This window comes from Crocuta crocuta, unplaced genomic scaffold, assembly GCF_008692635.1.
Source record: "Crocuta crocuta isolate KB4526 unplaced genomic scaffold, BGI_CrCroc_1.0 scaffold166, whole genome shotgun sequence".
NCBI classification, from domain to species: domain Eukaryota; kingdom Metazoa; phylum Chordata; class Mammalia; order Carnivora; family Hyaenidae; genus Crocuta; species Crocuta crocuta.
The window spans coordinates 4,428,692-4,500,780 of NW_027531018.1; the positions used below are offsets into that span (position 1 = coordinate 4,428,692).

At 35.9% G+C, this 72,089-nt stretch overlaps 1 long non-coding RNA gene across 1 annotated transcript; it reads left to right on the top strand.

Moving 5' to 3' along the window:
- Positions 1-21,547: 21,547 nt before the first annotated feature.
- On the top strand, positions 21,548-31,597 carry LOC144237293 (uncharacterized). The gene is made up of 2 exons (XR_013336811.1): positions 21,548-21,778; positions 31,474-31,597. It is a non-coding gene; the product is annotated as an uncharacterized LOC144237293 (long non-coding RNA).
- Positions 31,598-72,089: the final 40,492 nt, after the last annotated feature.

Genomic DNA, 72,089 nt, shown 5'->3' on the forward strand with positions numbered 1-72,089 from the left:
GTTAAATCCACAACACATTATTGTGTTAATCTTTTGAAAGTATGAAAAGACCTGGTTTGTTCTTATCTTTTGAGTAGGCACTGCCATGAATTTTTGTTAATGGTGAAAATTCAGAGGAGAGGTATGTTAACCTTGTAGGGCTGATATAAGGGTTTAAGGAGTTAGGGACTATCTTTATCTCCCACTCATAGTATAGCACCACAAGTATTTATGTTTAAGGTAAGTCTCAAGTAACAAAAAGGCCTCCAAATAAGGCAGCCACTGATGATCACAGTCAGGAACATGGCTAATGTTAAAATTTGTGAAAATGTAAATAATTAATAAAATAAATACTATGTTTTCAAGGTAATATACTGGGACAATACTATAATAGCTCTTATAATATACTTGTAATATCTAAGAGCTAATTTATTTTTTAAGTTTATTTATTTAATTTTGAGAGAGAAAGAGAGACCAACATGGGGCTCAAACCCATGAACCGTGAGATCATGACCTGAGCTGAAATCAAGAGTTGGACACTTAACCAACTGAGTCACTCAGGTGCCTCATCTAAGAGCTAATTTATAATACTCCTTCTGGACTGTGTTATAAACTCTCTATCTCAGCAGGCACAAGATCGTAATTTTGTATAGAGCTTTCCTAGGACACAAAATAGGTGAATAAAGACATGAAAAATAGTAAGATTCTTTGTAGCAGTGCAATTCCTACTCAAAATGTTAAATTGATAAACAAACTGATAATTTTCAGACTCAATTGATATTTTTCTTGAAGAAAGAGATGTGCAGAACCTCTTCCGATTTTCAATAAAGAAGATGTAGATTTAGAAAATAGCATTTGTTAAAAATATTCAACAAGTACTAGTAAAAAACCTAATTATTGTCATATTTTTGAAGTTAATATCTAGTTTAAAAATATAAAGTAATAGTATTATATCTAAACAATTCTCTATTTTTACTCTTGATTTCCCTTTCACCACACACAGTTGCTTCACCTCTTTCACCCATGTATTTATTGACTGTAGTATTCCTGTAGCATTAGGAATCAGCTGAAACTTTCCAAACAAAAGTGTACGAAAGCATAATATATCTAGTTTCAAACTTGTTATATTAGTACAAAAGCTATTTTATTTTTATTCACAGATATTATGTGAAGACAACAATGAGCAGAGAGCTCATAAAACCTAGTTCGTATTCAATCCCTATGGAAATAGGTTATCATTAGGAGGGGGTTCACAGGGAACAACTATCTTAATAAGGAAAGTAGAATCACTTTTGTGCCATACCATAGATTATTCTTTTTGACTGTCAGAGTCAAATCCCCTAGTGCTCCCTTTCTTCCTTTCCAGCTGGTAATCATTAATATGCATCTCTTAGAATAAAGGGAACTATGCCGCTTAACTCCATTCCTCTACTGCATATTTGGATTTTTCATCCCAGTTAAAAGATCAGAATAGAGGTACTGTAGGCTGCTTCATACTGTCCTGCACCGCTTCCCTCTCCCCTCTCACCCAATAAAAAGAAAATGGAGGAGAAAAATATCTGGCATGGATCACTGTGGCATGTCTGTGATTTATCTTTATTATGTTCTTATGTTTTAAACATGAAATCCTCAGTAAAAGGAATGGTCCCCATAGTGATGCGAAGTATCAACACGTAGCATGAGCATGACTTAACTATATTGTATCTACCACACATCCTGTTTTTGCTATGCTTTCCCTTTATGCTGGGTAATTGGAAAAGAAGGCCATATTCATGTGATTTTATTCGTATGTATTCACATGAGGGAGAATGTATTGGTATAACAGGGTTTCCAACAGCTTTTGTATTAACCCTGATTTTGCCATTCTTTTTCGTGAGAACATTGTTTATGTTCTAACTATAGTTTAAGTAGAAAATGAAGAGACCATTTATTTCAAACCTAATATGTGCCTACTACTCCATATACATTATTTCATTACTACTTTAACTTATTAGGTTAAGTACTATCTCCCTTTTACAGATGATGAAATTGAACCTCAGAAAGATAAAGTGTTCAAGGTTGCCTACAAAGTAAAGAGTGAAAGAGGAAACCCAGGTGCCTGACTGGAGCCCATTGTTGAGCTGCCGCTCACTACTTCATATTTGCCATTTGAGGACAGTATGTAGATATTCTGGAAAAGTGACCAGCTGCACTGCTTTGCCCAGCACTGAGGAGTTCCCCAAGATATAGGGCTTTCAGGATTAATCCTGGGAGAAAGGGGGAAATCAGGGCCATCAGGTCCCTTAGACCTGAAATGTCAAACGAAGGTATCCCTCTGGCTTCTAAAGACAAAAATTATGCAGCCAATTAAAAAAAAAAAAGTATTAAGATTTCACCTGGCCATTCTGGAACTATCTTGAATACTCTCTACCAATCATGCCCACATTCTGCCTTCAGAGTTTTTTTTTTTTTTTAACTAAGCTACACGGGGTGCATGATTCTCTGAGGATAGGAACAAAGATGTTTTCCTTTTCCAAAAAGCCATTCATAATGAGCATCTGTCTTTCTCTCTCTCTCTCTCATTCCCAGTATCCTCCTCTTATATTGGTGGAGACTTTTGTTCTTCCTTGTCTCTATCTGTAAGGATACGTGGATGTATGTAGTATTTCAATAAATGAAGCGCTTCATATACTGATGAAATTTCTGATTCACCAGAATTAATTTTGAATTTATTTCAGTAGCAATAACTATTGGTAATGTTACATCATCCCCAACTTCTAACAGAGAAAACATTTTTTGGCATGGCAGTTCTTTGATTTAATCACAATGTGTGATTTAATCACAATTGTGACATTAACTGGCATATACAGAAACTAAAAATAAATAACCACTGTATTTCAGATAGCTAAGACCTTCCCTCTTGTTCTGAATGCAAACTGTAATTTTTTAAAAGTACTACTTGAGTTCCAGCCCCATCTTATACAAGAAGTAATTAAATATTTACCAACATAGAACTATGTTTTTACATTGCCCAGAACATTAGAAACCTTCATACAAACCTGCAACTTCACAACGATCATTTTCTAAACTTATTTCATGAGCCTGGGAATTCCCAGATGACATTAAGAAGAATTTTATATATCGAAGAGTAAAAGAGAGTTGGGCCTTCATCAAAGTAGCCTCTTTATAATAGAAATTATCTATGAGAAAGTTTACTATGTGGAAAGCCTTCTGGTTTTCTGATTTGCACTGGTGCTGTTTATTATGATGAGCTTTTGATTTAATTTCAATGGCACAGTACAGATATCTGGGTTATACATTCATTTGCTTAATATTAAATTAAGGGTAGACCATTTATTTGCTCTATTCAATCTATCAGGCTGTCATTAACATTCAATAATAACAAGAAAACTATTTTTTTTATTACATGAAAGCAAAGGATCTTTTATACCCCAGGTGTTTGCTGTAGCCAATAAAAGCATCAATACTCAAGGTATTAAACAAAATTCCATCAAGTCATTCAAGAGCTCATGTTTAAAGACCACTCTAATTAACAATTAAAAGCAAGAGTCTCCTCTCTCTCACCTCCAAAACATTTCCTTATTCTCCCTAAACATCTCCTTATTTCACTCATAATACTGAATAAAAATGTGTCTGATGTTTTTCTGACCTTAGGGAATAATTGAAGGGTAGTGCAAGGAAACAAGTTGATAGCCGCAGCAGATGCATAGTAAGTGAGAACATCTGTATTTACTTCCAGGAACTTTAGAGCCTTTCATAAAACTGACTGGCAGGGAAGATCAGAGACAGTAGATATGAAGAGTTGTCAGCAACTTCACCTCAAGCAAAAAAACCAAGTATGTTATCTAAGATCTCTTAATGGGAAGATCAGTTTTCACTTCTAATTAAATGGGGAAAAATCAACCCTCTCAATGAAAAACTCTTGTTCAGAGAGATTCATTGTTAGAAAAATGGATCTTGGGAAACCTGGGTGGCTCAGTCAGTTAAGCGCTGGACTCTTGATTTCAGCTCAGATCATGACCTCAAGGTTTGTGAGTTTAATCCTCGGGTCGGGCTCTGTGCTGGCAGTGCAAAGCCTGCTTGGGATTCTCTTTCCTTCTCTTTCTCTTCCCTTCCCCCATGCACACCCTCTCACTTTTTCTCTCTCTCAAAATAAATAAATTAATTAATTCATTGATTAATTAATTAAAAAGAAAAAGAAAAATAGATCTTAATTGCCTTTGCCCACATGACCTCTTTTTTTTTTTAATAGTTTATTGTCAAATTAGTTTCCACATAACACTCAGTGCTCAACCCCACAAGTGCCCTCCTCCATGCCCATCCCCCCTCCCCCCACATCCATCAGTCCTCAGTTTTTGTCAGCATTCAAGAGTCTCTCATGGTTTGCCTCTCTCCCTTTCCCCCACCATTTCCGCCCTTCTTCTCCCCCTTGTTCCTCTGTCAAGTTCCTCCTAATCCTCCTATACGTGCAAACATATGATATTTGTCCTTCTCTGAATGACTTATTTCGCTCAGCATAACACCCTCAAGGTCCATCCATGTTGCTACACATGGCCAGATTTCATTGTTTCTCATTGCCACCACATGACCTCTTGTAATGTGGAGTAGGTTGTGCTAAACGTTTTAAGTGAATGGTCTTTATGTTTATGTATATGTGTGTGTATGTATAAGATAAATAATATATTAAATATGTATTTATATATTCTATGCATATATAAAGTATAACTAATATGTTATATATACTTTATATTAAAGCCTAAGGCCAAAGTGATTCTGTTCCATGTATCACTCTGTCTGCATAATTTCAAGACCAGTTATAGTAGAAGACATAGCCAAAGGGACCTAGATTGTAAGGTCTCTGATCCACAGCTCAGGGACACTCAGGGTCACTGCTTATATTCTCCATGGTATACATTTGTACTACTGAGCTTCTAAAATTTTTTTTAATGTTGATTGTTTTTGAGAGAGAGACAGAGCAGGATAGGGGCAGAGACAGAGGGAGACACAGAATCCAAAGCAAGCTCCAGGCTCTGAGCTAACAGCAGAGAGCCCTATGCAGGGCTCGAACCCATGAACCAGGAGGTGATGACCTGAGCCAAAGTCAGAGGGTTAACTGATGAGCCACCAGGTGCCCTATACTTTCCATGACTACTTCTTACTTTTTTTTCTTTGCATCTACTTCAGACACACTGTGGACATTGTATTGACATATTAAACTTCACTCTGCATCTCTTTATCTCCCAAATATCAGATCACACAAGCATGTAGAAGATTTAAGGTGGCAGAGGAGAAGAATTGTCACATACTGCATGAATAGTCTTCCACAGTTTCGATACTTCAATTTGCTCAGAATAACCGCTTTTCAAAAACCTGGTTGCTGACTGAAGACTGTCTTAGAAGCCTTTGAGAAGTGGGAACCACTTTTCCCCCTCATTACTAAGCCAGATGCCCTGGAATTTTGGTGAATAAAGTTTTCTGTAGTAAATTATTTTCTCTTACTGATAAAGTTAAACTATTAGACATCAAATGTAAAAATATTGCTATTAGAAAATGAAACTCCTGGCCTTGTGGACTTGGATAAAGAGAAATCCCAATTTTTTTTCATATGTATTCTTTTGCTAATTCGGTGAAGGACAGAATCTGGTGGGAAAATGGTGTGTCATTGCAACACAGGAGCATCTGGAAGGGCTGCGTGGATGTAAACAAGGTCTGCAAGGTGAAGATGTAAAAGCTGCTCAAGGGTGGTTTTGTTTTTGTTTTTAATTTTTTTAATGTTTATTTATTTTTGAGAGAGAGAAAGAGAGATTCCCAAGCAGGCTCCCGGCTCCAAGTTGTCAGCACAGAGCCTGACATGGGGCTTGAACTCACAAGTCGTGAGATCATCATCTGAGTTGAAGTTGGATGGCTACCCAACTGAGGCACCCAGGCACCTCTGCTCAAGGGTGGTTCTAAGCTGAAAATCATACTTGCAAAACCGGACAATCTCAAAGGAAACAAAACTGAATGGTAGAGAAGGAGACATAGGGCACAGGGCAAAAGCCAGCCATCTCCCTAGGCTGAATTTGATCATAATTTATAGGTAATAATATGATATCCTGTTCTCAAAAAAAATGTACAAAGCATCTGATCATTTAAAAATAAAACTATGGGGGCGCCTGGGTGGCGTCGTCGGTTAAGCGTCCGACTTTCGCTTAGGTCATGATCTCGTGGTTCGTGGGTTCGAGCCCCGCGTCGGGCTCTGTGCTGACTGCCAGCTCAGAGCCTGGAGCCTATTTCAGAGTCTGTATCTTCCTCTCTCTCTGACCCTCCCCTGCTCACGTTGTCTCTCTCTCCTAGAAATAAATAAAAATATTAAAAATAATAAAAAAATGAAAAAATAAAAATAAAACTATGTTTTTTTTTTACAAAAATTAACAGTTATTTTGTTAAAATCATTGGTAAGTAATTTAAATGATCACAATAATTCAAATCACATTGGATTTAGAGATTTAAAAAAACTAAAAACACTGACTCTAACAGTGGACTCTAGAAGGATGTTATTAAATTGGCAGCATGGACAAGCACTTTCAGCTGCTATTTCTATGTGCAGATGCAGGCATGGCCTGTGATATCAGGCCTGAGAACACAGTAAATGTTTAGGAATGAAACCCACATTGTGAGTGTTTTTATTATCTGCGGAAAGCCATTCTCAGGTACGTTTGCCATTTTTTAAATTGCCATTATTATTTTTTTCTTACTGAAGCTGTTTAGCTGTTTCTTTTTGTATTGCTTTATGCTGTAATTATCTTTTTTTAAAGCAAGGTCTATGCTTACTTAGTTTCAATATTCATTCAAGCAGGATGTGTCTCCCCATTTTCCATCTGGGAAATTTACCTTTCTTGGTGCTATTCTAAAATATATTATCTCCCAATCATCTTAATTTGTGACTCTATTTTGACTCTATTGAATTTTATCCAATAGCTCTCCGTACATGCCTAATATACAGATGCTGTTCAAAATCAGAGCAGTCTCTCAAGAAGAGATTGTAACTCCTAATGTAAGGAATGACAAAGAACACTGCAAGGTGAGACATTGTCAGACTTGAGGCGGGGGCAGGCATACCTCAAAAGGGAACTCTGAGAAAATAGGACAGGAAGAGAAAGTTCTTGTGCTAGGGCTGATCCTGTGGGGGAAGCTCAAGAAGATTCTTCCGTCTCTCTTGTTTAAATTTCTTGATTTGACATCACATTCTCTGTGGCAGAAGGAACATCACTGCAGATTGGCCTTAACACCAGAAAAAGCCATGGAGGCCCATAAGTGAAAATAATTGAATTGTAGTGTTTAAATGTCCCCTGCGTGTGTCTCCTTTGTCTTGGCCCTCCCACGCCGGGACACGAGGTCAGCAAAGCCTCAAAGAGCCAGCGGGCAACTGTGGAGTTGGCAACAGCTCTCTCTGACTCACACTGGGCGTTCTCTTTGTAGCTTTCTAATTTAATAAATGATTCAGCCTGACTCTGCTGAATTGATAAGCCCCATGAGGTATTACAGCTCACAAGTAGGCAGACGCATGTCTTTCTAAGGGCTAAAAAGCATTGGAAGAATTCTCTGGAAAGGTTTACTGAAAACAACGTTTCACCACATTGAGACACAAACTTTGAAAAGAAACATCTACTTGTCCTATGTGAGTAGCACGCTTGACTGCAATTGCTTACCTGTTAATTATCTGAGAGTTTTCTGGGGGCAGAAATCATGTCTATCTTTCTATTTTATTGTCAGGGCCTAGTACTGTCAGGGTCTAGCACTTAGTAATCAGTGTATGTACCTATTTCTGTATCTATTTACATCCATGTGTATTCTTATACCTGTATCAGTGTTAGCCACACATTTTTATTCTATCCCAGACATTGCTATGCATCACACATGCTTCAGAGATTTTTTTTTTTATTTCTGCACATTCCTGCAAAGTAAACATGACTTAAGAGAGATTAGACATCTTCCCCAAAGACACGAGTTTGTGGTTAGGCTACAATTCAGATCACATCTTCTCTGAATTCAAAGCTCTAATACACTGACTTCTGTACAGTGAGAAAGTATCTTTACTCTTATTATATGTCATGGTAAAAGATGGCATTACAGAGATTCAGCGAGACCCTATGCTCCTCAATTCATTTTTCTAAAAGTGAGAATATTTGTAAATATGATACAAATATAAATATGAATAGCTACTATTCAACATTCTTGGAAAACTGGCCTCTCTCTTCACTGCCAATGCCCAAGTAAGAGGACATTAAAAGACTTGGAGAGCAGGGAGATTGGATAATCTGATTAGTTTCTGAAACGTGGAAAGATGATGGATAAACCATTGAAGAAGTTGAGCCCTGAATGTAGGTGGCCTGGCGCTGCACCGGCTCTGAACCCGCAGAGATCAGGAAGTACAATATTTCCTCTCAGCAACAAGCAAACCAATTCTAAACAACCTCTCCTTAAAGAAACTGAAAGAATTGACCAGAGAAAACTATTGCTGCCAGCAGATACCAGACCCCTAGAGAAACAAGCAGTATTCTGAAGACAGGCTCACCCACCCCTGCTTACCCCAAAGGTGACTGCCAAGCAGAGACCCGGGGGCTTTCAGAGTCTAGATTCTCAGGGGAGTCCTAGTGAGGAAATGCATGCAGCTACTCAGGCATGGCAACCCAGACATTTGCTCTTAAACATGAATTGAAAATCAAATCTGGGCAAACAAAAGAAAAAATCTAGTCACATGGTGAAAAAGAAAAAAAGGTAAATGAAAACAGTACACTTTATTGGGAGGTGTGGAGGAAAGCACTAGATAGAATTTGGAATAAGAAAAGATGTAAAAATTTTAACATACACATCAAATTCATACAAAGGAATGAGAGAGAAAGTAATTAAAAACAAGAAAGACCTCTTGAATTCAAAAAAATCAACATAACGGGTAATGAATACAGTTTACCTGGCGCGCGTGCGTGTTCACATGTAAATGTGGAGAATAAATGTTTGAAAAACTGGCATTTTACAAAAATTAGGAACTAAATTTATGTTACCGTTTGAATACTAGTTTAGAGTATCATTTAGAAAGACATTTAAAAGTTTTTTGTTTGCTTTCGGGGTGCCTGGGTGGCTCAGTCAGTTGAGCGTCCGACTTCGGCTCAGGTCATGATATCACAGTTCGTGGGTTCGAGCCCATGTAGAGCTCTGTGCTGGCAGCTCAGAGCCTGGAACCTGTTTCAGATTCTGTGTCTCCCTCTCTCTCTGCCACTCACCCACTCATGCTTTGTCTCTCTCTGTCTCAAAAATAAAGAAAACAAAAAAAAATTTTAAAAAAGAAGTTTTTTTTGGAAATTATACAAAAATTTTTATTTAAATATTGTTCCTATATCCTGAATCCAAATTTCGTCTCCTCATCTCTGAGTAACTCACTTATCCTTATTGAGAAATGGTGCTTTGTGGACGACATTTGTCATTTGGCAAATATGCCTAATAGACATTAGTCATTATCATTCTTCTAATATTTAAAAACTTCTCTCTTTAATAATCACATTGCAGGTTAGACAAGAGAAATGCAGAGCTGAAGGAAGGGTTTATTATGCTTCAGGCATGGAACAAGGGGAAAGAATATAAGAAAGACAAGGCAAGGGCGCCTGGGTGGCTCAGTTAACTGTCCAACTTCGGCTCAGGTCATGATCTCATGGTTCATGAATTCGAGCCCCACATCAGTCTCTGTGCTGACAGCTCAGAGCCTAGAGTCTGCTTCAGATTCTGTCTCCCTCTCTCTCTGCCCCTCCCCCATTCTCACTCTGTCTCTCCCCAAAATAAATAAACATTAAAGAAAAAGGAAGAAAAACGAAAAGAAAGACAAAACAAATGTAAGAGGAGGAAAGGAAAATAAAGATAACCTCCGGTAACTTCATAATATTGTCCAGATAAAGCATTCTTCCTACTATTTTAAATATTATTTTAAAAGTTTATTTGTTTATTTTGAGAGAGAGAGAGGCGGAAAGAGAGAGACAGAGAGACAGAGAATCCCAAGCAGGCTCCATGCTGACAGAGCGGGGGCTCGATCTCACAAGCCATGAGATCATTACCTGAGCCAAAACCAGGAGTCAGATGCCTAAGTAACCAAGCCACCCAGGAGCCTTTAATTTAAATAATTTTATAGCCACTTTGCACACGCAGACTGCTGATCCCCATAGGACAAGATGAGTAGTACCCTGGTTTTTAATCAGTGGACCAATAAGATAAAACAATGTCAGTAGAAGATTTATTTTTTACGTGTAAATTAGACAGGGATGAGGTGATGGTGAGGTTCATGACAGGAAGTTACAATAATCAGGAGAATTAGGGCTTAGATATAAATGGTTTTTGGAAAAATACTGCAGTAAAGCTATCATTCCACTCTAACCTCACCACCTTGCTAGAAATAAGATAATATTTTCTTTTATCACTCTTCTGCCCCTAAAACGACCATACTTTCAGACTGAGTAACACTATTACAGTTTCTTTCTCCTAAAATTTGGCCTGAGAATAATCATCCAAGTTTATGTAAAAAGGTTATTTATTTTGCAGAAATTCTCTAGGCTAGGTTGAAATTCGTGGTTCTTTTATATTTTTCTGAGATTTAGAATCTCTTGATTTTGTATTAATAAAACTATCTTAAGATGAGATCCCCTTGTATTTGTGATAAAATTATATCCAGTGTTTTTATGTAACATGAATAACATTTACTTTAAAATATCAAAACTTTAGCACTTCGCAGTTTTTTTAGCACTTTGCATCATTTATTCCTAGTGAGTATTTTTCTTTCATTGCATTTTTTTTCACTGACTTAAACCAATTGTAGAATAAAAGAAATGTACTGAATCTGATGGTTGATGTTGTTTTACCTCATAACGCCCCCCCCCGCCCCCGCCTTCTGGTATGGCAATATTCTGAAATTAAGCTTTACATTGGAAATTCCAACAGAACATTCACTGAAAGGTGTATGTGATTTAATTGAAGTTACTTACTCACTGGGATAGATTAGTGTGAAGCAATTCAAAACTACAGTCTCTTCAGATTGACCATCAAGTTTTTCTTTTACTTTAGTGTGATTGGTATAATTAATTTCGGGTCTACCATGTATGAGAATTTATTCTAATCATCACCTATAACGTTACATTTGTGAAAATGATTGTCATGGTGTCTGACACGTAGTCAACACTATTTCCTCTATCATCCTTACATGCCTTCTTTGTAAAACATCAATAGTAATCTAGCTTCTTATGAAGCTAGATTCTTATGTTTCGTTATTAAAACACTCTCAATGCTAGAAAATGCTGTTTTTTGAAGTCAGAATCTGACAGTTCCAACAACTGATTTTAGTCCTCTTATGGAGAAACTCAAGTCAAATATTTGAAATAATAATGTTTCCAAAACGAAACACTACTAATTCCCTTACATGATCCTCATAAAACAATTCAGACTTCATACCATCCTTTAAGTGACAGTCATAAGATGATAGGTTGGAACTAGATGATAAATACATACTGCATTTGCCACTACTTTCTTATTTTCTAGCACATTTCCTACTGCAGCAAAATATGACTTCAGACTCTCATTCAATAGAGCATTCCAGGCAGCAGTTGTGTAGGTAAATTGAAACAGATTTGTCATCTTGGATGGTTTAAAAATACCATTTTAAAATTAACGTAACACAGTTCAAAGAATCTTAGTAAATAACTGAAACCTATGAAGCTAATTATCAAGCCTGGTGGTTGACTTCTACTTTAATTTCATTGTCTACTTCATTCTGATTATAGTCCAGTAATTCCCCATCTGTTAAAATCAGTGCTATTTTGGGGGCGCCCGGGTGGCTTAGTCGGTTAAGCGTCCGACTTCAGAGCCTGTTTCAGAGTCTGTGACTCCCTCTCTCTCTGACCCTCTCCTGCTCACGTGGTCTATCTCACTCTCTCTCTCTCTCCTAGAAATAAATAAAACATTTAAAAAAATTTTTTTTAAAAATCAGTGCTATTTTTAGTGATACATACATACTTTTTATTTTGCAGTGCTGTTTGTGATATATAAAAAAATCTGGGGAAACTTAAATGTTTATAAAGGAAGAAATGGTTGAACACATTATGGTATTCATTCTCTTATACAAATGATTCAATTTATATGAGTTGTTCTTAAAAGATATAATAATAAATAAAAGAGGAAATCACCTTAAAATTAGATTCAGGGCATCTATGTGGCTCAGTCAGTTGACCATCAGACTCTTTATTTTGGGTCAATCATGATTCCAGGGTTATGGGATCAAGCCCCACATTGGGCTCTGTGCTGAGCAAGAAGATTGCTTTGGATTCTCTCTCTTTCCACCCCACTCACATTCTCTCTCTTTCTTAAAAAAAGAATTGCCTCAAAAATTCCCATACAAAACATCTAAGGAGCACGTGTTCATAATCAAGAATGACAAACATATGTCAAAACAAAACAAAACAAAACAAAATAAAACATCTCTAAAAAACAAAAGAGTTCTGATTTAAGAACCAGGTAAACATCAAGTTGCAAAATCAGAACATTTTTGAGGCTGTATTTTGTCAAGAGAAGGAATAGAAAGCAACTGACAATTTGGATGTGGCTAAGTTAAACATACATGAAAAATCCAGTAATATCTGCACAATATCTCATTAAAGCCCAGAAATAAAAAGTGTAATTACCACAGTAATAACAGAAAATGTGAAACAGACAAACATAAAATCAACCAACTCAACTGAAGATAAAAGTAAAGAAAAGAAATGCAGGGAAGCAAAAGCAAATACAAAATACAAAGTAAGATGGTGAAACATACCTAAATAAATCAGCATGAATAAAAATTATAAGCAGAATAGGAAAGCTTGAAAATATTAAACCTCTATGCATCTAATAACAGTTTCAAAATATGTAAATAAGGGGCACCTGGTTGGCTCGGTTGGCTAAGTGTCTGACTTCAGCTCAGGTCACGATCTCACAGTTTGTGGGTTTGAGCCCTGTGTCGGGCTCTGTGCTGACAGCTCAGAGCCTGGAGCCTGTTTCAGATTCTGTGTCTCCCTCTCTCTCTGACCCTCCCCTGCTCACGCTGTCTCTCTCTCTCTATCTCAGAAATGAATAAAACATTAAAAAAATCTTTTAAAAAATATGTAAATAAAATTTTATAGAAGTAGAAGGTAAAATAGATGCAACCACTAGAATAGTGAGGTTTAATACAACCATCTCAGAAATAGATGTACTAAGCAAGTTTCAATATTCTTAGATGTGTATTGTCTAAATGTTTGTATTAATTTTTGAACCCTTATCGGCCAGTGTGGCTACCCACAGTCATGAGCTTTTGTTGTTGGAGCTACCAAGTTTTAGAGTTAAAGGTATAAAAAGGTTACTTTCTTATAACCTTGCTACATGGCCAGTTTTGTGATAGAAGTACCAAATAATACTTTAAAAGCAAATAATGCTATGAATTCAAATACTATAAGGCATAGGAACTTTTTATAAAACCAGTCTAAGAGCAAACTGATGTTCTAGTAGTCTTTTTAGTTGTGATAAATGTTTTATATTAAATTTCATGCTTTTAAGTATCTTTTTAAAGCATAAATACAGACAAAGCACCCTTGCTATGTGCTTTAGTTCTTGGAATCATTTAATTCCTCTTAGAGTTGAACTTAAATTAGGATATACATGATATTACACTATCTGGGCTGAAGTAGTTGAAATTATTTCTGACATTAGCACATAGAAAAGAAGCAATAATAAAAGCTAAGAATTAAGCTTCCAACTCAGTGGTTTGATAAGAAGTAATAAAATCAGTAAATACAGATCGATAGTGAAGAGAAGAACAAATATTAATAAAATAGAATGGAAGATAAGAATAAGAGAGCCTCAAAGACATACTTTTTCCTTTGGAAAGTTTAGTTAAATAGATAAACTTCTTGAAAATTTATGCAAAATTCTGCATTCTTAAAAAATAAAGCTAAATCAAAAGAATAACAAATAGAAAACCATTAAAGTTTAATTAAAAGTAGTAATTGTCTTAAATTAAAACAGCTGTTTCCAATGGTTTAAAAAGAGAATTCTATTATATACTCTGTTAGAAGATAATTTCATTTTAATACAAACTCTCTCAAAGACTAGAACAATAAGGAACTTTTCTTAATTTGTATAATGCTTCTAGTATTGCTTTATATGTCAACACACAGGGACTGTAAAGGAGAGCACAAAACAGTTCAGACTTACAAATACTGATACAAAAATCTTTAATCTAAATGTTAGCCAAAAAAAATCAGTAATATCTAAATAAACCAATATGTAGTGGTCAGATTGGCTTTGATCCAAGATGTAAAAGCAGTTATGCTTCAGAAAATTTGAAAATAAAATTCACTACATTTAACAGATTTTTTAAAAAAAATACAAACATCTCAATAGAAAAGGCCTTCATGGGGGACATGGGGGAGGCCTCTGTTTCCTCACCCTGACCTCTAAAAGGGCCTAGTAATAACCAGCCTAATGAGAATGAGCACACCTACTAATCCAGATCTTTCTTGCTAAATAACATTCCACACTCAAAACCATTAAAATAAAATTTAAAAAAAAACAACCCCATGTATCAGGGGTCTTTGTGGAAATGTCTGATTCCTGATTCCAGGACCATAACAGAGAAAGCACAAACTGAACCTACAACATTCTACTGTGTCAGAAAATAGGGAAGAACTTAAATACAGAGGAAGACTTTAAGATGGTACAGGGACCAATTTGACAGGCTTCCTTTGGCCAAGTCTAAGGAAATCTGAGCATAAAAATAAATGACAGATTATAAAGTCTATTACTATAAAAATCTTTAAAAAGCTCAAAAATCTGTAGTAATACTATCACTTTATATGATAAATACATATTTCGCCTCAGTCTCATTTCTAGCCCAGAGCCTCTGAAACCCTTGGAATTTCCTCTTTGGTGGAGGAGATAAGGTCTTTTGTTATGTTAATAATTGTGGTTTGGTCACAGAAGGGGGAAGTTGATTGCCAGGATAAAAAATCCTGTGATTGGAGTGTTGGAATTGTCAGTCTCACCCCTTGACTTTCAGGAAGGAGAGAAGGGATGAAAGTTAAACAGATTGCCAATGGCCAATGATTTCATCAATTGTGACCATCTAATAAAACCTTCATGAAAACCCAAAAGGACTGGTTAGAAAAGTTTCTGGGAAATTTGAGGACAGTGGCATCCATGGAGAGGACTGAAATCTCCATGCCCCTTCCCCGTTCCTTGCTTTATGCAAGTCTTTCCTCTGGCTCTTCTTGGGTTGTATCCCTTTATAATACACTGGTGATCTAGTCAGTAAAATGTTTCTCTGAGTTCTGTGAGCTGTTCTAACGAAACAATTGAACCTGAGGAGGAGGGTGTGGGAATGTCTAACCCATAGTCAATTTGTAAGAAGCACAGATAATAATCTGGTTTTTGCCATTAGGGTCAGAAGTCGAGGGGATTGAGGAGAATCTTATAGGACTGAGCCCTCAACTTTTGGAATATGATGCTGCCCCCAGTTAGATAGTGTCAGAATTGAGTTGAATTGTAGGACATCTAGCTGGTGTCAGAGAATCCCTTATTGGTGGGGAAACTCCTCTCTACCAAGAACTGGAATTGCAATTCGGACTTTTTATTTTTAACTACTAAACAAACAAATTGCTTTCTAGTGAGAATACAGACTAAAATGAAATGAAATCAGCAAATGGTAATTTTGTAACCATCATGTGTTCACAAGGCTGCATTCCTTTTGGAGGCTCTGAGCAAAATCTATTCTCTCACCATTTCTAATTTCTAGAGGCCACTTGCATCCCTGGGCTGATAGTCTCTTTCTCCATCTTCAGAATCAATGGCATCCTCTTCAAATCTCTGGGTTTGACCCTCTTGTCTTCCTCTTATGAGAACTCTTGTGACTACATTGGACTAGCCAGGTGATCCAGGATAATCTCCCCATTTCAAGATCTTTGTGTTAACCAATCTACATCATCCCTTTTGCCATGTAAGGTAACATATTTACAGGTTATGGGAATTAATGTGTAGACATCTGGGGCTAGGGGCATTATGCTGCCTATCCTAAAGGGAATATAGGAATTCATTACAGTATTTCCATAAGTCATGAATTCCTTCAAAACCCAAATTCTATTTTGAAAGTATGCCATTTAAAGAAATGTATAATGATTTAGTTCCTAAATTCTAGGTCATGAGAGGGAGGAAATAAAAATGAAATAGTGAAAAGATTTTCCCAGGAAATTATAAACTTAATTTGTAGGTTTAAAAGTATATATGTAATGCTGAAATGTATTATATTACACATATGTATTTTAGAGGGGCAGAGTTTCTGTGGTTTTATGTAACACAAATACAACATGCACATGTTTCTTTGCTTTGCAGACTGCAATTGGGATTGGTGACTCTGATGGCTATATATATATACATATATATATATATATATACACACACACATATATACATATATATGTATATATACACACACATATATATATGTGTATATATATATACACACACACAAATATATATATACATATATATGTACATAAACCCCCATATATGGGAATATATTGTTCCTAATGATTAACATGAGAAAGAATCAGGGGTGCTTGAGTAGTTCAGTAGGTTAAGCATCTGACTCTTGATCTCTGCTCAGGTCATGATCTCAACGGTAGGTAGGTTATTTTGAACCCCACCTCAGCATGGAGACTGCTTGGGATTTTCTCTCTCCCTTCCTCTCTGACACTCTGCTCATTCTCTCTCTCTCTCTCTCTCTCTCTCTCTTTCTCAAGAAATAAATAAATCAACTTCTTTAAAAAATCAAGAAGGATTGGGGCGCCTGGGTGACTTAGTCAGTTAAGTGTCCGACTTTCGCTTAGGTCATGATCTCGCGGTTCGTGGGTTCGAGCCCTGTATCGGGCTCTGTGCTGAGTGCCAGCTCAGAGCCTGGAGCCTGTTTCAGTCTGTGACTCCCTCTCTCTCTGACCCTCCCCTGCTCACGCTGTCTCTCTCTCTCCTAGAAATAAATAAAACATTAAAAAAAAATCAAGAAGGATTAACTTCTATTGAATAATTTATATTTTCTGACTTAGTAACCATATTTAGAAAGAGCTTTCACAACCCAAATTTCCATCATCACCTATTCATGTAGACTTTTCTTAATACTTTGAATTTTTTTTATGTATAATCATAATGTATTTCTAACATTTTTCTTTTCCAAATGGTTAACCACTTATCTTAACATAATGCTATAGTAATCTATATTTTCTCATAAACTGTAACTGCTGTGCTTATTAAATAATAAATAGCAGCACGATTTTAAATAGTAATCTCTTGTCTCATTATGTGAGATGTTGATTTGGTGTGGGCAGCATTCAAGTTTTGTTAGGCTTTTAGGTCTTTGGGAGGACTGTATGCTTAGTGGTGACAGTCACTTCATATCATAACATATTTGTTAAATATGATGAATCATGTCTGTGTCAGTTTCTGATATTTAACACTAGGATTGAAAATGCTGGGTTTTTTTTTTTTCTATTTCTAAAGGGAAATTTAAAAATTCATGTGGTGTACTGCAGAAAGACTCATCAAATTGACATTCCAAATTCATTATACAGAGTCTCAGAGTCACATTTTAAACCTCAGTTGTGATTTGACAGTAGAAAGTTTCATCAAATATTGGGGCCCCACAGTATATGACTAGCATCTCAAGCAAGTATTTTGAAAACTGACATTTACACTGAAGACATGACAATTTCACAGAAATAATAGTTTATATAGTAACTTTCCATGGGAATGATTTTAGTTAACAAAGAAAACTAGGTAAGAAGGAAGGAAGGAAGGAAGGAAGGAAGGAAGGAAGGAAGGAAGGAAGGAAGGGAGGGAGGAAGGAAGGGAGGAAGGAAGGGTTGCTGAGTGAACAGGTGATACCCCAGGCCCTGTGGTCTCAACCCAGCCTGTCCCAAAGGAGTAGCCAAGGATTCTTTGTCTTGCCTTGAGAAAGAACTCAAGGACACACATGCAACACAGTGGATAAGCAGTATAAGTGGAAAGTTTATTAAAGTGGAAAGCACATACTCGAGATATGATAGTGCACCAGAGGGGAGGGGGCACCTGGTTGGCTCAGTCGTCTGGGTGTCCAACTTCTGCTCAGGTCATGATCTCACTGTTGATGGGTTCAAGCCCCGTAGCAAGTTCTGTGCCAACAGCTCAGAGCCTGGAGGCTGCTTTGGATTCTGTGTCTCCCTTTCTGCCTTCCCTGCACGTGCTCTCTTTCTCTTTCTCTCAAAAATAAAATAAAAACATTTAAAAAAAAAGAGAGAGAGAGGTTGGGTTTCTATCTTCTTAATTAATAGTTGTTAACTAGAAAAATGAATATTTATTACTTGGGGTGGGAAGGAAGGTTTCAAGCTTTTTCTTCTAATTTGACCAAGGGATTCCTGTCATGACATCCACCATCGTGGGCCTGTCATTTTGATCCAGGACAGGTCTTTGACTTTCCCAATAGCTGGCTCCGGCTTCGGCTTCCTCTGTGTTGGCCTCCAAGTAACCTATGAGAAACTGACTAACTGCCTACTTTAAGGGAAGAAAAATTAAAATGAAAATAAGTCACCAAAAGCTCTCTATGTTTTTCATGATATATGCAATACCAAACATAGTACGCCCTGGAACCATTTTACTCCATGTAAATATCTGTTTAGTAACCCGTTTTGCAAATTATGTTACAAGCAAGAAATATCAAAGTTTGATTATAGTTTTTCAACTCCAGAGAAGAGAGGCACTGAAGTATACCGACAAAAGTTAGTATTTTCCTGGATTCACTGAATTCTAAGTTCATGAATATTTTTATTCTTAACATTATACTCTTTTAAAAATGTCTTCAAGGATGGTAATGTAAGTTTTTATGTTAACATCATCTTTCATCTCTTTTTCTTCTCATCTATTCTTCCACATGCCTTGGAAAAGACACTGAGTCATGTGAGGACTTTATTATTATATCACTTCACATGTCATTGTAGAAAATAATATATTCCCTAGAGTTTTAACATATATATGAACACATCAGATAGATTAATGTACAAAATTTTGAATAAACAATGTTTGTGAAAACTAAAGCCTTTATCATTTAAAAAAATTTTTTTAATGTTTTATTTATTTCTTAGAGAAAGAGAGAGACAGTGTGAGCAGGGGAGGGTCAGAGAGAGAGGGAGACACAGAATCTGAGTCAGGCTCCAGGCTCTGAGCTAGCCGTTAGCACAGAGCACGACGCAGGGCTCAAACCCATGAATCATGAGATCATGACCTGAGCTGAAGTCAGACACTTAACTGACTGAGCCACCCAGGCACCCCTAAAGTCTTTATCTTTCAATTTATGAAACAAATATGTGAGCCAACAACCTCAATACGGTAAATAAAATAATTTCAAAAGATTATTTCTGGGGCTCCTGGGTGGCTCAGTGAGTTAAGCATCTGACTCTTGGTTTTGGTTCAGGTCATGATCTCACGGTTGGTGAGGTCAAGCCCACATGGGGCCCTGTGCTGACAGCGCAGAGCCTGTTTGGGTTTCTCTCTCTCCCTCCATTGCTGTTATCTCCCTCCCTCTCTCTAAAAATAAATAAATAAACAGTAAAAAATGTAAAAAATGTTTTCTTATGTTTTATTTTAGAACACCGTAAGAACGACAGTAACCATTGCCATACACATTGTCAAATGTTTTATTGATAAACTCACTTTTTTACCAAACCCATGACACAGAAACATCTAGTATCATTTATTTTCTCAAATGTGGATTTTAATTTGAAAACTCCATGGAGAATGTTATTAAGGTGATGATAGGTACCAGTTTATATGGAATCATTCTGGTTTGCCCTTGTTGTTCTGGGATATTATTAATAGCACTTTCACTCTCAAGGTATCGTGAATCGTGATAACAAATTATACAGCCACAGGATGCATGGCCCGTTCTTTCGATTTCAGATGATAAGAATTTTCCAAAGTGACATCTAGATAGATGACAAAAGAAGTTCTTTCCAGACATTTATAAATACTTGTTGTTCTTAGCTACACAAGGTATAGAGAGGGTAATTGACCTTCATCATTCCAAAAGCCAACAGGATTGTTACTGCTGACAAGGCAAAATTTTTGTTGCGACATTAGCCTTAATCACAGGTTTTCTGGAAATAAAATCAACCTCTGGAAATTCATTTAACCATCAAAATCACTTAACCATTACAAGAGTACTTTTGTTAATGAAAAAGATAAATTGAACCTTAACGTTAAAAAGGCATCATCATGCATGCTAGTGCCGTTGGCTCTGACAAAGGAAATCTGAGTTTAATTCTTTAACAGTCTCTTAAAAATGCTTAACAATAAATAAGAGTTATATTTTCTTGTCTTTCACATTCTGACCTTTAACAACTGCTTAGTATTCTTCACTTTTCTATGGATACATTCTAATCAAGCAGTCTATATCCCACTGATAAACACTTAGCTATTCTGAGATTTTGCCCATACAAGCAATATTAGGATGAGAAAAAAAATGCATCCATATCTATGTAGGAGATATGTAAATATATTTAGAAGTGTAATCAATGAAGCAAGACAAATTCCATTTTAAAGTATAACAAATATTGCCAGCTGTCCACTATACTGTTCCAATTTTTAACCCTGTCAACAATGTTGGGGAAGCATAAATGTAGAGTTTCAGACATGACACATATATTGCTGGGATAAAACCTAGAGTGGGGAGCTAGAAGATGGACAGGCCAATCTTGTGAATCTCTTTTAATTGATGTAGAACCGTGAAATCCCAAGGAACCTTGGGACACAAGTCGATAATAAGCAGCAACCTACAATATCCATCGTGGCATCTCCAGAATATTTTTCTTTCTTTCTACAAGCTCACAAAGTTATCTTTGACATGAGAAGGAAATTATTAAGCCAAATTAGGCAGAACGTGTGTTCCTCGATCAAGTGGTGGCCCTACAAGAAGAGTCTCCAACATAGGGAGCTTGGATTATTAGTTCTCAAAGATGGACTGAAGCAGCAGGGCCCTTTCTACAGCAGGTGCCTAACCTCACAACAGAGACAAAGTTGAGCAGCTCAGTTTTCCCAACCCATTTCCTCCCTAGTTCTGGTTCTAGCCTCTGGCCTTTTTATTCTTTTTATAGGTGAAACAATTTTTCTACTTCTCATTTTTAAGAGGACTCTGCGCTAACAGTAGTGAAACCAATGCCGGTCAGATGCCAGTCTCGAACTCACGGACCGTGAGATATGACCTGAGCTGAAATCGGTCACTTAACCAACTGAGCCACGTGGGTGCCCTCCTACTTCTCATTTAAAAATTTGTTTTAAATGTTTTATTTATTTCTGAGAGAGGGACAGAGACAGCATGAGCAGGAAAAGGTCAGAGAGAGAGGGAGACACAGAATCTGAAGCAGGTTCCAGGTTCTGAGCTGTCAGCACAGAGCCCGACGCGGGGCTCGAACCCACGAACTGTGAGATCATAATCTGAGATCATAATCTGAGCCGAAATCGGACGCTTAACCCACTGAGCCACCCAGGCGCCCCTCTACTTCTCATTTTTAAATGAGTTCTCTAAAACTCTCCAAGTGGTAAGAGAGAGTATCTGAGAAAATCTGCTCATCCTGACTAAGGAAATTTTGGTTTGGATAATTTGAGGCCAAATAAATAAAGCAAACAACTTCTTTAAAAGGCCATTAGAAGACTTCATAACATAAAAGAATGAGGTACAGAAAAGAGAATATTTTAGGTAGGATTTGCTTTTTACTTTGATGAATTTCAAAGAAATACAGTTTTTCTATATTTCACTTTTATTTCACCTTTCCTTCTTTCTTTCTTTCTTTCTTTCTTTCTTTCTTTCTTTCTTTCTTTCTTTCTTTCTTTCTTTCTTTCTTTCTTTCTTCCTTCCTTCCTTCCTTCCTTCCTTCCTTCCTTCCTTCTTTCTTTCTTTCTTTCTTTCTGAGAGAGAGGCGAGAGAGAGAGCACGGGGGAGAGACATAGAGAGAGTCATCTAGAAGTTTAACTTTTGGGATAAAAACCTTATTAAATAAGGACCAGTTAGAAAGATAGGATAAGATCCAAGGTAATGCATTTGTAAGGAGATTTCTTAGGGTGAACACTTTAGAGGTGCTGAAGAAAGACTGAGATATAAAAATTAGAAGCATATGTTGCAGCGGGAATTCAGGTTCAAAGATCACAGATCTTCCTACTGAGTGTAGTTTAGAATGGGAATTGGTAAACGTAGAGGCCAGAGGGTTTTAGGGAGGTAAGAAACAGAGATGGGACTCTGGAGGTTTGAGTGAAATATTTGCAACACCTGATATTTTAAACTCGAGATGGCAACATTAATAAATGGGGCAGGGGCTCCTGGGTGGCTCAGTCAATTGGGCTACCAACTTTGGCTCAAGTCATGACCTTGGGGTTCGTCAGTCTGAGCCCGCGTTTGGGTTGCTGAGAGACCAGAGCCTGGAGCCTGTTTCAGATTCTGTGTCTCCCTCTCTCTCTCTGTTCTTCTCCCACTCCCACTCTTTCTCTCTCTCTCTCAAAAATAAATAAAGATTAAAAGAAAATTTTTAAAAAATTTGGGGAGGAAATGTTGCTGGGAGAGCCCACAGGGATAGCACTCAGGTTTTGAGAATCTAGTTGTCTGGATGCCATCATATTACTCTGCCAAATCTGGTCTGTTAGCAGGACAGAATCTCTTAGGTAAGCCAGCTTCCAGTTTTTGCAATTAATCAGGATAATTCATAAATATGCCAAGGATTCCTCTGCTGAGAAAACCGTTATCATTGAAAGCACATCAAAATTGGTGTTGTGAAGTTGAATTAATGCAGGTCAAGTGCATGGGACATCCCTCAGTGATAAGAATAGTAAAACTGTGAAGGGCAAACTACTCTTTATCCTCATTCTTTGAGAGATTGCTGGATCTGCCACAAATAAAAAGAAATCAAAATAAAATAATTACAACTGTTAACTAGCAGGTTTAAAGTTGATTATTCTTGCTGGTCATTGAGATTTGTTCATTATGAAACAAAAGGTGCATGCTCTTACAGTTTGGTGTGTCTTTTTATGCATTTTCACTCTCCCAAATAGGCAAAGAAAAACAAACCATTTATTGTCTTAGTTGTTTTTATCATTTTAAAATTATTATTGAAAAATGTTTGTTTAAAGATCTTTGAATATGGTGCACCTGGGTGGCTCAGTTGGTTAAGCATCTGACTTCACCTCAGATCATGATCTCATGGTTCGTGAGTTCGAGCCCCATGTCGGGCTCTGTGCTGACAGCCAGCTCAGGGCCTGGAGCCTGTTTCAGATTCTTTGTCTTCCTCTCTCTCTCTCTCAGAAATAAATAAAAACATAAAAATCAATCAATCAATCAATCAATCAATCAATATCTTTGAATAAAGGCAAAGATTTATAGCTTTTCTTCTTTTCAGCAAATTGAACTAAGGCCTTTATTGGAAAGGGAAACAAATATCATTAGAAAGACCGGCCAAAGTGACAGCAAGCTCAAAAGCAATTAGTTTCCTTTCTTATAACTTTTCTTTCTTTTTCAGCCAATTTATTATTATCTAATAGAGGAACAGAGCAAGATAAAAAAGAAGTCTTAGCACTTGCATATGTGAAGTTTTCTCTTTCTTCTACTTCTTCTTTTTTTCTTTTTTTTAAACCAAGATTATTGCTAGTCTCAGACTAATAGAATGAACTCTTAAAAATGAAATTATATCAAAATTCCATAAATGCAGAGGAATAGATCTTATGAGGAAAATAACACTTTATAGGGACAGCTTAAGCAAGGAAAAAAGTTTTTGTTTACTCCAGCTATAAAAAAGAACTTTGAGCATGAGTCTTTTGTTATTGAGACAAAATATACATAAAATATATAACTGTTTAAAATTTTTTAAATCTTTATTTATTTTTGAGAGAAAGAGAGAGAGACAGAGTGCAAGCAGGGGAGGAATGGAGAGAGAGGGAGACGCAGAATCCAAAGCAGGCTCCAGGCTCTGAGCTGTCAGTGCAGAGCCTGATGTGGGGCTGGTAATCACAAACCATGAGATCATGACCTAAGCCAAAATTAGACACTTAACAGACTGAACCATCCAGGTGCCCAAAATATATAATGGTTTTAAAGTGAACAATTCAGTGCATTCATAAACATGTGCAACTACCACCTCTATTTAATTTCAAAACATTTTCATCACCCCAAAATGATTCTACACTCATTAAATTACTCCCCATCCACCCTGCTCCCCTTCTCTGGCAACTACCAATCTGTGACCTGTTTCTATGGGTTTACTTATTGTGAATATTTCATATGAGTGGGGTCATAGAATTCTGACTGTGTCTGTCTGGATTTTGTGTCTTACTTCTTTCTCTTACATAATGTTTTTGAGGTTCATCCACATTGTAGCATGCATTAGTGTTTCATTCCTTCTTATGAGTGAGTATTATACCATTGTTTGTATATACTATAATTTGTTTATCTACTAATTTATTGATACATGTTTGAGTTGCTTCCACCTTATAGTTGTTGTGAATAGTGCTGCTATGAACATGTGTGCACATATATCTGTTTAAATGCCTATTTTTAATTTTTGGCATATATACCTAGGGGTGCAATTGTTGGGTCATATAGTAATCTGTTTTTAAGTTTTTTGAGGAATTGCCAAACTGTTTTCCACCATGATGGAACCATTTTACATTCCCACCAGCAGTTATGAGGTTTCTAATTTATCTACATCCTTGCCAACACTTGTAATTTTCCATTTATTTGCTTCTAGATATCCTAGTATGAGTGGTCACTCATTGTGGTTTTGATTTCCATTTTCATAATGACTAATAATATTGAACACCTTTTCATATACTTTTGGTCCTTTGTGTATTTTAGTTTTTTGAAGAAATGTCTATGCAAATCCCTTTTGATCATTCTATTGTCTATTTTGGCCATTTAAGAATCACGCTGTCATTTTCTTATTGAGATGTAAGAATTCTTCATATAGTTTGGATCCTAGACAGACTCTTATCAGGTAAATTTTGATTTTAGTTCTTATTTTTAGATAATTGATCGACTTTGAGTTAAATTTTGTGTATGGTACATGGTAGGCATCCAGCTTCATTTGTTTGCCTCTAGATATCCAGTTTTCCCCACCTCATTTGTTGAATGATGACTATTCTTTCTCCATTTAATAATCTTGGAATTCTTGTCAAAGCATGTGGCTAAAGATGAATGGGTTAATTTCTGGACTCTCAGTTCTATTACATTAGTCTATATGTCTGTTCTTATGCTGTTCCTACAATGTTTTGATTACTGTAGATTTGCAGTAAGTTTGAAAGGGAGCAGTGTGAGTTTTCCAAGTGTGTTCTTTTTTCGCAATGTTGTTTTGGCTATTTGAGTCTTTCTTCAAAGTCCATATGAATTGGGGGATTGGCTTTTTCCATTTCTGCAAAAAAAAAAAAAAAAAGAGGTAGAGTTTGCATTAAATATATAGATTGCCTTGGGAGTATTGCCCTCATATATTTCCATTTATTTAGAGTTTAATTTCTTCCAAAAATGTTTTGTAGTTTTGAGTGTCTTTTACTTCTTTGATTAAATTTATCCCCAGGCAATTTATTTTTTGGGTGTTATTATAAATGGATTCATTTTATTCATTTTCTTTTAAATGTTCATTTATGGTATATAGAAGCACAACTGTTTTTGTGTGTCAATCTTGTACCCTGCAAATTTTCTGAATTTTTCTATTAGCTTTGATAATGTTTGTGTGTGTTCTTTAGGCATATATATAGATAAGATATATATTCATTTCATCTTTGAATAGAGATTGTTTTACATCTTTTCCAGTTTGGATGACTTCTCTTTCTTTGTCTTGCCTATCTGCTTTGGCTAGAAGCATTCCAGACAATGTTGAATAGTATTGGTGTAGACAGGTACCTTTGCCTTTTCTCTGTCAGTTGAAATGAACATGTGGGTTTTTTTTCTCTCTTAATTTTATTCGTGTGGTATGTTACATTGATTGATTTTCTTATGTTGAACCAGCATTGCATTACTGCGATAAATGTCAGGGTCATACTATATAATAACCTTTTAAAAATTCAGTTGAATTTGTTTTGCTAGCATTTTCATGAGAAGTTTTTCATCTATATTCCTAAGGGCTATTAATTTTCTTGCAGAAAATAGTTTCTTAATTCTTTAGGATAAATTTTAAGGAGTACTCAAAATTATAAGAATACTAACAGCCTCATTAAAAAGTAGTTAGAAGATACGAACAGACATTTCACAAGAAAGAAAAGAGATGAATCTCTGATATAATTTTATACTAATCCTTGATTACAATAAAAGAAAGGAAAATTCAGCCTTTATGGGAAAATAACACTTATTAACCATTGTATTGACATAATCCTCCAATGGAAAGTATTTTCTATTGATGAAATTGGTGGAGGGTCATGGACATTCTTATATATCATTGGTAGTCATATAAATTATTCCTAGACAGAACAGTTTGGCATTTTCTACCAACATTGAAATGAGGGGCATCTGGGTGGCTCAGTCGGTTGAGCATCCAGTCCGACTTTGGTTAAGGTCATGATCTTGAGGTTCGTGTGTTCGAGCCACACGTTGGGCTCACTGCTCTCAGTGTGGAGCCTGCTTTCGATTCTCTGTCCCCCACTCCCTTTGTCCCTCCCCTGCTTCTGCTCTGTCTCTCAAAAATAAATAAACCTTAAAAACAAATTGAAATCAATGAATCCCCTGACCTAGCAATGATACTTCTAGGCATTTTTCTATAAATATAAGAACACAAATGAAAATTATATATGTATAATTTACTTACTCTTTGCAATATCAAAGATTAGTAACAAAACAGATATACATTAATACTAAATCAATTAAATAAGATATACTTGACTAATAATGCAATGCTACAGTGAAAAAATACAGACTTAAGTGCAAAAGAGAAAAAGAAAGAATGGTATATTATTATGATATCATTTGTGCAAAATAAAAATTTAGGAATTTAAATTGTCTGGAAGTCTTTCCAAAATGTATCACAGGAAGCATAAATGACCTAAAAGTCTTCATCATGGGGTTGCTTCACAATCTGATTTATCAAGGTAAACTCCTGCAGAAACTGTTTCTTTGAACTCTTTTCTTTCTGTCTCTTTAATTATATGTTGCTTTCTGTACTTCCTACCTAAAGCTACTCTGTGTCAAATTTTAATTATGAAGAGCAAAGTAACTTTTCTTTTTTCAATTCTGATTTTTACTTATGGTCTTTATAAGCAGTAGAGTCTCAGGAGAACAGGCAAGACAACAATATCCTGAGAGCTAGTGGGCCAGTAGGCTGCGTAAGAGGCTGTGAACACTAAGTGTTTTTCTTTCCTTTTTTTTTTTTTTTTTTTTGGTCCTTATCTCCTATAATTGAAAACTAAAGGAATCTGTCAAAAACTGATACTATTCATGTAAGTTATGAGTTCCATAACTAACCTGATTTTAAAAAATCAAGTGCATTTATTTCTGTAGACCAAGGAAATTAAGCCAGAAAATACAGTGGGGCAAAGTTCATATTCACTTTAAATACAAGATATGTTAATTATATAACAATAAATGTTTGAAATCTTTGTAAGTTAAATGGTGCAAAGGCCACGTTTGCTTCAGCAAGTTTTGAAAAGTGTCAACAGACTATTTACAAACGTGATTAAGGTACTAAGTTTTTATCCTAATGCCAAGGATTGGGAAGACTTTTTGTTGTTGTTTTCTTCAGAACCTGATTGAATGGGGCACATTCTGAGTGCCTGGACCTGCTGATCTTAGTTAAATTTTGGCTGGGGGGAAAAATCTGAGTTGGAAAATCCGAGTTGGAAAATCTTAATGATAAAGCCGCTTCCCTATATGTGAGGCTTATATACATTATACGGAAAATTGTCTTGTTCTGGAAAAACCACCCGAGAGAAGCCTTTAATTATTTCAACAAGAAGCAAAGGTTCCTGGTGGCAAACTACCCCAAAGGGTAAAATGGAAATGAGGACCATGTAATTGGCAGTACTTTTCTGTAGGTATGGACTGAGGTTGTCCTGGAGCTAGAAACCATCGCTTGCTGATTCAGAGGTATGGGCAGTTTGGTGTGAGCCGCTACCGACAAGATGTCAGAAATGAGAAATGCCTGTATTTTTCCTTCAAGCAATTCTGTGAAATTTTCATGAATAGTGTTGCTTCTGGTCTTAGGTGACAGTACATAATGGGGACAGATCAATTTTCCTCACTATGGTATGGTGTCTAACACTACTCTCGTCGCTATAGGAATGGCAACTTTGGGAGAGACACATGAAAACACTTGTGAATCAACTTTGTTGTTGTTAGGAAAGGCTCAGCCCAGAGGTAAAAGTAGGGCAGCACAGGGGTTGAAAAATATAATAAGAGGAATCTTTCTGAGCATACATCAGATTTTCTGAATTAATGTGTAGACCATTTGAGGAACCCCCAAGTTCAAAGATTGTATGCTCCAAATTCTTATATTTTGGAGTATTACAGAAATTAGATTTTATTCTGTATTTACCGTCTATAAAACCTATACTCATGGGTTAAAGAACATTACAAATTATATGGAGTCACAATGAGAATAGAATAAATGGGGAATAGATGTCTCTAGTCTGAAATTGAACTACTGGTTATGGTAAAAATCTCTGTTATCTTTAGTTTATTTACTGATTTGAGAAAATTCTAATCAGAGTCACCATGTAATTTTTGTTCCCTAAGAAGTCTGTAAGATGGAAAATAAAGTTCTGCTTGCTAACCAGCTATCTTCCTGAATCAACTTCCCTTCCCACAGATGAATAATGTTAGTTATTTCTTGTGAATGATTCATAAGATCAATATGCATCAATGTTTTAACTTTTTAGAATAAAATATCATATTATACTAATTTATATATTGCTATGTTACTCATATTGTTGGGAATCTTTTTACAGCAGCATAATTAGATCTATTTTTTCTTTTTAGTGACTATTATATATGTGTATCTTAATTTATTCCTTTGGTTTTTAATCAAAAGCAAGTTAAAGAATAAGTTGGATCCTAAGTTTACAGAAAAAATAATAATAATAATAAAAGTTGGAAACACATGCTTAATAATTCAGTCTTAGATTGCTGATCAAAATGAGAAAAAAAAATGTATTGTTATTATAATATAATTTTATTAAAGCTATAGCACAGTCACAAAGACTGACATTGAAATTTTATATTAAGGCCATATTTTACAGAATAAGTTTTAAATAATGTTACAAAAACCTCCAACATTTGTAAGAGAAATTCCTGGATGCTTTTTGAAAAACTAATAGCATTTGGGTAATATTATGTCAAATATTTAAGTAAGTGAATTAGTCCTAGACAATTTAAATGATTCAATGACATTTATAAGAAATCCATGTTACAAAGAGATAAGTGGACAAAGTGCATTTCCCAAAAGAAGAAACAGTTATGGTAAACATATATTACTTTAGTAGCAATAAAAAATATAAATTAAATCATGGCAAACCAACATAAAGAAACAATATAAAACCAATAAATATGATTAATATAATTCTCAGAAATGATGAAAAACTTTATAATATGACATGAAGAAACTGAATACAAAATAACAATCATTCATTGATAACAAATAATTAAATATATGTTCGTTCTAAGTCTTGGAGGTAAAATGCAAAAATAGAAGGAGGTTTTTTATGATGTAATTATGTGTCATTATTTTAAATCTTTAAATATTATATTGTATTTCATTCCTTTTTAAGAATATTTTTTAACATTTATTCATTATTGAAAGACAGAGCACAAGCATGGGTGGGGCAGTCTGAAGCAGCTCCAGACTCTGAGCTGTCAGCACAGTGTCCAACGCAAGGCTCAAACTCACAAACGAGATCATGACCTGAGCTGAAGTCAGATGCTTAACGGACTGAGCCACCCAGGTGCCCTTACACTGTATCTCATTCTTAATATAAAAAATTAAGAAGAAGACATGTTCAGGTATGAAGTTCTTAGCTCTGTCATCTATCTTTAATGTTTTAGCATTCTGTAAGACTTAATTGTTGATTTTATCTCTATGCTGGGAGATTTGCCATTAGACAATATTTTACTTGATGTCAGGAAACATTTCTAATTAATCTTCATGGCCTAAATACTTCAGAGTCCAAGTTTGTAAGATAAACAAAATGCACAGGTACTATACATAAGTAAACTGACAAATTTGCCAATTTTTCTAAAATGAATCTGTTAATCTTTTGGTTCCTAAATGCCATGGAGAATATTTAGCAACAATAAAGTAAATGTAGGTGGGTGGGTGACAACCATTTCTAAAAAGGTTTCCAAAGGGGAGCCTGGGTGACTCAATTAGTTGAAGGCCCAGCCTCGGCTCAGGTCATGATCTCATGGCTCATGGGGTCTAGCTCTGTTTGGGGCTCTGTGCTAAGACCTCGGAGCCTGCAACCTGCTTCGGATTCTGTGTCTCCCTGTCTCTTTGCCCCTCCTTGGCTCATGGTCTGTCTCATTATTTCTCCATAAAAAATAAACATTAAAAAATTTTTTTAAAAATTAAAAATCTCTGAAGATGAATAAAAGACAGTGGAGAAAAGCCAAAACAGAAGACCATACGTGTTATGCAATGTATTAGTTTGCTAGGACACCCACAACAAAATACCACAGGCTGGGTGGCTTAAACAATACAAATTATTTTTCCACAATGCTGGAGGTTAAAAGTCCAGGATCAAGGTGCCAGCAGACTTGGCTTCTCCTAAGGCCTGCCCTTAGCTTGTGGATGGCTGTCTTTTCACTGTTTCCTCATATGGCTTTTTCTCTGTTGTGTACAACCCTGGTATCTCTTCCTTTTCTTATAGGGACACCAATCATATTGCATTAGGGCTCTACCCTGTGACCCACTTTAACCTTAATTTCCTCTTCAGAGACCCTGTCTCCAAATACAGTCACATCGGAGGTGAGGGCTTCAGGTTATGATTCAGGGGGGAACACAGTTCAGTTCATAATATACAGCATATGTAAATGTTTGCATTTAATAAATGATCACTTTCAGAGGCGCTTGGGTGCCTCAGTTGGTTAAGCGCCCAGGTCGTGATCTCATGGTTTGTGAGTTTGAGCCCCACATGGGGTTCTGTGCTGACAGCTCAGAGCTTCGAGCCTACTTGGGATTCTGTCTCCCTCTCTCTCTGCTCCTCCCCCACTCACACTCTGTCTCTCTCTCTCAAAAAAAATAAAAACTAAATAGTAAAAAAAAATAATTAAAAAATAAGTGATCATTTTTAATATGCACATTTTACAAAAATATAATAAATATTTATTCATTGTAACTGTGAAGATACTATCAAAAGTCAACGAATCAAAATCTTTGTGAATAGAAGTTTTGAGCCAAATGACATACTAATAGCTTTCTCTCTCTGCTCTGTGAGGTCCCTGATTGAGCTGCTGGAGCTGCCACTGAAGAAGACAGATGGTGTGGCCAGTGGTGTGGCCAATGCAGAGCAGTTTGAACCACCCTTGAGTGAAACTTGGACAATGGGAAATAAGAGGGAGGTGAGCAGATATTTTCTGCAGATCTTTTCTCTTCGGCAGAAAGACACTTAGAGAGTAGTACTCTTGGATCCTACAGGATATCTTTCTAGGGATGACTCAGGTGTGGAGATAACTCATCTTTAAAAAAAAATTATTTTAATTTTTTAATGTTTTTGTTAGAGAGAGAGAGAAAGAGAGAGAGAGTGAGCACACCAAAGTGAATGGGGGAGGGCCATAGAGAAGGAGACACAGAATCTGAAGCAGGCTCCAGGCTCTGAGCTGTCAGCAGAGAGCCCGACGTGAGGCTTGAACTCAAGAACCATGAGATCATGACCTGAGCCCAAGCCTGATGCTTAACCGACTGAGTCACCCAGGCAGCCCTAGAGGACTCATCTTGTTAGTGACTGTATGTAGGCATCTCTCTTAATGGTGGTGGTCACAGGGCTGATGGTTATGTGGTAGTCAAACATTGCATTACTTTGTTTCACTTTGTTTATTGTTTCACTTTGTTTTATTCTATGGTTTTTTTTTCAGACCTGCACCTCCCAAATTGAGTATCGGAATTTTATTTTATTTTTTTGTTATTTTTTTAATGTTGTATTTATTTTTGAGAGACAGATAGAGACAGCATGAGCAGGGGAGGGTTAGAGAGATAGGGAGACACAGCATCTGAAACAGGCTCCAGGCTCTGAGCTAGCTGTCAGCACAGAGCCCGACACGGGGCTCGAACCCATGAACCACGAGATCATGACCTGAGCTGAAGTCAGGCACTTCACCGACTGAGCCACCCAGGTGCCCCCAGAATTTTAATTCTCACCTCAAGTTCTGTTTTTAACTCAGAAAACAAGGCTTAATACAATTATTATGTAGAATGGTTCTAGAAAACAAACCTTCAAGATGAGGTTTGGGAGTTGGATTGCTCCCCTACCTGAAATCATCCATTGTGGGAGGTAAGAAGGGACCATAACTCTTGGAAAACAGCTGCACCACCATTACTTAAACTTTCACCTCTGTTTCACTGAGAGTAAGTGCAAATGGAAGGCAAGTAGAGGGAGATCAAATGGTTGTGGCACTTCATTAACATGGGGACAATTATAAGAATTGTAAAATAAGATGACCGCCTTTGGTCTAATCAAGAAATTAGGACAAGAGAACGCTAGGCTTGGGAGAGTCCATTTCCATCCCAGGACAGTTTCTGAAAGTCAGATGCCTTCTGGAAGCCTTAGACAACCTCTTATTTTTGACAGCTTCTGGCAGACTTTACTGAAAATCCAGGTGATGGTCTGATTATAAGGGTGACAGATCTGCAAAGAAGACTAAAATGTGCTGACCTTGCAGATCTTCTGTGCCAAATCAGAGCCATGATGGGAGAAAAATAGGACCCACAATCTGAGATGGATACATTTAGGATGACAAATCTCAGAATCTTGAACCCTGAAATTATCTTGAGTTCTTTTTTTCACCAGGAATAGCCCCTTCTTACCATATGAACCCTTTTCTCCAAGCTGACAATTTAGAGTCAAAAGTCAGCACTGTCCGGGGCGCCTGGGTGGCTTAGTCGTTTAAGCGTCCGACTTTCGCTTAGGTCATGATCTCGCGGTTCCTGGGTTCGAGCCCCGCGTCGGGCTCTGTGCTGACTGCCAGGTCGGAGCGTGGAGCCTGTTTCAGTCTGTGACTCCTTCTCTCTCTGACCCTCCCCTGCTCATGCTGTCTCTCTCTCTCTCTCCTAGAAATAAAAAAAATAAAGAAAGAAAAAAAAAAGTCAGCACTGTCCAAAGGGAATTACAGGCCCAAATCTAGGACGAAATAGCCTACAAGGAATTAGAGAACCTGACAAATATGGAATGTCTACTACTTCTGATAACAGCTCTCTTAGGTCAGATTCCCCAGAAACAGAGATTGACATAGACTTAAATTGGTTAGGGTTTTTTGTTTTGTTTTTTTCCCTTCCTCTGTACAGAGAAGGGGAAGCATAGTAGAGAACTGGAGAGAGCCCAGCAAGAATGTGATTTCAGGCAAAGTCTAGACTTGGCCTGATGCACATAAATCACCCCATAGGGTGCCAGACTTTTATAATACCTTGTCAGTCTTTGCTGTGGGCTATACCCAAGGAAAGGAAGGGAAAATAACCTTCTGTGGAAAGGCGATCTCATAAGCCAAGAGTGTCATCTCAGAGAAGAGGGATGTCTGTGACCTGAGCAAGCAACATTAACCACAGAGAGTGAATGAGTGGATCTGCAAGACACACGGCAGTGCCTAGTACAGCATCTTCTGGAGTTTCCTGAGCATATGGGAGAATATTTCATCTTTGTGTATTTTCTTTCGCTACTGTAATTTCCACCGGGGAACATGCACCAGTGTGGACGGAAGGAGTCAGTACTGCTGAATTTTCAGTGCAGAATCTCCTTGCGGCTATCATTTATTAAAATGTGACCAAGACTTCAGGAATAAATGCTTTAATTTGGTTCTGTATTTACCCAAATATCCCTCTAGACTTCAGAAATATTCAAAGTTGGAGAAAGGTTACCCATTAAATAGTATGATTCAGTTTGTAGTTTTAAGAAATGCAACATGCCAAGTGAGAATTTGTATAATAACATAAAACCATTCAGGTTTTGGATTATGAATCATTAAAACAAGGTACTATTCTGTATCTATGAGCCAAACTGTGACTAATATTTAGGAATTATTGTATCTTAAATTTTTAAAATTACCATGTAAAACATAAATCTACATGTTATTCCTATAAGATGAAAAGCCATTAAAGATAGAGAAGACATACATTTACCAAATTACCTTTCATGACTTTTATGAAATTAATTTATTTGCTTATTTCATCTGCTGAGATAAATTTCCTTGGGTTCCTCTGAAATATCAAATTTCATAATTTTTTTCCTTTTCTTTCTACCTTTCCTGGAATTAGGAACAGGGGGAGAGTGGCTTTTTCTATACATTGATAAAGTTGGACAATCTATAATGTATTTTATTTCATAAAATTATTTTTTTATTTTTATTTTTTTAAAAGTAAGCTTCACACCCAGCATGGAGTCTGACAGGGGGCTTGAACTCAGGACCCTGAGATTACGACCTGATTTGAGATTAAGAGTCTAATGCTCAGCCGACTAAGTCACCCAGGCACCCCAAATAATGTATTTTATTTTTTCATGAAGGTCCAAAACATGAGAATATTAAAAAAAAACACAACTTCAGATCCAATAAATTAGAATGCATTCAATCACAAGTATTTTTTAGACATTTCTTTTCTTTGGGATATGTACTAATATGGGAGAAATGATTTAAAAAAACATGGTTTCTGTCTTAAATTAGTTCATACAGTATGTTTGAAGAGATAAGACATGGTAAAAAATATATAATTCAAGGGAACCTGGGTGACTCAGTCAGTGCATCTGTTTTGCTTTCGGCTCATGTGATCTCACAGTTCATGAGATCAAGCCCGCTTTGGGCTCTGCACTCATAGCGTGAAGACTTCTTAGGATTCTTTCTTTCTTTCTCTCTCTCTCTGCACCTCTGTGCATGTGCTCTCTTTCTCTCTTAAATTAAATAAACTTAAATATGTATATATATCTTATAAATATATATATAAATTGAATAAGATACTATTAAGAACCACTAGGAAGATACAGATAAATTGTTATGGAAGGTCAAAAGGGAAAGACCTTTTACTTATTTATCTAAAATGATCAGGGAACTTGTTGCTTTTGAATGGTTTTTATTCCAAAAATTTTTGAAGAAATTTTACATTTTGAAGAAATTTACAAATGAGTACATAAAAAAGGAAGTTGCTCTCTTTGAAATAAGTATATATAATTAATCTAATTTATGAATTTATTTTAACTATCAATCTAGTAACAATAATTGGTATTATTATGTGTCTAAAGAACAGAAACTCACAGAAAAAAATTGTAGGAACCAGATAATTATTTCTGACATAATTATATAAGTCCATAGGACAGTTTGATTTCCAACAAATTTCTCTTAGTTATGCATTTATACATCTCTTGCTTAGATTTCCAAGTGGTATTTCTAATCTTTCTAAGACCAATAGCGATCAGTGATTAGTCATACTTATGTAATTATTATATATACTTTAATGATAGTACTGTGTGTGCCTGTCATAATCTAATTTTATACTTAATTGACCTTTACAATTAAATCCATAAGATGTTATCTTTCTTTGTTATTTTTACATGAAAAATTGTGACATTTCCTCAACTGTGATATGTCTCCTGCTCAGGTTGGTAATAAATGGTAGTTTATTTTTCTTTTAACCCTTACATTTTTAAATAGAGTTGCTTGTAGTTCATCCTGTATGCTATTTTGATTTTCTGGTACAAATTTTAAAATAAAATAAAAGGAAGGAAGGAAGGAAGGAAGGAAGGAAAACAAAATCCTTAAACTTTAATTTTGGTAGAATTTAAAGCTATTGTCATTTCTCCTGGATGTTTCCAAATAGTTTTTATTTTGTAATTTTTCACTGATGTGATTTCTTTTACTCTCTCCAATGCAGAATATCCCTAGGAGAAATATAAACTTCATGCATATTATGAAAATCATTTCTCTACCAGCAGGAACCCTGCAAGAACATTTAGAAAAGTCCTTTGCTTTTACTTTCAATTTCCTTTGTGTATTTTCAAAGAATAGCTTATATGTCCCATTTCAAAAGAATCTTATGGTAAAGTGACAAACTGTGCCAGTATTTACTTCATTTGGGAAAAGAAGAATGTGAACAAATAAACCCTAAGGGCCTCTTCTCCTTTGTGAGAATATCATAACTTCTCTGTTAGATCTAATTTAGTCACAAGTCTGAAAGCAGAATCCAAAAATCTATGGTTTATCCATTTGATTTTTTAAATGAGTATTTCAAAGGCAATTGTTCATTGCTAAAATACTAACTTTAATTCTTAAAATGTAAAATTGTGCTGGAATTATAGAAAATGTCAAAGCATGTTATCTCTTTTATAATTTTATAATCAATATGTTTCTAGCAAATATACAGGAACAGATTGGACCAATATTTTATCACAACAGATCATGATTTAAAGCCTCCTTTAGTACTATTATAGAATAATCATCATTTATATCAATTATTATTTATGTAAGTACTTTAAAAAGTTATGCACGTCTCTGGAGATGATATAGATTTTAGAAAAGCATTGCTCTTTCCCATACTGCCAATATATTCTTTCTACCAAGGAATGGATTGATTGACTGATTGGATTGGTTTTTATAAGATCATATTAACAAAGTATTTTATTTGCATGCACTTTTTATTGCTGATATTAAAAATAATTTTCCATATACTACCTTTATATACTTAAAACATAATTTAGAAACGATTCTTTAAGAACCGGAAATAATGATAGTGCCAGGACAAGGAGTTTTTCAAATTTCTCTTTATTGCTGCTATCCCTCTAATTAGTAACATTTAATCACTTCATTTTTCTCTGAATGCTCTTTTTTACCCCAAGGCCAACCAGCTATGTGCTGGAATGGTATTTATTTTTTAGTTTATATTCAAGCTTATCAGTTCTCTCAATAATGAAGGAGGATCAATATCTTTTTTCTAATTGAAGTATAGTTGACACACAATGTTATATTAGTTTCAGGTGTACAACACGGTGATTAGACAAATCTATGTATTATGCTATGCTCACCGCAAGCGTAGCTACCATCTGTCACCGTGCAATGCTGTTACAATACCATTGACTATATTCCTTGTACTGTAATTTTCACCCCCATAACCTACTCATTGCATAACTGGAAGCTTGTTTCTCCCACCCCCCATTGCCCATTTGCTTGATCTTCACTTCCTTTTCCTTCCAGCAGCCCCCAGTTTGTTCTCTGTACTTATTGGTCTATTTCTGCCTTGTTTATTTCTTTGTCTTGTTTTCTAGATTCTACATATAAGTGAAATCATATGGTACATAATGTTAATATTTCCTTTTTTTACAAAATTGTGTCATAAAATAATTAAAAGCATACCTGGTTACATCACATATATGAGCAGGCACGAAGATAGACAGACAGTGAGAATTATTCCGTCTTGTCGATTCTTACATCCCAGGAAGATAATGAATTGCCTATGGCCAGGACCCTTCTCCTGTATATCTTGATATACTCAGGCGTAATAGAATCACGTAAGGTAACTTCGATAATTTTCATTCTGTAATACCATTAGTAGTAAAATGAGATCTGAAAGAAAAGTGCAAGAAATATTTCTAAATTTCTTTATTGTAGCTTGCCAAAGTAGTGTCTAAATGGTTTTTGTTAGCAATATTTATTACCTTTACAGTTATACTAAATTCTGCCAGCAACACTGACATTCCACTGTCCTCAATATGCATTTCATATTTTAAATATCAAAAAGGGCCTATTGGTCAGTATTTTGTGTTGTGTTTAATGGATGGTACAGTATATAGGAAAACATTGAATACACTGACTTTTACAATTACATTTCTAGATCTTCCATTAACTAGCAATGCTATTTTTGGAAAAACTGCCTGGGTAAGAGGTTTCTGCATCTATTGGGTAAAACATTTGCTTGAAATCACTAATTTTCAAATTTTGTTTCAAGAAGGCTAATGGAAACCTCACATGCTGATGAAGAGGTTTTCATCACACGTGGGAAGATCCTGGACCTTCAGACCACTTAGCTCTAATCTCATACTGGCCTTTTTATACTTTTACAAAGCAAATCTTTGTTTAGACACTGTATGTAGAAAGGACTCGAAGAGCATAAATAAATGTTTAAAGCTACTACACAAAATCATATGAAAAATCTATTCCAGCTTAATATATACTCTATGTTTTTATAATTTACTAAATGAAGTTTAACTATGTGGTCTTTCCAAAAAATCCCTTCTCCACCTTCTCGTATCCAGGCCTACTGAAGTTCGCTACGTGTAGATTCAATCTGAGATCCTTTAGCAAATTCTTTTTGAGACAGGAAATACACTGATGGCGCTACGGCTTATTTAATGCCCTATTTGTCTTGTTTTTCTATTCCTTTCTTGCCCTTCTTCAGGCTTGATACTTTGTTGTGAACCTTAGCTTGCTGTGATGAGCTAATTTCCTCCAGGATAACTACTTACCTGCCTTACCAAACTGGGAAAGTGACTTTAAAAAAAATAAGCTTATACTCCTGCAATAGTCTGTATATTTTTTATTTCTTCTCTTAATTTCTTTAAAAATCAGAAGTATATATAAAGCAAAATCTGTTATGCTTTATTGCTATTTATTACATATAAAAATATGAACGTAATATATATGATAATAACATAAAGGAAGAGGGTAGTTATTGGAACAAAGTTGCTATATTTTATTGAAATTAAGTCAGTATTAACTTTCAGTGGATTGTGTTCAGTTAACATGTATATTGTAATCCCTAAAATAAGAAAATTACTCAAAAAGTAAGTTTAGAAAAGCAAGAATTAAAATGGTAAAATATCGAAATGGTTAACAGAAATATGACATTAATTAGAGTATGGTGATTCAATACAAACTTGAAATATACAGACAAAATAGCTAAATGTCAAACATACATTTGCATAAAATGTAAATGGAATAGACACCGTAAAAAGACAGCAAAAGAGCTCACCTGGTAAAAAAGTAACCTGACCATATGCTGTCTACAAGGGACATAATTGGGATGCAGAAGCACAAATAGTTTCAAAGTATAAAGGTAAAGAAGTTAACACCATGCAAACATTTACCACTAGAGAACTTGTGGGTTATAGTAATATTAGGTGAAATGGATATTAAGACAAGCAATGTTGGGGCGCCTGGGTGGCTCAATATGTTTAAGAGAAAACTTCAGCTTAGGTCATGATTTCACAGTTTGTGGGTCCAGCCCCACACCGGGCTTTGTGCTGACAGTGCGAAGCCTACTTTGGATTCTCTGTCTCTGTCTCTGTCTCTCTCTCTCTCTCTCCTGTTTCTTCCCTTCCCCTGCTCATGTTCTCTCTCTCTTTCTCAAAAATGAATAAACATTAAGGGAAAAAAAAGACAGAAAAAGACAAGCGATGTTAATAGAGACAAAAGGACATGATATCATAAAAGAGGTGAATACACTAGAAATATGTGACAATTATAAATTTACATGTACTACAAAAAGGAAAAATATAAAGAATGCAAAAATATACTTCATGATTAAAAAATGGAAAATATATAAAAATAATACATCCACAGATTTCAATAGTACTTTTTGTTAATTGGTGGGGGAGTTAGAAATTAACAAGGATATAACAGATGTAAAACAAGAGCATCAACCTGATCTCTCTGAAATCTGGAACATTCTGCTGAACACCAACAGAATACATTTTTTTCAACAGTCATGGAATATTCTCCAGGATAAAACATATACTGGGCCACGAGACACGTCTTAATAAATTTAAAGGGACTGAAATAAAACAAAGTCTGTCCACTGATCACAGCAGAATTAAATCGGAAGTCAAATACAAAGTAATTAGAGAAATGCTCAAATATTTACATATACTTTAAACATTAGAAATTCTACATAATTGATAGGCCAAAAAAGATGTCACAGGAAAATTAGAAAAAATTTTGAGATAAACTAAAATAAAAAACCCAGCATAGTAAAATTTATGGAATACATTCAAAACAATGCTTAGAGTTATAGCTCTAAGCACCTATAGAGAAAAGAAAAACTATATTAAATTAATGACCTATCTTCTACCTTATTAAACTACAGAAGGCAAAGCAAGAAAAACCCAAAAAGGAAACAAAAACAATAAAGATTATAGCATAAATCAGTGAAATACAAACAGAAGTATAAAGAAAATTAGTAAAACCAAAAGTATTCTTTAGTTTCACCAAGATTGACAAACCTCTAATTAAGCTCACCAAGATAATAAGGAACACAAGTTACCAAAATCAAGAATGAACTAGAATGCATTACTATTGACCTTAAAGTAATCAAAATGGTTTTAAGGAAATATTACAAGTAGTTTTATGTTGAAAAAATGTGTTTAAAACTGATGTTTCAAGTCAGAGAACACAGATGAAATAGACATATTCTTAGAAAGGCATAAACGGGGGACACCTGGGTGGCAGTTCCTGAGTTCCAGCCCCATGTTGGGTTCTGTGCTGACATCTCTGAGTCTGGAGCCTGCTTTGGTTTCTGTGTCTCCCTCTCTTTCTACCCCTCTCTCATTTGTGCACTGTCTTTCTGTAGTTCAAAGGAACTAGAATGGTAAAACAATTTTGAAAAAGAACAAAGTTGGTGGACATAATTATACATTATATATATAATTACATATATACAAATGATATATATATTTGAACTCAAAACTGACATTATATATATATACAAATTATATATATATTTGAATTCAAAACTTACTAGAAATTACACTAAGATGTTATGATATCATGTTTATTATTTGTAAACATAAAGATAAAGAGAATAGAACAGAGAATCCAAAAATAAACCCATATATTTTTGGTCAATTGATTTTCTTCAACAATAGCAATGGAGTTTAGTTGAGAGAATGACAAACTTTCAACAAACGTGCTGGGTCAGTAAGATACTGATACGCATATACATACACACAAACACAATCACACACTTACAAATTGAATCTACCTACCTCACTCACACCATACATACAAAGTTAATATAAATGGAGCATAGACCTCTATGTAAAAGGTGCAACAATAAAACTTATAGAAGAAAACCATGCAAAAGATTACTTGTGTAATTCAACTTGTATGAAATTTCCAGAAAAGGTAAATATGCTGAAGCAGAAATCAGATTAGAATATGCCTAAGGATGAAAATGGGAAAGGATATTGTCTACAAATGAGCATGAGGATGTTTTTTGGTTTTCTAGAAAAGTTCTAAAACTGGATTATGGTAATGGTTGCACACTAATATAAATCCACTAAAAACATAACCAAATTTATACTGACAACTATATTAGTTTGCTAGGGCTGCCATAACAAAATGCCAGACTTGGTGGCTTCAACAACAGAATGTATTATCTCATAGTTGCGGAGGCTAGAAGTCCAAGAACAAGGTAGCATCAGCGTTGGTTTGCTCTGAGGCGTCTCTTGTTGGCTTCCAGATGGTTAATCAAGTCTTTCCTGCTACATATCTGTGTCCCAATTTTCTTTCCTTTTAAGGACATCAGTTGTATTGGATTAGGGCCCATTGTAATAACTTCATTTTAACTTCTTAAACTCTTTAAACAAATACAGTCTCATTCTCAGGTACTAAGAGTAGGACTTGAACATAAGAATTGGGGGTGGGGCACAGTTTAGCCCATATGAGCCACCTACCTAAATCTGAAAACTAGAAAATAAAACCATTAACCCTGAATTTGGTTCCATGCATATTGATCTTTGTGATGTAGGTATAAGGTGGTCGGTTGATATAGTTTAGATAGATTAGCTATACGTTAGGTATAGGCTGCTGCCCTCTTTAGGAAAGGAATTATGCGGGCTGCCTGGGCAGCTCAGTCGGTTAAGTGACTGACTCTTGATCTCCAGTCAGGTTATGATCTCACAATTTGTGAGTTTGAGCCTTGTATCTGGCTCTGTGCTGACAGCCCAGAGCCTGCTTGGGATTCTATCTCCCTCTCTCTTTGTTCTCCCCACCACCATCTTTCTCTTTCAAAATAAATAAACTTTAAAAATTAAAAAAAAAAGAAAGAAAAGGAACTAGGCTAAACCACTAGAAGTTACAAAAATGTATAAGATAGACTTCTACCATTTGCTCAAGAAACATACAATTAGATGACATGTATATGTTAGTTTTGACAGGTGGGTGTTGAGACGGGAATGGTGGTGAAGGGGGGGATTGTGGGAATACATACAACCACGAAGGTGAATATGGTCAGCTACAGGATCCTACCAAGTATTATTATCAACTGTCATAGAAACAAGTATCAAATTACAAACTAATCATTATTAAATGCTGTACCAATATTCACATACTGAGCCAGCTATTTTTGTCTTTTTTTCATTGCTAGGCTTATAATCCACATGTAGACTTAAGCATTATTTCATCATATTATGTAAATTTTCATGATCGTCTGAATGAACAGATGGTATTAACACGTTTTGATGATGTTGATGAAGAGCTAGCATCTTTATGTGATAGAACAATTTCTTTCTGGATGTTTATGTGCCATTTTAATGGCATTTTTCCTGGAAAATGACACTTGACATGTGGATTCTTCTGTGAATTTTAAGTTGATCTTAATTATAGCAGTTTGCTGATTATAGCAACACAAATGCATTGTAATACTTTATAGGATCTTATTTGCAGATCCCCTTTTCAATTTTAAATAAATGCTAAATACCAATCCTCTTTTTCCTTTGTATGATCTCAAGAGTCTGTTTTGGGCTGTATTTTAAACAATGTACCTCCACTGATCTTTATTTCTCTTCTGCTTCAAAATTTAGCAATTATTGTTTTCCACTACTTATCTCTGTTCTTATATAACAACAAAGCATAATCTTCTTTTATTAGCACTTGTTTCTGAATAAAAAGGATATGCAAAGAAATCCCTTTGGACTAGGCAAAGTAAAAAAATAAATCATAAATCTATATAATGTATGCTAAATGAAGATATAAAAGGTGAACACAGTTTCTGAATTTGGATTTTCAACAAGCTTTGTAGGTTCCAGCCAGCATTTTGAATGGTTGGGGCTAATGAGGAACTTATTCGCATACATATAGTATTCCTTTGCCCCTCTTCTGTTTCATTGTCATCACGTCACTGCTGTTAAATTCAACTCTCCATCTACCCTGTACTTCAATCCACACAGGTGACCACAGTTAGAGGAAAAACACACATTCATGCTCACTAGACTCACTTTAAATTTATGATCAGTAATCTCTGGTGAGCCCCTTAGGCTGTGCCACCACCTTGCTGTATTTCACTATGTTCATTCCTCAGCTCTCCTAATTAGCTATTTTATAGATCTCTTCTCTTCTGAAATCTTCAATGCCTCTTTCATCACCCTCACTCTCAGAGTAGATGAGCTTAATTTCCATTTCACTGAGAAACAAGAAGCAATCAGAGATCATACATAAGCTCATTCTATTACATCTACCCATGTACTGCATCTGGGAATGTTTGCTCTTCCTTCCCTCCTTTTGCAGCGAATCTGCTGTCTGCCCTTCTAGAATAGGGCAGCACCTCCATCTGTGAATCACATCCTTTCCTATTCACCTACTTAAGAACACTGTAGCAGTGCTTCCTTCTCTCTGATGCATCATCATTTTTCCTCTATGTTACATCTTTGTCATCATATATATGTATATACTATTTATCTCCCTTGTTAAAATGAAACAAACAAAACCAAAAGTGTTTCCTCGTTACTTATTCTAAGTACCCGTTTATAGCAAAACTCTTCCCAGAAGTAATGTCTACTTGCTGTCTCCAATTTCTCCTCCCATTTTCTTTGAAGTCTTCCTTAGTCACATTTTTTGCCTTGCCTCTCTGTGATAACTGCTCTTATCTAGGTCTTCAAGGATTCCCCACTGCTTACACCTTGTACTTTTCAGACCTCAGTGTACTTAATCCTTCAGTGTCTTTGGACATAGGTCATCTCTCTTCTTGGTCTAGGACATCACACTTTCCTGGTTACTTCTTACTTCCCCAGTTATTGTTGCTGCCTTCTCATCCACCAAATCTATTAATGATGGTTTGATTATAGGGTTCAGTTCTTAAATTTCTCATTCTATTTAGACTCATTCCTAAGTTTTGATCCCATGTTTTAAAGTAATATTGATACCCAATATATCAATATACCCAATAGTATACCCAATATACCCAAAGGTATACTGTCTGCCAACACCAGTAACTCTGTTTATTAGGCATCCAATATCAACATGGATGCCAAACTGAACTCCCCCCAAAACTGGTTGGTTGTCCCTGTGCCTTGCCCAGCTCAGTAAATGTCAACACTGTTTCCCAGTTGCCTGGGTAAAAAACTTGGATTTCATCTCTCACTCTTTCTTTTACTTCCCACATCCAGTTCAGAAACAAACTAACCTACATCCAGAACCTGGTTCTACCATAGTTATTATTCTTAACCTCAGCCATCATCTTTTTTTTCCTGGATATTTATAATCATTTCTTCTTGCTTAATCTGGTCAGTGACTTTTCTCCCTTGGATCTTTTCTCAATATAGAAGACAGAATAACCTTGGTAAAAAGTCAACTTATATTATTCTCATGCCCTAAACACTTTCAAGGCTTTTCATCTCATTCAGAATGAAACTTAAAAGTTCTCCCAAATTTCTATATATTACCTTGGAGGTCATCTTCTTTGACTTCTCTTGTTTCCTACTCTGTTCCAATTCACCACCCTTCTAGCTGACTCCAAAAGACACGAGTGGCAATTTTGACATAGGGTCTTTGTGCTTACTGTTCTAAAAGCCTCAGTCTTTTCCACTAGATAGACTTCTTGTTCACTTTTTTCAATTTTCCACTCAAATATAATTCCTTTTGTGAGGCCATCTCTGATTATTTTACTTTTAAACTTTCGGTCCCTCTTCACTACTTTATTTCTCCATGGCACTTATTGCCGTCTAACATATTATGTATTTTACTTATTCGTTTGTTTATTGCTTATCTCTTTCCACTTGAAAGCAAATGCCATGAAGCTAGGTATTTTTCTTCATTTTGTTTATGGTTAGACCACTAGTGGTTAGAATAGTGTCTGGCACGTATAGTTGCTTAGCAACTATTTAAAAAAATTTTTTTTAATGTTTATTTATTTTTGAGAGAGAGAAATAGAGCATGAGTGAGGGAGGGGCAGAAAGAGAGAGAGGCACAGAACCTGAAGCAGGCTCCAGGCTCCAAAGCTTAGCAACTATTTGATGAGTCAGTTAGTAAATGGTTACATAGAAGATCTGCTGTGGTATTTAAATAGCATCACTGTTCCCTTCCAACTTTAACTTGTTTATCTAAGTAGGTGCTGAGAACCTACTAAATTAATATTGAGATTATATACGTGAATATTATAGAGTCCCATCTTTGAGGAACTTTCAAATTAGTGAGGGATAATAATACTAAAAAGAAGATAGTTATAATAGAAGGTGGAGGATTTTATTAAAGAGGCAATCATCTGAAGAGATCAATCAGGGTGAGTCTTGAAAAATAAATAACACATAAATGAGAGCACAGAAATACAGAGATGGTTGAGGCTGTGGAAGCAGCATGAACAGTATACTGGGATGGCAAAGAGCAAGGAATATTCAAAGGCTGCCACTGTGTCTGTCAGTGAGCAAGATGTGGAGAATGATAATCACCCAGCCTAAGGCAGAGAAGTTCTGTGTTTTTATGAGATTTACGTGATTCATCCTATTTGGGGAATATGATGACCTTCAATAATTTAGAATTGAGCATACAGGCCCTCCAAATTATTGAGACTTCAAGCTCAGAACATACCAATGTCTTTCTAGTAAGAAAAACTTCATTTTGAAGCTAAATGACATCAAAAGAAGTTTAAAAAAATACTCTTTGCCAATTGCTCACAAACTCTTTGGGAAAGAAGTAATTTTTTTCTTAAAAACGTTTCCTGTATGCATATATATTTGACATAACAAACTTAAAATGTTCATGCAAAGCTAAAGACAGAATCATAAGCAGATGGACTCTTAATAAACAATTTTAAATAGAAATATCTATGGTAGAAATGATAAACACTTCCCTTCCAGTCTCCCAGCTAGGATTTGTACATTCATTGTTACTTACTGAAAATTCAGTGCTCAGCATTCCTTCCAACCCAAGTCTGAATCAGAATCCCTGGGGTGGGGAGGCTAAAAAACTAGCGTTTTCAGCAACTTTCCAACTGATGTTTATATAGATAACGTTTTAGAACCTTGGCTTTCAAGCTATAAGCTGTGTATGCAAGAAAGAGAAAAAAGACAAAAATATTAGAATTGAAAGAGACTTTTCCTGTTCTTTATTCTTTATTCCACCTCCCATGATACAGGATTTTCTGCTCTAAAACCATTAGACAAGCAACAAGTCCTTGCTTGTTGAGACATACTTGAGGTCAGTGACTATGTCTCATACTTCTAATGTGGTGGGTTTTTTGTTTTTTTTTTTGAGGGACTGAGAGAGACAGAGCATGAGTGGGGCAGGGGCAGACAGAGAGGAGACACAGAATCTGAAGCAGCCTCCAGGCTCTGAGCTGTCAGCACAGAGCTGGATGCAAGGCTCGAACTCACAAACTACGAGATCATGACCTGAGCTAAAGTCAGACCCTTAACTGACTGAGCCATTTAGTCACCTCTATGTCTCCTTCTTTTTGTGCTTAAAGCTTCCTCCAATAGATTCTAACCTAATAGGTACTCAATGAATAATAATGATGTTGATAGTAATGTTTCCAACCTTAATCATTTTTGTTTTAATTTGAATTAATTTTCTCTATTTTAGTTTTCTCTGGTCTTAAAGAAACCTGATCCACTGTTTCCTTACCAGAATTAACATGTTTTCTTGGCAATTTAATTTTCTTACTTTCCAGTAAATAAGTCCTTAATTCTCTTGAGAATCTATTTTACTATCTCCCCCACCTTTTTTTATGTGTTATTTTCTGGGTCTCTTTTATCCCTTTTATTTGTATTTTTAATTTTTGGATCCCTTTCAACTTCTTCATATCTCTCTAGATGTTTATTGATTGACTTATCTGAGACTAGCTTTTCAGACAACAAAGATCAGATTTGATCTCTCTGATGGCACATTCCATAGTCTTTTTCTTTCTTTAAATTTGTATATATTATTTTCCTTTGCTCAAAAAACACATATGTTGCTTTGTGCTCATCAATAGTCTATCATACTATATTTAATATAGTATTAAAATATTAACCTATTGAGTTAATATCTCAATTTAAAAACGAAGGATGTGAAGCACGGAGCTGCTAAGTAACTTGGTTATGTTTATGCAGCTGGTAAGTGGTAAAGACACAGTGGACTCAAGTAATCTGATTTCAGAATCTGTTCTTTCAATAATAACACCGATGCCTAGGCACCTGGGTGGCTCAGTTGGTTAAGTGTCTGACTCTTTTTAAAAAAATTTTCTAATGTATATTAATTTTTGAGAAAGAGAGAGAGAGAGAGAGAGAGAGAGAGAGCATGAGTGGGGGAGGGGCAGAGAGAGAGGGAGACACAGAATCTGAAGCAGGCTCCAGGTTCTGAGCTGTGAGCGCATCTCATGGTTAGTGGGATGGAGACCCACATTGGGCTGACAGCGTGGAGCCTGCTTGGGAGACTCTCTCTCTCTCTCTCTCTCTCTCCTCTCTCTCTCTCTGCCCCTCCCTTACTCATGCTCTTTCTCTTCCTCTCTCTCTCTCCAAATAAGTAAATAAAAAATAATGACACCAATACCTTGTAAATTCTTCATATTGCTTGAAAATAATATATACTGGAAACTCTATTTCTATTTCTAGGTCCAACTTTTTAACTATCAAAATGATCTTTTCAAATGTGAGTAATGAGAAACTATTTCAGGTAAAAAATATTATCTTTTATTTTCAATTTGAAAACATTTTAATTCCCAATCATTAAAAATATTTTAAGTATATATAAAATTATAGAACATTTATTTTCAGCACTTTGAATGTGTAACTTTCGGCTTCCATTGTTTGGGTGTGCTGTATCACTGAATTTTTATTTCTTTTATAGATAGTCTCTCTTATTACTTATTTAGTAAATATTTTTAACTAGTTTACTGTTTGTTTAGCTTCTCTTACTCTTTATGATTGCTTTCAGTTGGCATTCTGTAGTTTGATAGGCTGTGTGAATGGTTGGAAAGTGACTACTATCAACGTGTATATATTGTGAAACAAACAATGTTATTGTGCGTAACATCAACTCAGTCAATAAACTCTGAGCAATTATACACTTGAACTTTTATATTTTTTGTTCATTGTATTAACAAGGTAAAAATTTTTGAGAACTTATCAACATTTGTTTTTTGTGATGATACATTTGTTTCTTACTAGTTATTTACTCTAATCAGTGGTAAAAAGTAAGTAGGAAGAAGCAAGTACTGTAGCATTCTCAGATCTACAACATGTTAAAAGTAACCAGTGGTAAAAAATGATCACTTACTTCTTTTTTTCTCACAAATAGTTTATTGTCAAAATGGTTTCCATATAACACCCAGTGCTCATCCCCACAAGTGCCCTCCTCCATGCCCATCTCCCCCCTCCCCCCCACATCCATTAGTCCTCAGTTTGTTTCTCAGCATTCAAGAGTCTCTCATGNGTCTTCAGGTCCTAGGCTTTTCATTCCTGTATTAGAGAAACAATTTCTATTATGAAATATCAAAAAGGAACCTACATTTCTAGAAGTCATCCTATTTACCTTAATTGTCTAAAATATTGTTGACCTTAATTTTCCACTAGGTGATAAATTAAAAGTAAATTACTATTGTAGCACCTCAAGAACTAGTTAGTGATATAATTATATTAGCTTTTGAATTACTTAATATCCACTAGGTTTTCTTAGTTAGCTTTTGCCTACTTTCTTAATTATAATAGCCATGGTATAAAGATATATTTTCTTTTAGGTATCAAAATAGATATTAAAGCACTTAGGAAGTAGTATATATGTAGATTGAAAGAAGTCTCCAGTAATGCATAATTCCTATCGCAGATGTTTCTGCATTGTCTGTAAAACTGATATAAAAAATCTATGGATACATATTTTGAAAAAAATCAATATTTTGAAGCTATTATATAACCTTTTGGGTTTTTTAAGTAGTTAAACCGTACTACTTCTTAATTGTTTTCCTCACAGCATTTTAGAAAACTTTTAATATACTAAAGGTCACAAAAATGAATAAAATTTCCAAGCATCTGTTTTAAGGCTGACATGGTCCATTCTTTGTGAAGTTTTCTACAGAACAGCTAACGAATCTCTGAATAATTTAGCTAGGATACATAATGTTTTTCCTTAATGTTCTTCCTTTTTAAATACTTCTCTCAAGGTCTACTGTCAAACAGGGTAGGCACTAGCCACGTGTGGCTAAATTCAAAATAAAAGTTAAATGAAATAAGCTTAAAAATGCAGTTGCTCAGTCACACTAGTTACATTTTAAAGTGCTTACTAGCCACACACAGATAGTGGCTCCTGGCTTGTACAGTGTGGAACATTCCATCATCACTGAAAGCTTTGTTGGACAGACCGCTGTAGAGATGGCACTCTCACTTATTTTTAAATATTTTCTCATGTGTATTTATTTTGAGAGAGAGAAAGGGTATGAGCGTGGGAGGGGCAGAGAGAGATGAGGAGAGAGAGAGTCCCAATCAGGCTCTGTGCTGTCAGTGCAGAGCCCAATATGGGGCTCAAGCTCACCAACTGTGAGATCATCTGAGCTGAAATCAGGAGTCAGACACTTAACCGACTAAGCCACCCAAGTTCCCCAAGATGACACACTTTTCTTAGAAATTCATCTATTATGTTCTCCTAGCAGAAATGTAACTGTGACCATTACATAGATTGTGTCCTATGTAAGGAAATATTAAGGTTACATATAGAAGTTTAGCAATAAGTTTTGTACATATCAAACCTTATATATAGCAACATATCCTTATTGTATATAGCAATAAGGATATATATATATATCTCCTCTAATCCTTGCCACCTCCCTCAGAACAGGTACTTATCCACATTTTAAAAGTGAGGAAGTTGAGGCCAAGAGGTTAAAATTGGCATACGGTTTTGTTCTATCGTCTAAAGCACCTAACCACAATATTTTACTGTTTCTCAAAGAGAGAATCTCTGATAATAACTGCAATTCTTAAACTACTATATTCCAGAGGGACTGTATGTGCATTCATAATTCTTGCTATGAAGCTATAAAGGATGCTTGGAAATATTGCTTTTATTCAGTAAAAGCCCTGCACTCACTTTAAAATAATTCAATGACTATTTCCTGAATGTTGATCATATGGAAAGTGTGGCTTATTTTGAATAAAATGAAGTCTCTGATCATTGCCGTGCATATTGACTAAAGCAATAGCTAAAACATTTTCTTCAGAAGTGATTGAACCATGACAGCTTTCAAATGACTGGTTTGAGAAAAATTACATTTGTGTTGGCATCCTTTCATTTTTATAAAAGGAAAGAATGGGTTGTGATATGTGAGTTTAGTTAAAGATTCAAACATCTTTGAGTATAAAAGACAAAACTAAATAATTTTCCTGTTTTTAAATAAATACATTGTGCGTGTGTGTGTGTGTGTGTGTGTGTGTGTGTGTGAAGTATTTATTTAGGATAGGAAAATTCTGCTGTTACCTACTTAGGAGTAATGCAGATTTGGACATATGCAATTGACAATTGGCTTCCTTTCTGCCTCTTTTCTTCAGGCTGAAGTTTTGTCTTCTAAGGAGATGGGAGTTGGGGGAAAGGAGAGATTTGGAGAGAACAGCAAGGCCTGAATAGAAAAAACCCCAGGAAAAACCCTTTTTCAAATCAGGAAGCAGTCAGAACTTGAGTCCCCAGGATTCCCTGTTTAGCAAGATAGTCAAGCTCACGACAGTGATTACATGAATCTCATAACAAGGCAGTTTCGTCTTTTGTTTGATTGCATTTTTGAACCGTATTTATTGTTTTATGAAAGAGTTCTATATGAATGGTTAAACTATTTTATTTCCTGTGAATCTAAAGTATAATAAAAATGTTCAGAGAATAAAATATTTACATATATACACCTAGTCTTGTTTCCCATTTTATTTCAGTTTTGTCTTTGCTTACGACTTCTTTGTTTTTCTTTTCTCCTACCCTTATGCTGTACAAGTGACATTTAACTGCCACAAATATGGCTTTTGGTATTCTTCTATAGGAGTCCATTCTCCTGATCTTTCTTTATTTTTTGGCTCTACCGTTTTAGGAACAAAGAAAAAACTTGAACAAAAAACATCTCCCTTCCCAGCAGTAACTACTGGTACTAATCTCTCAGTTGAGGCAGGAGCTTTCCGACTTCTATTCTCCTCAGACACACTAAAGATCACCAGAACAGATCCTGCTTGCACTTTCGACATACTTAGTCTGTGATAATTAGCCTCATGTGTCCACTTGACTGTGCCGCAGATTGCCTAGATACTTGGTCAACATTATATTGGGTGTGCTTGTGAGGGCATTTTTGGATGAGATTAACACCTGAATCAGTAGCCTGAGTAAAGCAAATCATCTTTTCCAATGTGGGTGGGCTGCAATCTGTCCATTTGAAGGCTTTATTAGAACAAAAAGGCTGAATTTTCAGTGAATGGGGGGGGGGGGGGGCTCCTCCTGCCATACTGTGAAATGAGTCTTTTCTGGCCTTCACACTTGAACTTTCTTCATCAGATTTTATTTTTAGGCCTTGGTACCCAGACTGGAAATACATGTTGGCTTTCTTGGGTCTCCAGCTTATTGACTGCAGTCTTTGACTTCTCAGCCTCCATACAATTCCTTATAAAAAATCTCTTCATATAAAAAGATCAATTCCATAGAGAACCCTTACACTAATACATAGTCTTATTCCATTTGTCCCTGATTTCGTTATCTCAGTTGTCAAAATCTTACCAGTTCTTCTAGGTTTTGATTTATATTAGATTTGCCATAAAGACTTCCCCCTCTACATTTATAGAACAATGTTTTACAACTGAATGCTGAATGGATTCATGGGTTTTAAGTGTGCAGATTTAAAAGAGAGTGGTTAGAAAGGGCTTTATGAAATAGTTAAGCTTTAAATGATAGCTTTCAGTAGGATTGAGGAGGACAATCATGTCTTTGCAGTCAGGATTCTTTCGGCAAACAGTGGAAACTGATTCTGATTTACTTAAATACAAGAATAACTTATTGTGAAGTCTCAAAAATGGGCAAAAGGCCAGGACAACTATGTGGGCAAAACCATCATCAAGGAACACTGGCTTTGGCACTGACTCTGCTGCTGATCAATATGATGGCACCAGTGACAGGCTACTGGCACCATAGTTGGATGATGGGCACTATCGTGCAAAAATAGATATTATTTTTGCCCCAGTGAATTCTAAAACATTCATGATTTTTTTTTAAGGAAGTTCACATATCTAGCACCATCTGATTGATCAAGACTGTGTTAATTGTCTATGCCCTATTCCTATCATTCAATGAAGTGAGTGTCTGGATATTTTTGTTTGTTTCTTTTGGAAAGTGTTTGTTCTTCCCCAAGTCTCAGTCCCTAAAACGGAAGAAAGAGTTCAGATGTTAGGGAGCAGAATCACGACCAAGCCAAACAAAAAAGGTAATTTTCATAATAGTTTTAGAAGCAATTTAAATATTAATCCTTAGAACAAATATAAAAAGTACATGTTGGGGCACGTGGGTGGCTCAGTCAGTTAATGCTGGGAGCCACACCGGCCTTGCTGGATGACAGTCACAGTGAGGAAATGGCAGTGTTTGCACAGCTCCTGCCATGAGAAATGAAAACTGGTATCTCCTTCTGCTACTATTGGCTCATGTTGGAAATGAGGCTGCTGGTATTGACAAGGCCTCACAATATTCCAGATCAGACCAATATTCCCCACACAGATTCCTCATGAGGAAAAGCATATTCCTGCCTTTTCAAAAGAGATTTTAGAAGAAAGCACTGTGGATGATTGTCAAAAGGCTCTTTCTATGGGCCTTGCAGATCCAAGACTTAGATAATAAAGGGGGTTAAGAACACAAGAGTTACAATTGAGCCCGGCCCTGAGACAAAGAGCCTAATTTAGAGTTAAGGAACAGATAAGGGCAGAACTTAAGTTAATACTTACACCTTCTACTAGCTGGTGATGTTTGGCAGTCCCTTCCTGAAGGCATACTCTCTGCAAACCCACCCCCCTTACACTGACGGCTGGGATGAGGATAGATAAGAGTAGCTAAAACATAACCCAAAAACAAAGGCTGACACTCTTAGGGCCTCCATGGTGTTTACACATTCAGCATCAAGTCAACAAAGTTTGCATAAACAACTTATTAACCAGCTCAAAAACACTCGTCCTCTTGTGAGTCAGACAGAATGACTCTTAGCATCACACACTTAACCTATGACCTAACCTTAGCGTTATTAGCTTAGAACAAATATGTATGTTATCCTGTTTTTCACTAAGAACACCCTGTTATCTCCTTAGTTGTAAGATTTACTCAACCTCACTATGATTGGGGTAATTCTGCAAGAATACTTCTGTAAAACCTGCTTCTGTACACTTTCCAAAGCATCTTATCACAAAGAGTTTTTCATTGTAAAAATTCCTTTTTCTGATATCATGTTATCATTTGACCTATAAATAAAGACACCAAAACTGACAGGACAGAGATGCCTGCCTGGTGATCAGAAAGAATCTCGGGCCTCTCTCACTTTCTCTCTTGCCGACACCGTCCATCCTTCAGGGACCCCTGGACCAGCTGGAGTGGGTCTCCAGCAAATTAAGTGTCCAACTCTTGATTTTGACTCAGGTCATGATCTCACCATTCACAAGATTGAGCCCTAGTTGGTCTGTGTGCTTACAGTGTGGAGCCTGCTTTGGATTCTCTCCGTGCCCCCCCCCCCATCCTTGCCCCACTCAGGTGCATGTGCACACGTGCTCTCTCTCTCTCAAAATAAAGAAATAAACATTGAAAAAAGTGCATGTTATTAGATATACTTCACATATGATAATCTGAACATCTAACTTTCTAAAAGTTATACAAAATTAAGTATAGTTAATGGATTGAGTGGTTGTATGATAACTGTGTAGATAATAAATCTCAGGGGGGCACCTGGGTGGCTCAGTTGGTCAAGTGTCTGATTCTTGGTTTAGACTCAGGTCATGATCTTGAAGTTTGTGAGATTGAGACCTGCATTGGGATTCTCTCTTTGCCTCTCTCTAATGTGTTCTCTCTCTCTCAATTAAAAAAAAAAAAAGCTTAAAAAAAGATAATAAATCTCAGTCACTTGGGTAATCATGGATTCAGAAAGATCTATTTAGTTCTGTGAGTATGACTTGTATATTTTTGTAGAGCTCTATTTAGTTAATTTATTTGAAATAGTACAAAGGAGGGAAGGAGAAAAGATTTTAAGGGAAATTCAGACAATCACTTGACCAATGCCCAAAGTATTAATTTTTATGGAAGACATCAGATAACAAACAATATAGTTTCCATGCTTTGAGTAAACTACCTTGGTAGGGTTGAAGTATATAATCACAGTGTCAGCGTGGGTGGACACAATTCGGAATCTTAGGTATTCAGAGTTATAGCTGCTGTACTTTAGAAATCTTTCATCTGAAAATGGATTAGAGAGAGGTCTTTTTTGGTGAATAAGGCAGAAGGTAAGAAGAAAATTTCTTAACATTCATTTATATTCTGAATAAGGGGAGATAACTCTCACTACTTATGTCAGAATTATATTTTCTTAATTTCTAGTGCAGCAAAATACAGAACTTAATTTTCTTTTGATCAACAATTGGAGATACTGCAAATGTAATTAACTAAGGCAAAGCAAACTCCATTTTTTTCAATCTTATTAAAGGTCAGAAGTTAACTAAGATCCTTTATATGGTTGAAAGAATGTTAAATAAAAGATTGGCCTTCCTGAGTCAAAATTTAGAAGAAAGATGCAAGACTTAAGTTGAATCTGCTGAACAACCTTGGTGGAAATGTTTTCTAAGAAGTAGGTTAGAACCAGGAAGGAGGCCCAGCCATTAGTGGCAGAGAAATATAAATGGGGGAGAGGCAAGTTGTGTAAGCCTCTGTTCTACTCATAAAGTTGCCATACAAGTGACCTAGCAATGAGAGGAACAGTCTCCTTATGCTAGGGTGTGCAGGGTGACTGTACTTCCTCCAGGGTCCTCTGTGGAAGGGTTGTGGGGAGAGGTGGGAAGACTACAGGATGAAAGATGATTACAATATCCTGATAAACTCTTGCTTAACCTCAAGCAACATGGTGCAAAAACCACAAATGTGCATCAACAAATGAGTGAATGAGCAGCATGTGATATGTAATTGCAATGGAATGTTATTCAGCCTTCATAAAAAATGAAATTCTGAAACATGCTACAACATGAATGAACTTTGGAAACACTGTTCTAAAGAAAATAAGACAGGCACAAAAGGAGAAATACTGTATGATTCCTCTTATATTGGGTACCTAGGAAAAGCAATTAATAGAGACAGAAAGTATACTAGAGGTTACTAGGGGCTGAAAGGAGTAAGGAATGAGGAGCTATTATCTTTAATAGGCAGAGTTTAGTTTGGGTTAATAAAAAAATGTTCTAGAAATGGATAGCTGTGATAGTTGCACAACATTGTGAATGGACATAAAGTCACAGGGCAGTACACTTAAAAATGATAAAAATGTTAAATTTTATGTCACATATATTTCGCCACAATTAAAAATAAATTCTAGAGGGTGAAGGTAGAACAATATGGAATAGTTGTAAAATTCATATTAATTTTAATCTGAAATTAAGGATATTTTAGAATTTTATTGTATTACCTGCTGTGAATTAGTCATTTTTTTCCTTTCCCACATTGAAATTGAGAGTACGAATTCCATGAGAGTTAGTCTGTATGATTTCACATGTACATATTAAGGTTTCAAATTTATCTAATTTACTCACAAAAGATAGCTGCAAAAGAGCTGTTCTTTAGCATTTGTAAATGACCATGACCTCTTAAAAGTTTATTTATAAGTTTTTCTCACTGTTAGCCCCTGCCTACAATTTCAAGATTTGGGGCAGAGATTCCTTGCTCTAGAGACAGGAACATTACAGATTCTCAGTTACAGTAACTGTAGTGAAAAAGCAGTAGCATTATGAAAACTTACTGGAGCCGATGGGCATTATTTCAGTGAGTCAGAAGCCAGGTAGGATATAAGGAGGTAAGGAAAGGTTATGAGGCAGCATGGGATTACACCCTCTCTTGTACCTTAAAATGTAATAAATTAAATAATTTATAATTTAATAATAAATTAAAATAAATAAAATGGTGAATAAATTAATGCAGCTAGGTTAGAAATTAACATGTTGCCAAGAGCTAGTATCTTGGCTATATGCTAAGACTAGTTGAGCAATATACTCACTACAGACATTTTTATTTTGCTTTTAGTTCATAGCACTTAGAATGTGGCAGTACTTTGTATTATGGTTTCTTTTTTTGTCTCCTTTTATTACTCCAAAGGTTTAAAAATAATTACTAGATTTTGTTGTAAACAGCATTAGTGTTTGTGTATTGATAGCTTAATATATTTCATCAATTTGAAAGATTTTAATGAAAATTCATGGTACCCTAGAAAGTTTCTTTAAAATGTTAATATTTAATCATAAAAAGGGCTTATATTGAAAACTGTTCCCCTAAGGAATTTATTAATCTACAACTAAAGGGTGGTGAATCATGCCCTTTGTATACTGTTTTATTTTGGTTTTGTTTGTTTTTTGTTTTGCATTGTATTTCTCTTACCTAGGTCTATTTCAATGTATTAATAGAAGAAAAAATGTACCCTATCATCTCTCCTTCACTAGAACTGCTTAATAGCAAATATTTTGACAAAAAAAAAAGAAAAGAAAAGAATCCTCCAGTTGAATTTAAAGGTAGCAAACTCATCTGATGAGAGCTGACAGTTTAACCTAAAAAGTCTTAGGTCAACCAAATTATTTTTAAGTTGGAAAAAAAATAAGCTTGTTTCTCTGAAATTAAGTAGGCTGAAATAATTTTCCAATTACCTTGAAGAACTCAGTAGATTTTTACTCAAGAATTTCATATTTATAACTTAACCACATTTGTGATTTTTCTCCAAAAAAAGAAAAAAAATCCCATTTTCAGAAAACTATTTCAAATGGGAATGCTGAAGTTCAAGTCAAATTACTTCTGTTCCCCAATTTACTTAGAATTTTCCAGGAAGAATTTTTTTTTTTTTTCCTTATGTCTTGTTGTTTACTTGCTTGTTTTTACTTTAAAACTTTTTAGGTATTCTCCTGGAGCAAGTTCCTTTGGTCTGTAAGTTCTTGATCAACATGCCACGTGTGAGCCTTACCATCTTCTGATAAAATCTCTTGGCTGATGCTCTCTCTCTTTCGGTGCTGGGGGAGGTCTTTTGTAGCAGAGAGGTTTTATTTATTTATTTTTAAAGATTAAAAAATTTTTTAATGTTTATTTTTGAGAGAGAGGGAGAGAGAGAGAGAGAGAGCAGGAGCTGGTGAGGGGCAGAAACAGAGAGAAAGGAAGACACAAAATCCGAAGGAGGCCCCAGGCTCTGAGCTGTCAGCACAGAGCCCTTTGTGGGCTTGAACGCACAAACTTTGAGCTCATGACCTTAGCCAAAGTCGGATGCTTAACTGACCTAGCCACCCAGCGCCCCTGTAGTCAGGAGGTTTTTACTTCTGGTGAGATACATAAACTCTTTGTCAGACTCTTAAAATGACGTTTTGAGTTTTATTTTTCTTTTATTAAGAAAACATTTTTTTTCCTGAATACAAAGCATGTAGACAACTTGATACTAAATAGAAATAGCAATTTCCAAAAGCCTGAAGTATGGATCTGGTCGCAGAATTTAGGCTCAACTGAAGAGCTGTACAAATGAGGTCTATATTCCGTGGTTATAATTCTCAGTCTAAAATTGAACTGGACTCAGCAATTGTCATAAAGAGGTTGTGATAAGACATTTTATATCTATTGGAGCTTTAGCTCTTTAAAGGTAAAACCAGTATTTTATATATCTCATTACTCTCTACTATTGCACCTACGACAGCCTAGCTCAGGGCTTTATATCAACTAGATGGTTAGTTAACAGAGTGAAGAAGTGAGCATACTGATAATGCTACATATTGCTATAGATATATGTCTCATTTGGAGCTAAACAACACAGACGATATGACACATATACGAGCTGGAAGACACATTGCAATTCCTTTTTTCCAGACATAAAATTGTGTCTCCTGAGCAGCATAGTTATTGTTATTTATTTATATTTAATTTCAATATTTTAGGTAGAATATTTACTCTGATCTCTAGTTTCCCAGAGTCATCATTAGTTCCTGTTTTTACAAAAGAAGAAACAAAGATTTGATAAGGTCTTGAAGGCATGAGCTTTGTTTTAAAATGAGCCTTCAAAAGAAGAGGTACCCCCAGATACACTACAATCTAAATTGAGGTATTTCTTAGTTGGCTTACCATCCATTTCTGCCGCATAATTCTCGATTCTTTCTCTATCTCTGTCTCTCTGACTCCTTGTCTCTCTTCCACCCTCGCACTCTGTCTCCACTTAAGGAGTAAAGCCTTTTTACTCTTAATACTCCTCATTGTGAAGAAGTAATATATGTGAGAATTCATATCTTATTAAAATTTGTTTAATGCTCTATACTTCCCAGAAGTACTTGTATTTTAAGGATGGCAAAGAAAATAAGGAGAGGGGAAAGGAATGCGCCTAATGAGACCCCAATATATGTCTTACAGAGAAAAAATACTTCATAAACATTTAATCAAAATCTTGCTCCAGTCCTATGAGGAAATGGAGTCTTTGGAATGTTAAGCCCCAAGTTACATAGCTAATAAGATATAGATCTGAAATTTGTAATGAAGTTTGTCATGTGGGGTAATGTGAAGCATGATTTCCATAGGAAACTGGTTTACCTCCTGCCACAATGACTTAACCCTATGGTGTCCCAATTTAAAGAATCTTGTGCATACCTGCGTGACTTTCTCATTGCTTTTGATATGAACTTAACATCTATGATATGAACTATATTTTAACTTATACTTGGTGCATTAATATACTTTTTCCTTGCTGTCATATTTCACCCAAAATAAAGCATCATTGGGTAATAGAAAGAGTATCAGTTTTGCAATTTAGACAAATATATTTTTCTCTTATCAGAAAAGTTTTAGAGTATGCACATTACATCTCAGTAAAGTTATTGTAAAAATATTTGTTTCAACGGGGAGGAACAATGACCTTTTATTCTGCCATCTATTAGCCGTGTGGTCTTCTGACCCTCTGAGTCAGAGTTTTCATCCGTATGAAATTAGAATACCTAAGCCTATCACATAGGTCTTTAGAGGATTCAATGAGATGACCTCTTGGTCCTAGATAGTTCCTTTTCTTTTTCTCAATGTCTTGATTACTTCTTTTCTGTATGATTCCAGAAAATATTATATTTATCACAGAGATATATGAATGAATACAATCTAGAAAATGTCTTGATCTTCTTATTCCTATCCCTAAACAATAAGAAATGATAAACAGTTGAAGAAAGTTATATCAGTCTATGAGGACCATGCACAGTAGATTTGAATCTTTGCTCCCGAGATTTCTTTCTATATATGTTTTACTTTTTGTATACAGATGCAGTATATTTGAAATATTATATTGATGATTCAGGTAAACATCTCCCTTTCTTTGAACATCCTTTTTTTTTTTTAATGTTTTATTTATTTCTAGGAGAGAGAGAGAGACAGCGTGAGCAGGGGAGGGTCAGAGAGAGAGGGAGACACAGACTGAAACAGGCTCCAGGCTCTGAGCTGGCAGTCAGCACAGAGCCCGACGCGGGGCTCGAACCCACGAACAGAGATCATGACTTAAGGGAAAGTCGGACGCTTAACCGACTAAGCCGCCAAGGCGCCCCTCTTTGAACATCCTAACCATTGAACTTCCCATGTCTAGTGGCTGCAGAGTCAATGGGAACAAAGTGGAAATCAGCACTAAGGAGAAAGGAGCAACAAAGATGTTCACATACCCTAAAATTAGCTTATTTGAAGTGCACAATTCAGTAATTTTAAAAAAATCAGTGATTTTGAAAATGTATATGCTGAGTTATACAACCATTACCACTATGTAATTCTATAGTGTTTACCATGACTTTAGTACCAGTCACATCCCATTCCTTCTTTCTCTCAGCCCTTGGCAATCAATAGCCTACTTTCTGTCACTATGAATTTGTCTTTTCTGGATATTGCATATAAATGAAATCATGCAATTTGTAGTGCTCCGTGACTGGCTTCTTTGATCTAAGAAGTTTTTTTCAAGGTTCATCCATGTTGTATCAAATATCAATATAATATCCTTTTATTGCCAAATGCATTTGTTTATCCACTAGTTGATAGATATGTGGGTGTTTCTGCTTTCTGCCTATTTAGAATAATGCTGCTATGGACATTGGTGTATAAGTTTCATGTGAACAGATATTTTTGTATTTCTTAAATATATGTCTAGTATTAGAATTCATGGGCCATATAGAAACTTTATTTTTAACATCCTGAGGAACTACCCAAGTGTTTTCCAGAGTAACTTGCACCATTTTATGTACCCATTAGTGATGAAACAAGGTGTTCCTTTTTACACATCTTCACAACACTTGTTATATTTTCTGTCTTTTTTATTTCCTTCTGGTTAGGAAGGGTATCTCATTCCAGTTTGTATTCACATTTCCCTAAAGACATGAGGCTGAGCATTGTTTCATGTTTTATTTGGCTGTTTTCTATAACTTCTAGAAAAATGTCTATTCAAATTCTTTGCTCACTTAAAATCATGTTACATTTATACTGTCCTTTATACAGTATATTATTTATATACTTACCTTCCTTGGTGCTATTTATTTCTTCATCACCTTTACCAGTGGTAATTATTTACTTAGGTAAATAATTGAGTTTCTGTCTAGTGTCCTTTGATATCCACCTAAAAGAATCCCTTTTAGTATATCTTGTATGGCAAGTCAGCTAGTAAAGAATTTTCAGTTGTTGTGTATCTGGGGATGTACCAATTTCTTCTTTATTTTTAAAGGATTGTGTTGCTGGACATAAGATTCTTGTTTTATTTTACCTTGAATCTGTCATCCTACTGCCTTCTCACCTACTTATTTCTGGTAGAAGCCAGCTATTAATCTATTAAAGTTCATTGCTAACTAAACTGATTTTTCACCATAAAATCATTAATTTTATTGAGCTTTGAATCTGTAAACTTTCAGTGTTGGTAAATAATAATAATCATATTATTTGATAAGTTCTGAATACTAGTTTTCATTAGGATATAAAATTTATGTGCTTATTACTGCAGTGATTTTGAATCACTAAATTGGTTAACACAAATTCACATGAATAATATAAACTCATGGAGCTCAATTCTTATATTAGGCAATGTTTAGACATCAGCTAAAAAAGTCTGGGGAGATGTGATTCATTTTAAATAAACTTGAAAACATATGTGTACTTATAAGACTCAAACATAATTAGTAGTGAAATACACAAATGAAAAGGAAATACGCTTGGTTGAAGCATCATTCTACATATAATAGCGGTTACTGGCCTGGTCTGTCCCTCAAGGGGTACTTGAATTCTGACTACTATTGTCATTTGGTGTCCATTGGGTTCATGAATCTCATCCCAACATCATATCATATCATTTCTATTCTTTTCTTTTCTTTTTTATTTTAGAGAGATTGATTAGGCATGAGTAGAGGAGAGGTGCAGAAGAAGAGAGAGAGAGAGAGATTGAGAGAGAGAGAGAGAATCTTAAGCATGCTTTGTGCTCAGTGTGGAGCCAACGTGGGGCTCAAACCCATTACTCTGGGACCATAAACTGTGCCAAAACCAAGTCAGATGCTCAACTCACTGAGCCACCCAGGCACCCTTCCCAACATGATTTCAAAAAGGTGTTTTAAAAAAATCCCACAATTTTGTGGTAATATTAAATAGCACTACGAATAAATAGAATGAATTTAGTAGCAATTGTGTGTGTGGTCAAATTACAAATAGAGAATAGTGACGTTAACTTCCAACCTCATCTTACTGACAAGTCTTCCTTGTGGCCAAGGAAATTGCCTTTAGCATGGTCTCCTCAGGAGCCTCCTTTATATCTCTGTCACTCAGTGCTCCTTAGCTGTGCTCCACTTTGATCCATAATAAAAATATATATTTTGTACTGGAAAGGATAGTTTTTCTTAATATTAATATTGTATTACTCACTGAGACTTTCTTTCCATCTTGTATTATTACTCATTTTTCTTGACCTACATTTCATCTCTTCACTTTTTAGTGTAAACTTAAACATTTAATTTAATTTTTCTGAATTTAAAATTCTCATTTTTGAAGTATGAATCACATAATGTTCTGTGGGTTCAATTAGATTATATATTAAGATATTTAACACATCTTTTGTATACTTGATAAAATATAATTTTAATATAATATAATATAAATGGATCTATTTTTGATGGATCTGAGAGGTTTTTTTAAGTTTATGTATTTCTCTTAAAAGAGAGTGTACATGGGAGGGACAGAGAGAGAGACAGAGAGAGAATGCCAAGCAGGCTTCACACTGTCAATGCAGAGCCTGATGTAGGGCTCGAACCCACAAACAGTGAGATCACGACCTGAGCAAAATCAAGAGTTGGATGCTTAACAAACTGGGCCATCCAGGCCCCCCTACATTTATGTACTTGTAATGTACAACATATATAATAAACTTTTTTGGATATTTATTATTTGCCAATTCTGCTTTAAGTCCTTTATATATAACTGCATACTCCTACACTGCTTCTTCTATTGCTATATTCTGTCTGTAGCTGGCTATTTCAGGTTTTTACTGGTTATTTCTCAGGACCATGCAATGCTTCTACTGGGAATACATTCTTTCATTTCCTTTCCAATGTAAGCCACAGAGATCTCTTGCCTAGGAATTATCCCTTTTTCCAATTGTCTGCTTTTCTGAATTGCTAGGATAAAGGCAAGACAATTTACAGCAGTTTTGCCTTTTGTAGAAAGAAGCAGATTCCAGAAACGGTTGCTGGAAAACAACTACATCCTATGCTCTTATGTATTTTATCATACATTATCCTCCCAATAAACTTACATGAACACATAATCCATTTTGAAAATAGAGGAGTGGAAAGTCAGAGAGCTAAATTAACTTGCTCCAAATCACATAGTTACAGGATAAAGGGAGGATTCAGAGGTTTGGTTTCCTTCCAAAGTCTACCCTTTGACTACTGTGAGAACTTGCAGAAGTCGGGGAGGACTCATTCCCACTGCTCATATCCTCGGGTGGTATATAAATCCAATGACTACAAGCACTGGAATTTGCTTGATGCCCTATCCACAGTACCTAGGACAGTGCGTGACACAAGGTAGGCAGTCTCTGAATGTGAACTGAAAAATTAGCGCTGACACGGAATTTAACATTTTATTCTAATCTACTTCTGAATCCTATTTTGTGGAATAATTCTCCTCATGCACACATACTTTTTTTCCCACACAGATTTCAGAAGCTATTTACACAAGTTGTTGATTCTCCCCTACATTTTGCCCTAGGGCCATTTCTTAAAATGAGACAACATTTAAAGAATCACTAAGCAAGAAATGTGTGCATATAATCTATAGCAGAAAATGATAAAGCTTCGTCGAGGTACTTTATATTGCCTGGTAGAAAAGCCCACTTCTGATTGACTCTAGTTAATTTGTCTCGTGGTAGATATAAATTAAAATGTTTCAGTGAGGTTACAAAAATATGGAAAATCAAGGATCAGCAAAGTTACTTGAAAATAATGGATTTTTCGTTCTTTGGGGAACACCAAGGATATAAGCATGTCATTCAAAAAGGACACATGGATGCTACATTGATTGGATTTGAAAAAGCTAGAAAATTACTATGTATAACTGGTCTTGTAAGTAACCAGTCACCATAGCAACTGTGACCTCCTAGTCTGTATTGAATGATAGGATTTATTTCAGCATAAATCACAAAGTCTTTTCATGTGTAGCCTTTCCTAGCAGACAATGAAGCCCTGTAACATCTACTTGGAAAGAAATCCTCTCTTTAATATGTTCTGAGTGAAGGTTGAATATGACTATTTGATGTGAAATTGTCTTTCTAGTTACCTTTTCGGAGACATTTGGTTAAAACATTGCATGTAAAAGTCTAAATATAGTCACCCTGTGATCTGAATACACATACAAGAAGAGAGAATATGATGTGGTGTGCTTTTTCTGTAGGATCGTGAAATTATAACCTCTGGCTTTGCCAATAAATTAAACTGCGTTACAACTGCTAATTGAATTGGTATTATTCAATTATCTTTTTTTCTTTTCATTTTTGAGTTTTCCTTAGAGATATTTAGATTCATAGAACTCATTGCAGAATGGTCGTGCGGCTTTTCCTATAACTAGGCTATGGATAGCAAACCTGACTATTTTAAAACAAGTGTTGAAGGGTCCCTTCATCTCTATTTTCATGTTGAAGCAAAAGTTTCTGTTCTCACAAAGTGGCTGAACTTTTAAAATCCCAGATTCGAGTCAGCAGGTGCACATTATTCACAAATGACTGTCCGTGGACTATAACCTTATAATTATTCTGCTGAAAGACATGTTTGACACTTGCTAACAACAGAATGGATCAAGATCACATCTCCCTCTGGTGTTTATGCTGTCTGACATCTTGCAACATGAACATATTTTGCCCACAGAAGGAGCTTTTCACAGAACGGTGATGCTTTCCGTTTTTTGTTTTTTTGTTTTTTTTTAGTGTGATTTAACTAAGAATAAAACACATCTTAGCTCTGATTTAGAGGCCTGGGGTTTTCACCCTTGACCTGCTATAGACAATGGCATTAAGTAAGCCAGTTGTTTTATCTCTCACATCTCACATCTGAATTCATCATCTCAAAACGATACTCAAATATCTATTTCCTCTTCCCTGAGATGATATGTGCAATGAGATGAGATTTACACTTGTAAAATAGGCTTTCTGTTAAGTTGAAACTTTCTATCAAATTTAAATGCCATTCTTTTATACTATTACTGTGTCTCACCATGAGCCCCAAGAGGAGACGTACAGTTCTGAACAATTCAAAGTAGTAAAAATTAAGGTGAAGGCCATTTTGCTTAATCATCCAAGTGAGAAACCAGAAGGGAGAAATGCTAGTAGCACCATCTTGAGAAAATGAAAACTTAATCCCCCAGATCCTGCAAAAAGGGTGGTCACCCCTGCCTTACATTCTCTTAGAAATGAAAGCTCAGGGTAGATGAAGGGGGGGGAGTGAGTTGCCTTGAACAGACAAGGCAGGGCATGAAGTCATCTTGCTCTGAATCAAGCCCGTTCTCATCTCACTCTGTTCCTTCTCTCTCCCCAGGGAGAGAACACTTAAATGAGTTCATAGTACCTCCCTCTGCGCCTCTGGTTGGTGTGACTGCAGTCTTAGATTTTAATTGGCACAGTACTAATTTGCTTGCTTCTCATTCAAGCTGCATCCCTGTTTTCCTGGCCCTCATGGAAGTAGCCCAGAGGCTGGCAGGTGGCTCAGAAAGGCTGCAGATGCGTTCTAGTGTGTGTTTTTTTTAATGTGTAGCACTATTCACTCTCTGATTTCTTCTTTGATTGTAAGCTGTCTGTAATTTTCAATCTGTTCTCAGGATTTTGTTTAACGATTTATTCAGCTACAGCCGAAATATCTGATTGTAACTCTTCATAACAGACAAACTAGAGGTGAATTAAAACACTCTGCTCTCTTCCCCTAAACAGTTTTAGCGACAGGCTTGTTTATGCTGTAGTAAAGTGAGCATGATTGCCTGGAGCCCAGTTCAGCTCTCAACGCTCCAAGCTAGAAAACCATCGTTCCCTTAAGACAACACTTTTCAATATCTTTTATTTGTTTTTCCGTCTTTTTTTTGGAAATAAGATAAGTAAAATGCAGGCTAGTACGTGTATACTAACAAAAAGAGATATCTGTTTTTCTTTTGGTTAATTCTAAGAACAGGAATGGAAAGTAGCAAAGAAGAGGTCACTCAATCATTTCCCTTCAAATGCCGGCTTCTATACCCTCTTGCTAATGCTCCCAACTTTCTGAAGCCCCAAATCAGGAATGTGGGTGTGGGGTCCTTCTGGACCTTTCTCTCTCATCCCTGCACCAAGATCTGTGCAGATCACCACTTTAATTACCTTCAGATCCATCAGCAACTCTCCATTATTTTAAAATGCAAATTGAATCAGGTTACATTTTTGCTTAAACTTTTTCATCATTCTATCAATCCGTCATTCTCAAGATGACATTTAGATTCCTTAGCTTATATAAACCATACACTTCTTCTTTCAGCCAAAAAAGATTCAGCCTGATATATATAATACAATATGATATGATGTGATACAATCATTTTTTGTATAAACATACAGTTTCATTCTTCTATATTTTTGCACATACTGAGTCTCCACCAGGTAAGGTCTTTCTTGTCATACCCACTATCCTCAGAGAGTAGATCAGGTATAGCAAATGTCTTTTTTCCTAGTCTTCCTTGAGCACCATAAGCAGAATTAGGTGCCTCAACTCTTGGTTTCTTCTTTGTATTTCCAGAGCACTCTCTCTGCCTACCTCTGTGTAACACTTCTTTCTCTGTAGTGTTATCAAGGATTATTGTCTTCTGTCTCTGTTCGAAGATTGTAAATTCTTTGCAAACAGAGTCCATGCCTGGTTGCTCTCTCCATGTTGGCATAGTGAGAACCCCATGAATGTTACTAGAATAGATGAATGAATGAATGAATGAATGAATGAATGAGTGAATGGATGACTAGAGCTCTGATGCTTTGGAATGACTCCTCTCCTCCAACAGATTAATAATATTTGGGTGCTCATAAACCATTCCTGTATTTTTACAACCATTTGGAGGAACTCCTTCTCCATTTTTATTTGCTATTTTAAAGATCTGTAGGGGGCTCCTGGGTGACTCAATCGGTTAAGCATCTGACTTCCACTCAGGTCATGATCTCATGGTTCATGAGTTCAAGCCCCGCATCAGGCTTCGTGGTGACAGCTCAGAGCCTGGAACCTGCTTCAGATTCTGTGTCTCCCTCTCTCTCTGCCCCTACCCTGCTCATGCCCTGTCTCTCTCTGTCTCTCAAAAGTGAATAAATGTTAAAAAAAGATTAAAGAACTATTGAAGGAATCTTATTTGGAATTGAGCTGTTCATCATTCTGCTTTGTTTCTTGTCTGTATACTAGATAAAGCTACAATGGTCGGTTCTAGTAGGGAGTGCACTTAGTTACACCGGAACTTGCAAGATCATCCATCATCAAATAGAAACTAACATATAGACCTGTTTTACTTACTCTTCTGCACTGTGACTCAAAGCTAAAGCTATAATTTTAAATTCCTTCCTCCTATGAATGTCATATTCAGTAAAAAAATCTCTGTATTTTCCAATGAAATCACTTAAAGATTTATATTTGAATATCAGATACTTATTGAGATTTCTATTTAGAAATATGATAAGTATATCAAAGCTGTACATCCTAGACTTTATCTTTTTCCATCCTTCTCCTCTTGTCATCTTACTCCTGCAGTATTAGTGTTTCTTCTATTCCTCAAAAATACCAAGACTTTCCCAGTTTAGAGCCTTGACAATGGCTTTCTTTTTTTCATGAGTTTTTTGAGTGCTGGTTTCTTTTCGTCTTTCAGAGTTTTGTTTAAATCAATATCCCCAGAAAGCTTTTTCCTGATGACTCAGTCTCTTTATATAATTCCTTTTTTAAAATTTATAAACATATTTATTTATTTTTGACAAAAAGGCAGAGCATGAGGTAGGTGGGGGGTGGGCAGAGAGAGAGGGAGACACAGAATCTCAAACAGGCTCCAGGCTNACCTGAGCCGAAGTTGGCACTCTAGCAACTGAGCGACTCAAGTGCCCCTATATCATTCTTTTAAAGATGTTTGTAGCATTTATCATCATTAAGTATTTTCTTTTTTCTTTTAACAGCCTTATTGAGGTATCATTGATGAGCAAAGAACTCCTTATATTTAGGGTGTATAATTTGATGGTTTGGGACATATGTACACATTTGTGATACTATCACTATAATCAAGGTTATAGACATATACATCATCTCCCAGAGTTTCCTATGTCCCTTTGTGTGTGTGTGTGTGTGTGTGTGTGTGTGTTAGTAAGAACATTTAATCCCAAAAGATCTATCCTCTGGATAAGTTTTGAAGTGCACAATATCATACTGTTAACTATAGGCACTGTATTGTAGAACAGACCTCTAGATTTATTCATCTAGAGTAAATTTTATACCTGTTGAAAACAGCTCTTCATTTCCCCCACCACCCAGTCCCTAGTAACCTCTATTTTATTCTCTGTTTCTATGAATTTGTCTACATTAGATACCTTATGTAAGCGGGCTCATGCAGTATTTGTCCTTCTGTGACTGGCTTATTTCACTTAGCATAATGTTCTAGGTTTATCCATGCCATAGCATATGGCAGGATTTTCTTCCTTTCAAAGCTGGATTATATCCCATTGTATGTATATGCAACATTTTCTTTATCCATTCATTGGTCGTTGAACATCAGGGTTGTTTCCCTGTCATAGTTACTATGCATAGTGCTGCACTGAACACAAGAGTGCAAAAATCTGTCCAAGATCCTGATTTCAGATCTTTCAGATACATACCTAGAAGTTGGATTGCTAGATCATATGGTAGTTCTATTTTTAATTTTTGGAAGAAGCTTCATACTATTTTCTTTCCATAGCTGCTGTACCACTTCATGTTTTCACTAACAGCATTCAGGCATTCCACTTTCTTCACAATCTTGCCAACACTTAATTTCTTTTTGACGATAGCCATCCTAACAGTGATGAGGTGACATTTCATTAGAGTCTTAATATACATTTTTCTGTTAATGGTGTTGAAGATCTTTTCACATGCCTGTGGCCATTTGCATGTCTTCTTTGAAGAAATGTCTGTTCAAGTCCTTTGTCCATTCTTAACTGGGCTATTTGTATTTTTGCTATTGAGTTGTGGGAGTTTTTTATATATTTTGGGAAGTAACCCACTATAGGCTACATGGTTTGCAAATATTTTCTCCCATTCCGTAGGGCACTTTTTCATTTTGGTGATTGTTTCCTTTGCATTTCAGTTATTGTATTTTTCAGTTCAGGAATTTCTGTTTGGCTCTTTTTTTTTTATGGTTTCTATACCTTTGTTGATTTTGTTTAAGTATCATCTTCCTGACTTTGTGTAGTGATCTCTCTGTGTTCTCTTGTTAACTCACTGAGTTTCTTTAAAACAATTATTTTGAACTATTTGTCAGAGAATTTTAAAAAATTAATGTTTTACTTATTTCTGAGAGAGGGAGAGAAAAAGCATGAGGAGGGGAGGGTCAGAGAGAGAGAGAGAGAGATACAGAATCCAAAACAGTCTCCAGGCTCTGAGCTGGTTGTCAGCACAGAGCCTGACACAGGGCTCGAACCCATGAACCAAGTTATCATGACCTGAGCCGAAGTCGGACGCTTAACCAACTGAGCCACCCAGGCACCCCTATGTGTCAGAGAATTGATAATTATCCATTTCTTTAGGACTAGTTACTGGAAATCTGATTTGTTCCATTGACAGTATCCTAATTCCCTGATATTTTGTGTTCCTTATAGTTTCCTGTTGTCTCCACATTTGAAGACGTGGCCATCTTCTCCAGTCTTTTCAGACTGATTTCAGCAGCAGAGGAAAAAACATGGCCAATCAGCCCGGCTAGAAATTCTGAGAGCCTTTCAAAAGTTTTCTGTGGATGTGCATGCCTCACTCCTTTCCTCCCTCTTGGTGGAGGAGTTTCTGGTTGGTGTGACTTTCCCAAGCTCCCCAGCTGCTCTGGCTGCTGTAAGGTGCTTTCCTCTTTTCCACAGGAAGAACATTGGAATGCTGGGAGCCTGGGTCTAAGCTCCGCCTCTCTCCCTTCTTCCTGAAGGACAAGTCTCAAGGTTGTGTGTCACCATCTCCCAACACCATGCAAGTGACTATGAGCTTCTGTCCCTTTTCTTCATTTTTAGTTGTCCCCAGGCTTTTTCACTACACCAGCTGCTTCGGTGCTCTGAGTGAGGCGAGCCAGAAGTAGCTCTCTTGAGCAGTGTCCCCAAAGGCTGAAGTTATTAGATGGATGCCTTCATCACTCTCTTTACCAAGGGAGAAATTGTGGGCTCAATGGATCTCTGAACGCTGAGCTGTGGTAGTCTGTGGGAGAGTCTGACATGGGTAAAGTGAAACCATTTCTCTTATCCATTTGTAAGAGAATTTGCATGGAATCCAGAGTTCTCATGCAGGTATTATTATCTAAATACTTTTGTTTCATCAGTGTTTCTGTTGGGGTCATGGTGGCAGAGACTTGTTCTTCCTCCATCTTGCTAATGTTCCTCCTAATACTTGCTAATCTGTTTACCGATCGCCTCATTTCCACTCCTCATAATACTAACTCCATGAAAGTAGGGAACTACTGTTCACTTTTGTATTCACTTTGCGAGAGAAGTATCTCTAGCAATGTCTGCAAATGATTCAAAAGCTTCAATTCATAGCTAGATGTTCACAAACACACACACCGAATTTAGCAAATATTAAAAAAGTGATAAATTTAAGTGAATAATTTGGATATTTATTATAAGTTATTGCAATATTTTCAGGATTGAAAAATTTTTAAGTAAAAAGATTGGATGGAAAAATAAATGTAAAACAAGAAATAAGTGAAATTATGTTTCAAAGGTTTTATTTGTATGTACTCATTATTTCTTTTTTTAAAAATTTTTAATGTTTATTTGATTTTGAGACAGAGAGACAGAGTGCAAGCAGGGGAGGGGAGAAAGAGGGAAACATGGAATCTGAAACCGGCTGCAGGCTCTGAGCTGTCAACACAGAGCCTGATGCGGGTCTCAAACTCATGAACCATGAGTTCATGACCTGAATTGAAGTCAGAAGCTTAACAGATTGAGCCACCCAGGTGTCCTTGCATTGTTTCTCTTAGAAAGGGAGAAAAGTATTCAAGAAAAAAGAAGATTCACTGTATTTTGTAAGCTCATAGTTCCAATAGATTTGAAAATCTTGTCTCAAATATAGTAAATTTCAAGTATGTATTTGATATCTTGCTTATTTAAAGACATTTTGAAATATGGAGGAAGTTTCATATTTTTAATGGTTTTTTTTTTTTTTTTTTTCTGAAAGATAGACACAGCATGAGCAGGGGATGGTCAGAGAGAGGGAGACACAGGATATGAAACAGGCTTCAGGCTCTGAGCTAGTTGTCAGCACAGAGCCCAAAGTGGGGCTCGAACCCACAAGCCGTGAGATCATGACCTGAGCCAAAGTTGGATGCTTAACTGACTAAGCCACCCAGACATGCCAGGAAGTTTCATATTTAACAATAGAACAGAAAGATTCTGTTTCCAAAGAATTCATAAGATATACTTCAGGGATTATAATTTTTGTTAGTAATACAACACGTAAGGAATCTATCATATTCTGAACAAACACATTATGCAGGTTTTCCATCAATAGAGGAGATTTTCCTGATGATTAAAAGCCATTGTAATTGCTATAGGAATATACAGATTTAGCTTTATTTTAAATGTTCCTATGTAACGTGTGTAAACATTTGTCATTGTTCCTGTATGTCACTTAATATATTTTAAAATTTAGAAATCCATTCAGTTAAAGTATCATTACTTTAGTGTTCTAGGTCACTAAAAAGATATATTTTTAATAGGGATTCTTTAAATACAATAAATATTTTTTCA